The sequence below is a fragment of the Callospermophilus lateralis genome, unplaced genomic scaffold (assembly GCF_048772815.1).
Source record: "Callospermophilus lateralis isolate mCalLat2 unplaced genomic scaffold, mCalLat2.hap1 Scaffold_144, whole genome shotgun sequence".
Lineage (NCBI taxonomy): Eukaryota > Metazoa > Chordata > Mammalia > Rodentia > Sciuridae > Callospermophilus > Callospermophilus lateralis.
The window spans coordinates 1,366,532-1,438,620 of NW_027512584.1; the positions used below are offsets into that span (position 1 = coordinate 1,366,532).

The window sequence follows — 72,089 nt, forward strand, 5'->3', positions numbered from 1 at the left end:
GTATCCTAAGAGATAGTAAAAGATTTTGTTTTGAAACAATGTTCGTTGAGGTTGCTTATTTCACAGCAATTGCTAACAAATATGTAAATTGGGGTCTACAAGTGAGATACTCTCTTAACAAAACCCAAGTGTATGTCCTTAATTTGGGTCCCAAGCACCAGCCTCATACTAGACAGATGATGACAAATACATTTAAAAGTCTAGAACACTGGCAAGGGAAAAGTTAGCAAAAACTAAAAGGTAATGAGGTAATAAAAAGAAAAGTCTGAAAAAATAACATCTAGGCTAAGTAGTAGTAAAATATCTGGCAAAATATTGCTTCAGTGTCATGCAAAATAGCGCAGATATAAAAGACCATTTGCTTATTAAAAAATTATTTGGCTTTTACTAGCTAAATATGATCATTACTGCAAGAGGGAACTAAGCAAAAAGAAAGAATTGTTAGTTTTAAGGAGTTTATAAAGGCTTTTTCACTTCTGTTATTTCTACTCAACACAATTTCCAAATAGGGAGAGCAAATTTATAATACAATGAATTATAAGCTTGTAACATGCTTGAGGCATTTAAAAGATTTAACATGGTGTGAAGTTGACAAATTTAGCTGGAGGAAAAAAGATTTAAGACTCTAAAAAATATCATCTGATTGTAATTAGGCATGTGATCCAAGGTAAAAAATTAAAAAAAAAACTGTTTCATTAAAATATGTGAAAGTGGCTTTTGATATAGGGAATATACTCAAACATACTTCATAGTTGTTAAGAGATTACTATGAATGGATGTAATGACAAATTGTATTACAAAATACTAATTTGTTTAAGTTAAAAAATTGAATCTGAGCCCCAAATTTCTACAGAAACTAATTTGGATGGAATATTGCCAACTAAAATCTTGGGACATTATTATAAAAAGGGAACATCAAATCAGTAGGCAAGTTCAAGATTTTATTTGAATTTAAAGTAAAAAGTCAGAAGACAATAAACCAGGAATCATGTAGAAGGTAGCTGATCATATCCCAATGATTTCATAATTGCTTCTTTTTTCTCCATTGTTTTAAACAAATGTGTATTGTGATTATTTGCTTCCAATCTCACTTTCTGTCTTACTTTTGCACGTTAAAAATATGCAAGTTGGATAAATATGACTTTTCTTTCACTGCCTTGAATCAAGAGATAGTGATCATAAGGACTTACATGTAATGAGCTTTATCTGTTCCTGGACCTAATAAAGTACATGAGATTATTAATTATCAGCCCAGTGCCTGAAATGAAAAATAATTTTGATGTTATTGAGAACAGGGTGAATGCATTTTAATGAGTGAGTAACTTACATTGGGTTCCTGGAAATATACTTAACAAAACTCCTAAAACTCAAAAATAAAACAAAGAATCAATAAGTGGGATGGCATCAAATTAAAAAGCTTCTGCACAGCAGAGGGAACAATTAAGAGCATGAAGACAGAGCCTACAGAATGGGCAAAGAACTTCGCCAGTAGCTCCTCCAATAGGGGATTAATACCACTAATATACAAATAACTCAAAAAATTTAACATCAAAACCACCACTAACAGCAATAAGAAACAACTCAATCAACAAATGGGCAAACAAGATGAACAGAAATTTCTCAAAGAATAAATTCAAGTGGCTAACAAATATATGAAAACCTGTTCAACATCCCTACTAATAAGGAAAATTAAAATCAAAACTACATTAACATTTCATCACATGTCAGTCAGAATGGCAATCATCAAGAATACAAATAATATTAAATGTTGATAGGATGTGCAGAAAAGGGTACACTCATATATTGTTGGTGGGACTACCGCTCTCTTTCAGGTATAAACTGAGGAGTGAGATAATTTGGTCAAATGGTGGTGCCACTCCAAGTTTTCTAAGGAATCTCCATACTGCTTTCCAGTGTGGTTGCACCAATTTGCAGGTTTCACCAGAAATGTATGAGTGAATCTTTTCTCCCACATCCTCAACAATATTTGTTGTTACTTGTATTCCTCATAATTGCCTTTCTGACTGGAGTCAGATGGAATCTCAGTGTAGTTATTTATTGCATTTTCTAATTCCTGGAAGTGTTGAACATCATGTAAATGGCTGCTGCCATTGCAAGTTGAATTAGCCACCTTTGTCATGGAACATAATTTCATGTTATGTTATTTAGATGGAATGATGGTTATTTTGATGGGTATTGGAAAAGCTTCTTCTTCTTCTTTTTTTCAGCCACAAGAACAAGATTCTCAGTGGATCTGTTTCTTCCATAGATATGCTTACGCCACAGACCAACCCCTTTATGTGTGCCGTTGAAGACACTTATCTATCCAGATTTAACCTCATTTTTGGCCATTTCTTTACCTTTGAGACTATAATCACACCCCACAGTACAGTCACACCCCAAGACCATAGTCACATTCCCAAAGTATAGTCCTGTCTCTAGACTGTAGTCATATTTCCAGAGCATAGTCATGTCTCTAGGCTGTGATCACACCCTCAGACTGTGGTCACACCCCCAGACTCTGGTCACACCCCTGGGTTACGGTTTACACCTCTAGACTTTAGTTACATATTTACCAGTCATGTCCTCAGATTGTAGATCCAGGTGGCAGTCACACCTTTACACTGTAGTCATACACTCCTAGGCTGTACAGATACCCCTATACTGTAGCTACACCCCTAGATAGTAGTCATACCCTTAGTCAGTAGCTATACCCCCATATATTATAGTCACATTCCTAGATTGGTAGTCACACCCCTAGACAGTTGTCACATTCCTAGATAGTAGTCACACCCCCATCTACTATATACATACTCGTAGATTGTAGTCATACCCGTATAGTCTGAACCCCTAGATTGCAATTACGCTCCTAGATTATAGTCACATCCTTAGACCCATACCCTTTAGACTCTATTCACACCCCCTAGGCTAGAGTCACACCCCTAGACTGTAGTCTTAACCCCTAGACTGTAGTCACACCATTTCCTGAAAATGCCTTACATGAACATATCTTTCTTCCACTTTTTTTTTCTGGGAAACCTTTCTAAAATCTGTTAAAATGAATGACTCCCTCTTTGGGCTGTCATAAAACTTAATCAGATAATTTGTATAGAAATTGTCATTCACTGTAGTCAATTGCTTTTTTGTCTTTCTGACCCACTGTGTCACCTGTGGCTGTGAGCATGGCCCTGATATCCTCATGCTTGTTTTTCCAAGGACTAAGGGGGTAGCTGGCATCAAGGTCAGATTGGGGTGACTGTTGTGCTGAGTTACTTACAGAACAGAGATAACAGGTACCTCTTCCGACTGAAGTGCATAGCGATACTGTGATTTCAGACGTGGGGGCTTTAGGGAAGGTAAAGGCTCTGAGTGCATCAAGGGGCCTGGTGCATAATACACGCACACGTTGAACTGATCGGGCTCTTAGACACTGCAAACTTCGTGATCTCTGAAACCGTCCCCACGTTGGCTGCCAGTGGCGCCTGCGGGACACCATAGATAAACTTCTGGGCGTCAGGCCATCCTCAGTGACTGCCACTCACCCACTATCGGTGCTGTCAGTGGGCCAGATACTCCACAGCCCTCTTCATAGAGACAGGATCTTTGTCCTGGCGTGTTAAGGTGTTCTTCACAGAGTCTCAGGGATTACAAGTGTTACTTGGAAGAAGAGGAAGAGCAGTGGTGCCCCTGGGCAGCCAGTCACATTCTGGGTATGGTCCTGTGGCCAGGTACCACACAGCCACTGGTCCACTGGGCAAAGTCATGCAGAACCGCTCTGGCCGCCTCGCCAACTCTGGGAGATCTATGATCCTTTCAAAATAAAAAGTTGAATAAGGAAGTCAGGCAGAATGGTGGCTTTGTATGAGGTCTGGACATGGTTCTGTTGGGTATGGAGAGCCCTCCCTGGTCTGTCATCTCCACCTAAGCAAGTGCCTGAGGCCGGCTCTCAGGTGGAGGAGGAGGAAGGCTCTTATGCTGGATGGAGACTCTGTCCCCAAGACCTTGACGCACCTCCCCTTGACCTTTAGCCTCTGCTCCCAACTCCCCTTGTCACTGAGGAGTCCTTGGACCTTCCTGCTGAAAAGGAGACACTAGCTCCTGCCTGCCTCCCTTTCCTGCTGAGGTTTTCTCCGGCACTTACCACCTCTGACTTGGTACACATATTTTTTACTTTTGGTTTTTTTGGTTTCTATCTCTTCCCACTAGAATGTGGGCACGGCAAGAAGCGTGTGTGTGTGTGTGTGTGTGTGTGTGTGTGTGTGTGTGTGTGCACGTTGAGTCTGTCTATCCTCATGTCCTAGAACAGAGTTGGGCACCTAGAACACACTCAGCAAAACGCTTGTTGAATGAATGACTTTCTGTAGAAAATGAGATCTTGAAAATAGCTGTTCCCTGAGAGAGAGATAGCTCAAATCTGCCCATCCTTGTACGAGAGCAAACCTGCCTTTGAAGCTAAGACCTTCTTCCTGTGTTCATACTTCAGAAAAAGAAGATGCTACTGATAATATCTGAAAGGAAGGAGATCGTCATTGTGCTGGGCCTGAGATGTAACGCCGTACAAATTGTTTTTTTTTTTATGCACCAGCCTCCCAAGCAGTTTCCAGAGATGGATTATCTTACTTTCCTTTTGGCTATTCTTCATGTACACAAAGGTAAAAAAAAATCTTTTTGTCTTCATTTAACAAATTAACTCGATTTTTGGTATTTCAGTGTGATATGTGCAGGATTTCTTTGATGATTTCTCACTTGTTCCAAGGACTAGAGGAACTGCCAACATGAGCAGTAGAAAACGGCCAGTCTTCCCAAGATCTCAGCTTCCTTCCTTCCTCTTGTTAGAAAGCTGAAGGTATTTATTTGGTATTCCATTATCAAGTCTAACTGAATTTATGTCATGTTGTATATTTCAGCTCTATGTGAAGAGACATTTTGGGACACAACTATTAAATTTGCTGAGAATATGACTCTAGAATGTATGTACCCATCAGTGGACATTACCCAGGTGGAGTGGTTTAAGATCCACGATGTGCAGAAGTCCATAGGCTTGCTCCACCCCATTTACGGTGTGGTCATCCATGACCCCTATGTCAAGAAGGTTCACCTTTTGAACTCAACGACGGCTCCCAACACTGTGATCCTCTCCTTTTATAATGCCTCTGAGACCGATGTCGGCACCTATTCCTGCTCTTTCCTGACTTACACACATGGAACTTGGAAAAAGACAATCCGTGTGGTTCAGTCAGGTAAGGGCAAATTTCGTTCTCCCTCTCCCCACCCCACAATATTGAATTCCACAATACTGAATTCTGTCAAGCCCAAGTGGAAGCTGCAAATGCTTTATCCTATTCTTGGGGCTTTCCCCAAACCCTTTTCCGGGCTGTATGATCTTACTGTTTCAAAGGAGTGATTCTGTGGACCAATTTCATTTCTTAGTGGGCGGTCGTTTCCGCGTGGAAGTGGCTCATTGATTTCAATATGGAAGCAGAAAGCATGGGCTCTAGGTGTCTTCATGAGAACACGAGCCTAGATTCGTGGATGAGGCCACACGTGAGTTCAGGAGCCGGCCCTTGGGCTAGGCACTCAGCACTGGCTTCAACCTCTGGATGGCTACAGGTCCTTGTATACGACGTCATCTGAGATTATTAGTGAATCCTGGCAGGGTTCAAACAGTGGCCCTGTCTTCCGCCCCTTCCAAATTCACCTAGACAGGACTCTTCCTTCAGAAGTCACTAGCTATCATGTGAGAGTCTAATGATGTCTTGGGATATTTTTGCTCTGTCCCCCTGTGGTTGTGGTTTGGTCCTTCTGTAGTGGCCACATAGAGTGGATACGCTTTACTGAGAAAGCTTGGGTGTTGTAGCCAGTACTTTTATATAAATTTGTATCAGTGGCACTCCCTCTCTCTCTTAATCTTGGGTTTCTGAAATGGTAAATTGAGTTAATAACAGCACTCTCTTTGTTGAATAGTTTAGGGAGACTATAAAGAACTTGGCCCATGGTCATCAGAGAATAGAAAGTATTACTACCATCATTATTACTAGCATTTCCTGTGTTTTTGATACAAAATGATTAATGTTGACATTTTTATATATAAGTGACAGTCTAATTTTGAAACCATGCATTTCTTACCTGGTGACTTTCAAATCAAACTCCTTGAATATATAGAGGAGAACACTACATGATTTATTTTTAAGAGAGTCATGTTCTGTGCTTCAAACACACACATGTGTGCTTATTGCTTTGTGTATGTGTGTGTGTGTGTGTGTGTGTGTGGGTGTGTGTGTGTGAATGTTGCAGATAACTGAAGCCAGAGCTGCTCACATGGCAGGCGAACACCCTGCTGTTGAGCTACAACTCCAGGCCAAGCAAACCATGTTCCAAAGCATAATTACAGTATTATATGAGGAATATAAGGTATTGCAAGGAAAGAATGTTTATGTGCATAGTTTCCCTTTCTCTTTATGTTTAACTCAGGACTAATTTTGTGTATATAGCTAGGACTTAAAGAGTGTTAATTGGCAACACCACCTTAATTACACACTAATTTTTTGAAAGATTCCATCTTGCCATACAGAACCCATTTGCTGCTGTGTGCAGACATCTGTTCAGTGCTGTTTGCAAGTATAGTCCCCTTCTGACCAGTCTTTCAAGTGAAGGTGTGGGTTGGTAAGGGTCTTGGGATTGCACATGGGGCCTGAGCCTCCAGGGCTGGAAGGAGATGGGCCCGTCTCCCTGCCATGCGTGGTTCTGCCTCTGAAATTTTAGCAACAAGTCAGGTATTTCGATTTCTCTTACAAGGCAACCAATTGAAAACAGGCAGCCTGGCCTTTTCTGAATTTGTAGGATGCAGTATGGAGCTGAATTGTCAAGGTTATTGCTATTCCACGGTAGGATTTTTAGCATCATGTGTGAACAGCTTTGGGAATAGTCCTCTATTCTTATCATCTAAATTTGTTGTTCTTCTTATATTTTGAACAGGGTAAAAGAGAGCTCCCCGCCTGATGGGCTTTTTCATGATCAAGGGTGAAATATTCAGCTAGTTGCCAAAGAGGTACCAGTCCTCATCTGGCTCCATTCCTTGTGATGGTAGCTTTTTATATGTTGGTCTTGATCATTTTTATTTTTACAGAACAGTTGACATCGTGAACCAGTCAGGATCTTCCACCTCACTGGGAGATTTGAGGGCTTCCTTGTTTCAAACTGAGGATGATAGAGACTTTAAACTGAATATTAGTTGTATTTCAAAGTTTACGTTGAATATAACAAAGATTTTCCTTATGTGTTTTGTTCACAACATCCAGGATCTCTAATGATTGCGTTTTGGGGATTATGTCAAGGGGAACTGATTATCTATTTAACAAGAAAAACTAAAACTTGGAATCTGAAAATTCTAATTTCTATAACAGATTATAAGAACTTCAAATGGATGAAGGAATCAAGTCCCTGCCCTCTAAGTGTGTTGACTTCTGCTACTTCTTGGTAGCTTTTCAGGTGTAGGGGATTGCACGTGTCAGTGTTACACAGATCTTCTCCCTTAGCCCCTATTACACACTTGAGTGTGGGCATTTCTTTGATTTTACAAATGAGGGCACTGAGGTCTAGTGGCCTTTCCAAGGCTTCAAGCTCTGCCAGGGTCCCACTGGGCAAAGTTGTAACTAGACATAAAGTGACAGCTTGGGGCACATGTTCCCCCACCTGGGCCCTTCCTGGGAATCATCAACCAGTGCCCACCTTGTACCTCCTCCTTCCCCTTACACTTTCTGCCTAGAGTTGGGCCAATTGAATATCTTATTCTGGATGAACAATACTGCTAATAAAAAAAACATTCTTAAAAATGTGTGTTAGTTTAGGAATAGACATTTGTGAATTAGCAATGGATTTAGACTATTTTATAGTAATAACAGCTGCATGAATTTTAGTTAATTCATGGGGAAACCTGTTGAGGTGACTTAGGAGATAACATTTCAAAAGCAGCCCTTTTGTGCATGAGTAGTGATGGAAGTAGGGTCCTGGGGAAAATTTCTGCCTCCCTGAAATCTCTGGCCTTACTGGTCAAAGTAAAAGAAAATGTAGTTTCTGTTAAAGAAAACATAATTCTGTTTATGAAACTTACCACCAAATGGGTGACCCACTCAAATATTATGCTACTTAACTTTCCCACGGTACCTACTTGGTATGAGGTATCCAAATGTCATCTCATTTAACATTTGAAAAATACCATGGAGTGATCATGTTTTCCATGTCATGACTGAGGGCACTGAGATTCAGGGTCGTTAACCAAGACGTGGCACAAGACGTGGTCTCAGGATGGGGAAGTGACTCTCTCCCTGCCCCATCAACAAATGGGCTCAGGTATTTTCTATATTAAAAAAGAAATTTAAGACTATGTGGGCAGCAGAATATTAGATATAAACCTGGAAAGTTACTGTGACCCAGATCTTTATGTGCTGAATGGAGTTTGAACCTCTCTAATCTAGACCTTGCTGAACATTTTTAGAGAGAGAGGGACACAGAAAAAAGACCAGTTTGTTTTTCACTTCCAGCAAGATTAAACTGGGTTCAGGTTAAGTCCCAAGCGATCTGCTGGGGTGCCTCCTCTTACTGGGGGAGGCCAGTCTTTTGTTGTATTCAGGTTTTCACTTGATTGGATGAGGCCCATCCACATGATGCAGGACCATCTGCTTACTCCTAAATCACTGATTTAAACATTAATCTTATCCAGAAACACTCTTCAAGTTTACTCAGAAAATTACTATCACATCTATTTTGGAAAATCATATGGCATTAGTCAGGTTAAAGAATCACATATCCTATTATCCAATAATTCTACTTTTGATGTTTTAAAGATTGCTCCAATTGGGAGAAGTGCCCAACAATATTTGCAATAGTGACCATAAGAGAAAACAATTGGTAACAAGCCAAGTACCCATCCCCAATAGGATGGACAAAGACCTTGGCAGCATACATACAGCAGTGTACTCTGCATCCCTGAAAAGCACTGAAGTGTGACTCTGCTCACCAACAGGGATGAATCCCAGGAACAACGCGTTGACGAAAGCCAGCGTTACCGAAGGATACACAAGGCATGATTCCTTTCCTTTAAAGTTCAGAGACATGTAAAATCCAACAATATGTTATTTATGTGTGTCAAACGCAAATGGTGAAACTACAAAGAAAAGCACAGCTTAAAAGTGCGAGCGGGAAGGAGACAGAGTCAGGAGGGGCCACAGGTTTTCAAAGCTCATACTATTGGTTTACACTCACCTAGAGTGTTTTATTTCCCACTTGTCTCAAAAATATTTCATAACATTTCTTTCAGAACTACTGAATTCCGATAAAAATGTTGAAGAAAGATGTGATTCTGATTTTTGAGCAGTTCAAAAATAATTGTCTAAGTTAAGGATGAGATTCTCATTTGGATTTGGCCTACAGGTCAAAGAGAGGGAAGCTGCAAGAATGATTTTGAAATTTTATGATCCAAGGAAAGAAAAACGATAGTTTCAATTGAAAAGATGGGAAGTCAGGAGCCCACCACGGCTTGGAGGAAAGGAGAGATGTCAGCTCAGGAGCATAAATTGTCAAGTTGCCGCAGTCCAGCTGCAGCAAAATAACTGGGGGGTGACGAGCAACTTGTGTAGATTGATACAGCAGGAGTGGGAGCCGTTTACTGTAGGACAGGAGGGGTATTTATACATTCCACACAGCTTATCTTAATTAGCATAAACTAGATACAGCAGTCAACCAATAAGGAATCTCCACACTTAATGACTTGGTGGCGTTACTTCACAAACCACTCCCTCTGGCATTTTGCCAGGTGCCATCCAGACTTGTTTACAGACTCTAACATTTCTCTGGCAAAATGCCAGGCACCATCCTGACTTGTTTACAGACTCTAACATCAAGTAGCCTGTGATTGGCTGACAAAGGAACTATTGAACTAATAAATAGGAACTGGTATTGGAAATAAGTGGTTTTCCAGTGATTGGAGTGAGACTTGATGTTAAGAAAGAGGGTTGGTGAAGTCCTGTGGACCGAAGCTGCAATCCAAGTGGAGCTCGAGGAGGCTGGTGACCCTGAAGTGTGGAAGGGGTTTCTATCACACACAGAGGACACAGGGGAAGCAGGGAGAAAGCGGGGTAAGGAGAGCAGACGCGGAGCAGGTGTGCCACTGACTTGGAGCAGCGGACACGTTTAACTGGGGTTGCAGGGAGGTGGTCGTCTGTCCTGCTCCACACAGCAGGTGCTTGGTGTTGGCCATGTCAGTTTTCTGACCCTGTGAACTTGCCTGCAGTCTGGTTGTCTCGACTGGGCACAGATGTTTCACCCTGTCTCCGTTTAAAGCTGCATTCTGTCCTGGGCTGGAGGAGGCTGTCTGTGTCACCCATGCTTGTTCTGAGAAGGCCCCATCCCTACTCTCTAGGCCAGTGCTCACAGCCTGGGGGCCAGTCGCTCTGCTCGTGTGATCTCCTCCTGTGATCCTGCATACGTGTTTCTCCTTAGTGGCTCTTTAGTATCAAGGGCTCCAGAATGGATGGCAGGTCCGAGGAATCCCATGACAGAAGGGATTCTCCAGATTGTGCTGGCTTCCTGCTGGTTGGGGCCAGCACAGTCAGCCTTTTCCCCAACGTGGGTGTGTTGTCAGGGTGCAAAGATGGGATCTGGCTTGTATGCATGGGCTTGCTGATTTGGGGGACATAGACTCATTTATTAACTCACTCATCAAGACTTTACTAAAAACCTTTGACGTTCAAAGTAATATTTAGTGGTTGGAAGAAAGGGATAAAATTGTATATTGTAAATTATAATTTAAGGCAAATAGCAACAAGTATTACTGTGATTTATAGGACAGAATTCACTCTGTGTATGTGTGTGTGTGTGTGTGTGTGTGTGTGTGTGTGGTGCTAGGGATTGAACCCAGGGCCTTGTGCCTGTGAGGCAAACACTCTACCAACTGAGCTATATCTCTAGCCCCAGAATTCACTTTTAATTGGAAATTCAGAATAGATTCCCTGAAACAGTGAAATTGGAACTTAACCTCGAGGGAGGTAGGTCAGAATATTTGGACACTAAGATGGATGAAGTAACATTCCGAGAGAATTGCTTTAGAAAATCCTCTAGAAAATAGATAGCTTTGGGTCTAGCTTAACCAACTCTGGAAGATTATTTTCATTTTTTTAAAGAAGACTCTAACAATAACCCCAAACAGTGAAAACCTCTAAAATCAAATGAACACATAAGATGGATCAATAGATCAGTGAAGTTTCTTCTGGTTTACAATTCGTGGCTTGGTTTATTGCAATGTTGCTTCAGAAGGCATAGGAAGGCTGATGTATTTTGCACTTGTTTTTCACCATCTACCTTAAGATATTCGTGCGCTTTCCTTACTGCCTGGCTTGGCTTATCCCAAGTACAAAATGAAGGAAGAAAATGTACACAGATGACCTCCTTTGCCATCAGTGAAGGGGCAGCTGGGCCTGGAAGGTCTTTCCTGTCCAAAGTAGTTCCAATGGGAGACGAATGGGCCATGGAGGAGCCCCCGACTTTCCTGATATGGGGGTCACCAACAACACACTCCAGCTACACTTTTGACTTTACTTTTTATCATTTCTCTCTCTCCTTCCTTCCTTCCTTCCTTCCTTCCCTCCTCCCCTCCTTCAGGAATGAACCCAGGAGCACTTTACCACTGAGTTACATTCCCATCCTTGTTTTTTTGTTTGTTTTTGATTTTGAGAGAGGGTCTCACTAAAGTGCTGAGGCTGGACTTAAACTTGTGATCCTCCTGCCCCAGCCTCCTGAGTCTCTGGGATTAGAGGTGTGCATCACCACGCCCAGTTGTTTTTTGACATTTCTGGATGATGTTGCATTCTTTATTTTTATTATGCTTTTGTCTTTTTAATTTTAATTTTAGTTGACAGATATAATGGAATGTATTTATGGTGTATAGTTTGATGTTTCAACACATGTGTACATATGTTTTGTCCCAGTGTGGATTCATTGAGTTGTGACCATCCTAAGCATCTCTAGTGCTTTTAATTTTTTAAAAGTGGGATGGAATAATGAAAAAAATGCTCTAGATCTATGGTTTAAAGAATGAAACCATAAACCCTTCTTAAGGCCCATCCTAGCAAGCTCAGAAATAAGTCATAAAAGTTTTCCCTTTTCTATGTTTATGTGCTTGTGTTTATACATACATATATAAGACTAAAAAAGCGTGTGTTAAAGGATACATTTCAGTAGTTTTTCATTAAAAGACAAAGAGGAAAGGTATTTAATGGTGCCTATAAGTAATAGTCAACTGGTGAAACAGGAACACTTTAAAGGCTTGGGAATTGCAGGCCTTAATGAAATAAAATAGTGTATAGGAAGCCAGATAATAAAGAGCATTTTAAGACCCACAGAAAGCAAGGTTATGGTCCCTGAGCTTCTCAAGGGCACAGTAAATAGGAATCAGAGTGAGATGGTGACGATGTCCTGTGCCAAGGCTGTTGTTATTGACTTGCTCTCCCTGTGCCCAGCCTGGGAGGAGACACTCCAGCAGACGTGTCACCCAGGGGCACAACCCTCTGGCAGCTCTGTGGCCAAAAACCAAAGTGGGGAAAATTACAAGCTGACGTTGGTGATTGTAGCCGACACCTGAATCAATGTACATGCTCAGGTCCAGGTGTGGGTTTTGGAGTGACGTCTGTCTGGATTCTTCAGTTCTTGCTCCACTTTCTCTGTCTCTATGCTTATGAGAGAACCCCGACTTCTACACTCATTAACGGTAGCAAAATACAGAAAGGAACTCATAATTTAGACTTGTTTGAATGCACCCAGGCCTCCTAGAGCAGGGGACGGAACTGGCTGTGATCTCTGCTTAAAACCCTTGTGTCCACTGTACAAGACCGAGCCTTGTTGACACATCTATTAGTCCCAGGATGGCCGTGGGGTAGGGCACACTGTGCTGAGTTGCTGGAGAAGGAGCCTCGGCCAGGGGAGTCTTGCCCAGCCCCAACATCCTCAGGGGCCCCTGAATGTTTCTCAGCTCAGCCGGAGGCTGTGCGGCTCTCGAGTTTTCTGCTTTTAACTCTCAGCGATCAAGACACCTCGTGCCTCTTGCACTGGTTTCCACCACAGCTGCTCTTCACCCAGCACCCAAAGGTACTGCCAACCACAATCTCTGGAAGGCGTTTCCTCTGCAGAGTAGGTGTCCGTGTGTGGGCGCTCTGCCTGAGGACGGTGGAAATGTGGCTTCGTGCCTGAGCAAGAGCTGGCGTCAGACAGTCGTGGGTGTCCACGCGGGTCACCGTGGAACATGTCCATCCCACGCCCAGTGCGACGGGTAGGCTTTCCTGCTCTCCACGATTCGTGTCATGCAAGCTTGAAAACTACAGAGGGTGGGCATCCATCTCTAGCACTTTCTCTCAGAAACTTCTCTGTAGGATGAGGAGCAGGTGTGAGTGGCCTTCCTAGAAACCTTAAAGGAATTTACAAATGGACACATATTTGTGACTGAAAGTTAAAGTTTGCATTTTACAAAATAAAGAGAGCTAGATTTTCGAATGTGCAAACAAACAAGAACATAAGTAGCTGAAGAAAGAGAGAAAGTAGAGTTTTCAGCTTACCCTGCTTGGGCTTCGGGGAATTTCCCTTAGAGCCAAAGCTGCCCCTGACAGTTGTTCAGCATCTATAAAGAGACTCGGCTCCTAAGCTCTGCTTTTGATGCAGGTCTTTGTCTTTCCTGGGTTTTATGGGGAGTGGAGGCTGCAGGCAGGATGACTTTCCCTTTCCTTCTAGAACATGGTAGGAGACTATTTGTGAAGACATTAGAGATTTTGAAGCTGTTAAGAATTTTAAGACCATCAAGTCAATCCTTCAGGGATCAATGCAAAATTACTCCCCCAGGCAACATCACTTCTACTTACTCTAGAACCGTTTTAATTAAATAACTCAGCTGATGGGGCTGCTGGCACTTCCCTTGAGAGATTATTTGCAATCCAATAAATCTCAATGTGAGAAAATTTCCCCTGACTTCAGCTATTTAAGCAACTTACATTAAAAAAAAAAAAACCTTCATTATCTTCCAAGAGAAAAACTCCAATGTTTCATAGAATATTGACAAAAGAAGGTTTCTGAGGACAGAGATGCAGTATACAGCATTCATGGCACTGGCCCATAAATAGCTATGTGCATCTTACCTGCTGAGTTCAGTGGTGTGCTGATTGTGGCCTGTAAGAATGAAGTCTGGTATGAGTTCTGTATGTGAATGCTCCATTTAACTAGCAGGATACGGAAGAAATGTAACATTCTCATTTCAGATGACTAGTTCCTAAGCACAAATTGTCCCATTTCTTGGCAGGTCACATGGATTCTTTATGCTACCAGCACTGTCATTTCAGAATAGCTTAGAGAAGGGTGTGTGTGTGTGTGTGTGTGTGTGTGTACGCATGCATTCTGGCAGGCAAGGTAATTTCCTTCATTTATTAAATAAAGAGCATTTACTTATAGAAAACTTTAGATCCTATTCCTAATTTATTCCATGAATGCATAAATTCATTGTTCCTTACAAACTGGATGCTACAATTGGATATATACTCTTTTCATTTAAGAAACAGTCAGTAGATTCAATTATCATCTCTGAGACAGAGCTTGGGTATATTAGTGCATGTCCACAAATGAGACCATTTAGTGTGTCCCATTAGCTCGTGAGATCAGATTTCTTAAGATATCTCTTTATATTCTTTTAAGAAATAGAGTTGTCCATTTAAATTAAATAAAGGTCACTTATTTAACATAGGACTTGTAGCTTCCTTATTCTATTTTTATTAAGTCCTAGAAATGGTTTCTAAAAGAATGAGCATTTAATAAGATGGAAATATTTCCAACTACAGGTGTTAAATTTCTTTCAGCTGCCACAGTGTTTGAATTTTGATTCTTAACATAGTCTGACCTTTATGATTTTAGTGAAAAAAGAAGAACTAATCTTAAGGGAAAATCATTAAGCCCTGTTCCTGAAATGATACTTTGGAGTATAGAATTCACTTTATTAGATGAATGTTGACAACAGTAATTGAAACACTTGTGTGAATTTTGTGAATCCTTTCTAAATTAATTAAAGAGACATTTATTTTATGCCATGAGGAAATGAAGAAAAAAGTAGAAAGGTCTCTGTTTTTGAGAAGTTTATAGTCTCAAAGGGGAAGTACCCACCTATATGCCATGTGAACTTGTGACCCAGGTGACCATATGGCTGGGTGGAAGCTGGTAGAGAGTACAAAACAAAGTTTGGGGAATTGAGAGGTGGCTGCGATTGCTCCTACTTTGTGGAACCATGACCTACAAATCGGGGTAAGTTTGGGTGGGTGGTGGTGAAGGATGGCAGGAAGAGGGGGGGTCCAACAGGAAGAAGCATTATCAGAAATATCACATACAAGGGAAATTCTCTGAACTTGGGGCATATGAAAAACACATGGGGTTAGAGGCCTGAGAGAAGGTTGATGGATGGGAGATCTAAATTTTGGATTTCACCCAGTGGTTAGTGGCCAGGTTGGCCATGTCTGGAGTTCTTACCCTAGCCACAGCGCGTAGGATGATAAAAGGTGAGAAAGCAGAAATACCGGCAAGAATAGGGGGGGTCTGGAGTCCCCAGTGAAGCAGGGCCGTGTCCCGGGCGTGGCAGGTGATGCGACCTCCGCAGTGTCCTCACTCACCTTCCTCAGGAAGAAAGCTCTCCCCAACTTCCTCCTTTCCATTTTCCCTTCTCTTTCAGCAAATACTAATAGAATGTCTGTCAGGTTCTGGGGAGCTGTGTGAGGTTGGGGGCACTCAGAGCAATATCCCAGCCCTGATCTCAGGCCTAAGGCCAATGACAAGGCCAGTCGTGCTTGTTGAATGACTGTGGAGGCACAGGACAGTTGATGGTGATGCTGGGGGTGGAGGTGGCTTGTGTGTGTGTGTGTGTGTGTCTTGGAAGGATGGTGCTGGGAGGAAGGAAGGGGCATTCAGGAAGCTTCAGAGACCCAAAGACTCTTGAGTTTACTCAAGAGAAAGGAGATTAGAACTTCCTGGGTTAAAGGGGGTTGTGCTGTCAGCCGGGGGACAGTCCTGCTGGGTGGGGGACGTGAGCATGAAGGGCGACGGGAGTCTGGTGTGCTTGGAAATCTGAGGCTTCAGAAAGCTTGAGTGGAAGTTTGTTTCGTGGTCATCGCTGCCAGGTAGTGACCTTGGAGGGGTAAATAGAAGAAATTTGGAAGAAGCTCCAAATTTTTGTTTGAAGAGGGGAGATTGAGAACCCTGGGTTTGGAACCGCGTGTGCATGACAAGCCCACCTTCTTACTTAGCTGCGTTTCCTTTGCAGCAGAATGGGTGTGAACTCGGGTTCCGTCTAGTGACATTTTTTTTGTGCCACAGCTCTTTTGACTTATTCTTTAGGCAGTGGGGCGCTATTAGGGAACTTGACTGGGCAAGTGAGTTGCGATTTGGAAAGCGTACTCAGGCAGGAGTCTAGAAGGGGGATCAGATGCAAAGGAGACAAAGGGAGATCGAGTCAGGAGGCTGTGGCGGGGGGTGAATTGTGTCCCCACAAAATCATATGTTGAAGTTCCAACTTGTTGTATTTCAGAATGTGACTTTTTTGGAGGTAAGGTCTTAAAAGAGGTAATTAGGTTAAAATGAAGTCATTAGGGTGGGCCTAAGACAACTGCACGGCTGTCCTATGTCTCTGGGGCACAGAGAGAAAACCAGGAAGACGTGGAGAGGATGGTTTCCCGTGAGCCAAAGGGAAGCCCTCCAAGGAAAACAGTCCCAGGGAGCCTTGAGTTTGGGCTTCCAACCTCCAGGATTGTGGAAAAAGTAAGCGTGGAACCTTGTTACGACAGCCCTCTTCACTAACTCAGAAACTTGTTGTCTGGGCTTGATGCTATCAAATATGTCATACTCACTTGGTGGGGACAGTGCTTGACACTTCCAAGACACACTCAACAAAGCAGCAAGAGCCATGAGAATCATCAGCATCAACCCTGATGGGACCTGAGGAAGGTGCTGGTTCCATTCGCACTGAGGTGGAACAGAGCAGCCTGCTGTGTGTATCTCCCAGGAGGCGAAAAGCGTTCCCCCAAGGGGTAACCTGTGTTCAGCACATCACGTTTACAGAGGGGTTTTGAACATCAGGGGGATATCAGATTGATGGCCTTGCTCAAATGTGAACAAGATTGGAATACAGCCAGCGGGGAGGTGTCTATTTGAGAAATAAGGTAGGAGAGAAGATGATTTGGGCCAGGATGGAATGGTGGGGACAGAGTACATGTTTGAGAAAAAAAAATTATAAATCAGATTGAAGGACCCCAAGACTGATTGGAGTAGCGGGTAAGGGAAGAGAAGTTCAGAATGACATCAGTTCCTCTACAGTGCCGAGAAATAGGAGGGAACCAGTCTGGAGAGGGAAATATGGCTTTGGATACCTGTGAGTAAAAGTTGGAGAAAAGTATCTGAAAATCTGAGGAATGTCATGGGGTTCTCCTTTGCCATCTCCAAGGAAATTCTAAGAAAGTGGTTAGGTGTTGTTTTTCCTTGCAAGATCGTGATGCACTCCCCAAACTGTATTGTATTCGAGATGTTCTGACTGCCAGAACATACCCCCAGTTTTCTAGATGAAGTGGGTGAAACTTTCTGGCCTGTCTAGAGCTCCCAATTGGATGGCACCCGTTGAAAAGATACTTGTTCTGAAACATGGTGTCTGTTTGCAAATCCCAGATGTGCCTCTTTCAAATAAACAGGAGGTTGCCTGTTTCTGGCAAGAGGATCTTGCCCATTTTCTAAGTTAGATCAAGGGCTCCTCATTTCTTTTGAGCAATGTACGTTAGTGGTTCTAATGGGAATTTGGGGATTCTCTAATAGTTTCCTTCACAGAGAGGAGAACAAATAATTCACTAAGTGTCCTTGTCAGTCTCTCTTTATTCACTGAAACATTGCTGTGGTCTACACTGTTTTCAAAAGCTATCAAGTTTCTTTCACTCATTTTGTCTCCTTGATATGTGGGAAAACTCTTTATCATTCACCTGAGTGTCTTTCACGGATATTTTTCAGATTCTCCTTTGGCTTGTTGCTCATTGGCAATTCTGGGCCTATGACTCTTCCCATTTGAACATTCTTTTGCAGTTTCTGGTGACACCGCCATCTCACTGTGGCACTTTGACTTTGCCATGTAGCCATGAAGGGTTTTATTTAAAGCACCCAGCCCTTTAGATCTGTTAGAAAATATGTCTCTGGACTTTCAAAATATGTTTTTCAGTATTCTGGGGGTTTCTTTTGGGATTTTTTTGCCTTTTTAACTATACTTTTTATTGTTTAACCAGAATATTTGCATTTTATTATAGTTTCCATTTGTAACTTTGCAAAAATTTCCAATGAACTCTTTCGACTTTGCCTTCCTAGTCAGAGTTGCCTGTAGTCATTTGATGGCGGCAGGTACTTCAGAGGGTGTGATGTGTGTATTTGCTCCACTCCGTCATGTGTGTAAAATTCAACATGACTTTATTTCTGCGGGTTCAGTCACACAGTTACAAATGTAACCTAAATGGGGTGAGTCCCAGGCTATTTCAGAGAGGGATTCAAGATAGAAGGTAGTAATTTAAGTAGCCTACAGACTTTCCTCGTTTAATTCTTCTGTCTGCCCCATTTTACATAATACTTCTCTCCAGTCTTGTGGTTTGGGGTAGGTGGTCTGCAGTGTGTCACAGAGGCTAGTTTCCACCTTTTAAAGACTTTGAGGTTTTGTAGGAGCTGCTGCTTAGCTCTGAGCTGAGCTCTCCTCTCTAGGCAATGTCTGTGGTTTTGAATTCTGACAGCTCACTACTCTGTTGTTGATCTCTATTGACTGACCTTTCTGCATCTGAATTGGAGAAGTCATTTATACCAAAGCTGTCCCTTTCTGCAAGTGTCATGATCTTCAGGCCTCTGGTACTCATGAAGATAAAGTCATGAATTTCTGTCAGCCAGTTCTTGGATAAAAAGGCCAGAATGTTGGCATAAGGCAGGGATAAAAAGAGAAGGACTTTTTAGCAGCTGGTGCTGAGACTTGAAAAACTGTGAGTTGGGAAGAGGGATAGGTTCCAACCAGTCCAAGCCTCAGTCCTCCTGGCCCCCAGCCCCAACCTTGCCTTCCTGTAACCTGACCCTACTCTCCACATCGCACTGCACTTTACTCTTTTTAAAAACATTTTGAAGCTGTATCTGCCCTTCAAAACTGCTCTCGTGCCATTTTTCTCTGCTCTGGCCACTTCAGAGCTGTTTGAGGATGAGCTGGGTGGACTGTGAAAGGCCCCTTTGCCATGAGTTGCTCTCAGCACTGACTGTCCTCAGAAGGGCCGGCCCACAGTTTCCTGGATGCTTAGGGTTAGTGGGGAGTTGAAGTCCACCCTGTACCTCCGGGGAGGCCGCAGGCCCCTCATCACTGATGTTCTGCGTAGCCTGACCCATTAGAGACCTCCAGCAATCGTCCAGGCCTCACTTCCCGACACTGAGGACTTTCCCCCTCTTATCCCAGGCCTATTATTAATGTTTGAAAACTAACAGCTATCCTTTTTACCAAGAACAAATCAAAATCTTGCAATGTATTTGCCACCTGTCCAATTCTATTCTAGACACCTTCTGTTTTGCTGCTTGGTGTGTGGCTCAGTGATTCATTCATTGAATGGTAACTGGTCATTTTTCATGGGTGGATTTCCTGTGTTTGAAGAAGCTGGTAACAATGGGTAATCAAAACAGTGAAGTTTTTTTTTTTTTTATTATAAAGAAAAAAGGCTTATTTTGGTGTGGGGGTCTGGAGGTACCAGGTCTAGAGGCTGCCTCTGGCAATGGCCTTCTTCAATGGCAGAGTCCCAAGGCAGCACAGAGACAGGGAGCAGGTGCCCATGTGTGTCCAACTCTCAAGATTTTTGGTGGTCCCTAAGTGTAGTGATCCAAAGATGGAAGTGGGAGTGTTTTTAATTTCTATGAAAACAAACAAACAACAATCCAGAAAAGCAACAGAATATCTCAAAGAAAAAATATCCAGACTAAAACAAAGCATAACAAAAGTCTGGAGGAAAGGAATCTCTAGGGTAAAAAGCCTAAGAATAAGTAACAATACCCCAGAGACAACTTTCGCCAAACGGCACTGGAGAACATTCAGAGTGTGTAGATTTGCATCCTTGACTTTGATGTATAGTTACTTAAATTGGGTGAAGACAGGCAAGGCACCTTGGTCATGTTCCCAGAGTGACGGGACCCAGGAAGCGCCCGTGAGTCCCCTCCAGGCACACGCTGCTTTTCCTGGGTGCACACTGTGGAGGCAGGGACATCCCCTTTCTGATGGCATGAGGGCAGTAGAAAGCAGGGTGTCCTTCTTTGATTCAGAAGCCACCCTTCCAGGAGCCACCCACAGTCGGGTGGCACAGAAGATATGTCCTTCTGACAGATGGCCGCGAAGCGAGAAGGTGAGGATTGCGCCCTCAGAGGAGGCAGCGCCGGTCACTTGCGAGCAGGTTTCATGGTGAACAGGGGTTTTGAGAGGCTTGGCAGAGAGGACGTTGGCACCAAGGCACAGGGCAGCGGGGGAGGCCCACACAGGAGCCCAGCCGCCTCAAGGGATGGTGATCTCCGCATGGGCGGCAGGACAGGAGGCCCTGAGGCTCTAGCCCACTGGGCTGTGCGCTGCGGGACTGAAGTGCAGGTTGGCAGCCAGAGTCACGGGAGGGTGGACCTCCTTCTGGAGGAGAGACTGATCCAAGCTTCCTAAAATGACTGAGCGATTGCTCTGCCCCAGTGAGGGCCACTGGTGTGCAGGTGAAAAGGGAGGCGCCCACCAGGGTGACCCACAGGCCCCCAGGTGGCGAGTCTGTGGCCGTCCGTTCAGGAGCCATGGTGTGCCCTGTGACGGACACCGCATCCTGGGGTAGAATGAGCCTCTTGCTCTTTCTGTTAAGGGATGGAGTCAAAGTCTTGGATTCAAATACTGACGGTAACTTCACGAGCCCATGACTTTTTCTTTTTTACAATAGTTTTAAAATGAGAATAACTTATCGATCAGAGTGCCCAAGATGTAGGGTGATTTTTGGATTACAAAAACCTTCCCTGGAGAGTGTTGGTCACATCTTATATCACATTGTAATACTTCTTATATTTTAAAAATTATTATTTTGAATTAGCCAATAATATAATAATAATAATAATAATAATAATAATAATAATAATAATAATAAAGACAAAGAGAAATGCAGCAAGGTTTTCTACAGTACTAAGGTTTGAACCCATGGTGCTCTCCCACTGACCTACATCCCCAGCCCTTTTTATTTTTGAGACTGTACACTGCCTGGGCTGGTCTCGAACTTGAGATCCTCCTGCCCCAGCCTCCCAAGTCGCTGGGATTACAGGCGTGTGCCACAGTGCCTGGTGAAGTCTGGTTTTCTTTTGAAGAAGAATCATGAGTAATATTGGGAAAAGGAGACATACAGATGACAGACCTGTCATGAAAGTAAAAAGAAGAGTTGAGATTTCTCAAATGATATGAAAACAAAGGGACGTGTTGGCCAGACAAGATGTGATTGTGTATCATACGCTGCTGCGTTGAGTCTCCCCTTTACCTCGCATCTGAATGGACATTTGTAGGTAGCAGGGGAAATTCTCTGTGGGAAGTGCCTGTGTTTCAAAACACATGCTGTGCTGCTATGATCATTTATGTGGCAGTATCCCTGTAGTACGCTCTTTTAAGGTCTTCAGGGAATAGTCCAAGAAGGGCGATAGCTGGTCAAATGGTGGTTCCATTCCCAGCTTTCCCAGGAATCTCCATACTGCTTTCCATATTGGCCGCACCAATTTGCACTGCAATTTGTATTTGGGGTAAAAATGGGAGTTCATAACCCACTTGAATCAAATGTATGAAAGATGATATGTCATGAGCTTTGTAATGTTTTGAACAACCAATAAAAAAAAAATATATATATATATATATATATATATATATATATATATATAAAACCACATGCCATGGGGGCTCATCGAGTGAAGAGTAGAGACTGCCGGGTGGCTTCCCTCAGGGTGAAGGCAGGAGAGGAACGGGCTGGGGGGTGGGGGGTAGCTTCCCCACGGTGGGCAAATAGCCGCTGCCTTCTTCCGTTTCCCCATTCCCAGTGTTGGTTTGTAGAAAGAGGAAGAACAGAAGTAGAGGAAGATAAGCTGGTGCCCATGTTCCTTGAAGTAGCTGATTGACTCTTTTTTTGAGATAATCTCATTGTTTAAATCCTCATTCAGTAATTGTGCTGTTCAGTAAGCCACCATCTTCTTACTAGTCGTCATGAATCGGCCGTGACCAACTGTCTGTCCTCCCAGACTCCCTCCTGCCCTGCGCTGCTCAGCAGAAGGTGGACGGCGCCTTGCCCAGGGCCTTTCCTTCCCCACTGAGATGATGCGCTTTCTGGGGAGGGAGCTCCGGGGTGGGGCACTGCCTCCGCGCTCAGTCCCAGGCTCTGAAAAAAGAGTTAATGCACTTTCTTAAAATTTAGATGATCTTGTTTTCAGTTCTTTAAAAAATACCATTATTAGCTTTCGTTGGCTACTGCACGTTGTTAGGTTTTATCTACCTCCAGATGATCCTTCAGATACTATGGTGACAGTAAAGTGCTCTATCTCATGTGGCCACACTCCTGGTGCAAGGCCTGTTTCCTGGTACCTTCAACATTCCTTTTCACAGTAGTAAAGGTCTTTTGTTGTTGCTCTTTTCTTTTTCCGTTCTCTCCTCTGTTTGAAGAAAGCCCCCTAAGAGTTTTTCTGGAATCATGAAGCTGCCCAAGTTTGTCCAGTATACTTCCTTGCCTTGCGCATAGAAGGAACAGAGAGCCCACAGGCAGTTTTGGGTCATCCTTGAGAAATGAAGTGGCGGATTAGCTGGGATCATACCCAGCACTGGTTGATGCAGCGGTTAAAGCCACGGTTATGCACACATCTTCTGCGGTCAGTCTTAACACTTCTCTGTTTGACGTTTCTCTCTCTGGATCTTTCCTCTTGCTTTGGCTCCCACCTCTTCCATTAATGACAGCATTTCCTGACCATGTCTAACCTCCCCACTTCTGGGCATGGGTGGGCATTCCAGTGTCTTGTGCCTCTCTGCTTGTGCCCTATGCCTGTCCACACAGTGCACCCTTCCCTGATGGTCACCATCCTGCCCAAACCTCCCCTCTGGAATCAAGCCCCATCCATTGACCAGTGGGGCAGGCCTTCTTTTCATCAGTCCCCAAGTCCTGTGGACACTCCATTTCTCTGTCCATGCTGGGATGTCCCAGGCGGTTCCCAGTAGCCTCCAGCCGTGCCCCAGCTCATGGCTCTGCTCTGCTTGGCTTATCACTCCTCTCAGTTCCCCCACAGAGCCCACTGCACAGCTTTGGCTGTGGTCTTTGGCCTCCCTTTATGGCCTCCTCACACATTCCCGAGTCCTGCGTAAACAGGGATCACGTCTGTCTCACTGTCTACTCTGTCCTTAGCATCTCCTTCAGCCCTTCCCTTGGATGAGGCCCTTACTGAATCAGTGATGGCTCCATCACAGTGGGGCTATGTAGGTCTTGCTCATCTTTAGAGCCCATGAATGTTGCCTCACAGCCTTTTCACAGTAGACCCCTAGGGTTGAGTTGTTTAATTGGGATTAACTCACCTTGGTGTGAAAACTAAACCACTGGGGTGTAGGGGCAGCCTTGGGTTGGGTGCACCCTTCCCTGTGCTGGGATTGTCTGGGAGCATCGCAAGGTCACCTGGCATTGTCTGGTTCATCAGGCTGACAGTCCTGACTCGGTTTCAGGTTTGAGTGCACAGCTTCTTGGAACGTCTGCAGAGTGAATCTGAACGACTCCTTTCTTCCTTCCCCAGCCTTCCCCTGGCTCCCTTAAATGGAGGGAAATCAGTGGATTAATTATTAGGCTGGAGACTCCATTTTTGATATTTTTCAATGATTCTCCCTCCAAAAAAGTTGTATAAGGAATTAAATGTAAATTATGATCATTAAAAATAAGTTACACTGATTTCAGGGAAAATCTGATGTTTTGGATGATGAAACAGAGATGAAAGTAACATTCTTGGAAAAGTGAGCTCAGACGAGAGAAATTAAAATTGGGCAGGAAAGCATGTACCTTCTGCTTCATTAAAAACATCCACAAGTCTATGGAACACCTACCCCCAGTAGGAGACCGCTGTGAAGGAAGAGGAAGTCCAGGTTAAGGTAGGAGCTCAGAGTGTGGTGTGGGGGGTGTGCGGCGTCTGGAGGAGCTGTCTGAGAGTCCTAAGGGACTCCACAGGGCAAGGACGATCAGCAGGATGGGGGGCATGGAGGAAGGGGTACCAGGAGGGGGTTCAGAGGCCTGGAGAAAAGTGTGTCTCCTGGGAGGATCTGAGAGTAAGCCCAGGGGCCTGGTGAGCATGAGCCAAAACTGAAGTGGGGAGAAGCTGGGCCCTTAGGACTCTGGGCACATGCTGGATCCTGTCCTGAACGTTCTCGGGATGCACCGGATCTTAAGCTAAAGACTTACAGGATCAGGTTCATTTTGTTGGAATTTCCCTGGCTGTGTTATGGAGACAGGTGGAAGTGAGGTGCTCATGCACGGGGAGAATAGTGGTCTCCCTGGGGAGAGGTGGTGGTGAGATCTGCTCAAGGGGAAGAGCAGAGCAGCAGGAGATGGGAGGTTACTAGGAGGGATGAAGAAGAGGCCTACAATTCAGAGTTGAGTTAAAGGAAGGAGTGGTCAAGGAAAGAGTGAAGACCAACTTTTGATCTTGGTGGCAGGGCCTCTGGGATGCTGCTTGCCATGACAGAGATGGCCACAAGGATATCATGTCACTGAGTTCAGAAGGCCACATTATTATTTCAACATCCCTTAAAGCAAAGTTGAGAATAGGTGAATGCTCACCAAGCACCCATAGGAAGGAGAAGAACCTCCTGTGTTCTTACATACGAAAGAACAGAGGTAGGGTTCAGGGGCTGGGCTTGTAACTCACGGGTGGAGCACTTTCCTAGCATGCATGAGGCCCTGGGTTTGATCCCCTAAATAAAAAAGAGTTAGAAAAATAAAGAAATTGATAAAAAGTTTGGTTTCTCTACTTAGTGGATTTATATTCTAGCTAATGAATGTTTTTTTCCACAATAAAAGATGAGGATAAGGTCTTTAGTACAATGACTCATCAGAAAGTATTATTCTGTGGTTCAGCTCTTGTCTAAACATTAAGAAAACATCCTTTTTGTATTACTCTATGAATCAAACACATCATCGTTTCTTGCTTAGATGATAAATGTTTGGAGTCATAGCTTTCTGGAAAACATTTTATTTCATACAGATTAGTCTGACAGCTTATTTTTTACTTTTTATTTTCAATTTTTTAAGGAAGACATATTTCATTTTCAGGGTCCAAACTATATTTCGGGAAAGAGAAAGTGGGCATGAACAGATGGTGCACGTCATACTAAATTATTCCCTAGGGCTGGCATGCTCTTAAATTCTATTATTTAACATTGACTTTGTTTTGTTTATCTTACGTGATTTTTAAAGTAGCTATGTGCCAAATTAATCCTTTCTTCTAACATACAGCCAGGCTTGTACTTTTGTGAGTGTATTTTGCAAGGAAATCACCAATCACCATCTTGGTGTTATCCCTGCTTGTTGGAGCCACGGGTGATTTATTTCTATGCATCACTTAGATACCTAATTTAGACCAGTGAGTAAATTGTTTTTGCTGTTGAATACAATTGCAAAGATCCTTTGTTCTCCTATTATTCTATAGCAATAAGCTTCTGCACTGGAACGGCCTACTGTGATAAACCTCACCTTGATTGAAGCACGTCAGGGTGTATTTGTAATTGCTGGACTGGCTGGACACATCCTGTGATTAGGCTCAAATACCCCAATTTTATGGCTTTTTGTTTTGCTTTGCTTTTAAAAGGCAAACCCATAAATGTGATAAATGTAATTCCAAGATAATGGAGTTAGGAAGCCATTACTGAAGGCAATTTTAGAGGAAAACAGAGAGTGTAAAATGATGACTTTAAAATATTTAAAATTATGGAGGTGGACATTAAATTGCAGACTTTGAAGGGAAGTGTGGACGGTGGAAAGGAAATGGAAGTCATTCCTAATTCAAAGAAAGAATTTACAATGAGATAAAAGAGCCAGGGAGAATGGCAAACACTGAGTTTAAATATTCAAAAGGAACCATTTCAATTAGTTTCTTCATTTAAAAAAATGGCATGTAGCCATAGATAGGACTTATTGATTCATAGGAGGCAGATTTGTCTAGCTCTGACTAACTGTGATCTCAGGGAAAAAAATCTGTAGCTTTTATTTATTTCTTCTTTGCTTCTACTGTTCACAATTTTAATGTGGCTCTTAGATGGGTTCTAGCAAAGGGAAAGCCACAGCACCACAAAAAGGACCCAGGGATTTGGGGTTAGTTGCATTACCATTGGATTCATTCATCGGATTAAAAATACATTATATGGACTTTTTGATCAATTACTGAAATGTCCACGCATTTCTGTATATTTTAGCTTTTTCTACTAATAAATTAAAAGCAAGTGGTAGCAGTTCTCAACCCTATCAGATCCAGTTCTCTTTCATGATAACTATTGTGTAAGTCCCCTTAACTGTTTTGAACTCCTATTCATAGGGAAGAAAACTAGCTACTCACATAATTTCAAAAGAGTAAGTATGTGATCTAAGCATGATATAAAGAAGAGATAAGAAGGCAGCCACTTGTGTTGAGATGGTTTGTATTTTAATGTGTCAATGTCAGCACTGGTACATGAGAAGGCAAAACGAAGAGGAAAAGTCGTCCACCTCAGGATCCCTGTGAACCAACCACCCAGCTGGAGACCCCGACGCCTTGAAGGGTGTCGTCACAAATGACGCTCTTTCTGAAATGAACCACTCCTGGTGGCAAGTGCCAGTTCTGCAGAGTGAAATCTTCCCTTGATTTAAACTGAACAGGAGAATTCCTGGAATGGTCAGGATATGTGAATACCGTTTAAAAGCATTTTGTGGACTTTTTCTCATATCATTTTCTTTCAGATGAGTCAGGACCTTTTTCCATTATTATTTATACTTCCTTTGAGGGCTGTTAGGTTTGGCTCAGAACTCAGACTATTATCATAAATAGCGTAGGCCTTCAGTTGATGGTGTGCTGGTTTCCTCAGAGCAGGGAGTTTCTGTTTTGTTGGGAGAGACAGAGTGACAGCTGAATGCACCTGAAATGGTTTTGGTTGTCATCCTCAATTAGAAGAAGGGCCAGAAGTCAGCTCTGTCTTGCCCTTTCTTCTTTTTCCAATTTCTTCCAGTAGAAATGCTTTTGTAAGAGAGCAATCTTCAGGACTTGGCAAAAAACACTGAACTCTGTAGCTCTTCAGTGAGAAAATTGGAATCTGGCAGAGCCTTAGCAAAGAACTGCCAACCACAGGTTCAAGTCAACTCTGAAAAGAAATATTCTCCCCTTGGCCCAAGATCACAGTGGACTTACTGGCATAGGGGATACATTATAAGTTTCTTTTCTGGTGGTGCTAAAAAACTTGAGTGAAGTCTCCCCTGTTCTTCCTCAAATGGCCAATGGATGCAATCAAAGAAGCTCTCAGAAAACTCAGAACTTGCTAAGGGTCCCAGGGCTGTTTTGCATGCATCACAAGAAATATTGTATAGAAAAGTAGAATATCAGACCCAGAGATCCTCATTTCCTGATGTAATATATAAAAACCAAATTCTTAGATAGTATTGCAAATACTGAACATTTTAGATGATTGCTCTGGAAAAAAAGTGCTAATATTGATCATAAAGACGTTACTTTCCAACCTTTACAAATATTTGTGGGAGATCGGATGCATGTCCCCTGCTCACTTCGTGTCCATAAGGCTCGTTAGGAGCAATGGAATGATGGAGAAGACTGGGGTCCAGCATTTCCTCCATGCTTCTCTAAGAAATGTCTTTCTTTTGCTCTTTTGTTTGTGGTGGTCTGTAATTTTCCAGTTCTTCTAGCCTGTCTGAGGTTTCTCCCATCTCTCTTTGGCTGTCCCTTGCTTGATAGCATGCACACTGGACGTGGATTAGGACACCTGAGCCCTGAGTAGATTCTCTACCCACAGCAGCTGCTGCCTGCCCGTGAGCTCTTGTTTGCAAAATGACCTCCACCACCTTTCCTCAACTGCCCCTGGTGCTTAATCCATGGTCAGAATTTAAATGGTGGATGCAATCTGCCTTAATAGATTTACTAAGTTTGCTCTAAAGCTTTGTGCTTTAAACAACAATTCACACTCTACTGCATAAACGTAGATTAATGAAACTCTGGAGTTGCTTTTGGCAGTTCTTGCTTTGATAAAAGTACCACATTTTAGAAAGTAAAGTGTTTATTTTGTTTTCCCTCTGTGGCCAAACCAGTCCTTTCCCACAGTGAGAAATGAGCAACAGAAATTGCCAAATCATCCTGTCTGTGATCTGTGACAGTAACAAATGCCTTAGGAGCATTTATCTCCTCAATTAAGGACTTGCTTTGTTTTCCAAGCCCTGACAGCCCATTTTCTAAAACATCCCATGATCCTTCTTCCCCCCTAGCTATCCCTGATACTCTCAGGATGCCTCTCCTCCTCCCCTGTCTTCATGAAGGTCGGGGTAGAGCCAGGGAAGATGCCCAGCAGGTCCAGGGGAGAGGCTGCTGGTGGCTGCCTGCAGGCCGGTTGGGAGCGAGGAGGGTGGCATGCTCCACCCTCCTTGGATCTCCATCTGCTGCTGGTGCCGGAGGCAGCCCCCCCACCACCGCAGGTGGTCTTTCCTGCTGCCTCTATTTATAACAAGAGAAGCAACATTTAAGTCTGGGATAACCTCACTCTAATTAGGAAGAACCAACCAACAAATCCAACTGTCCCCTAAATACCCTCTAGCTCCCAGCTGCTTGTGCTATGTCCCACCCTGGGGTTTGGGGGACATAGCCAGAGACTGCATTTCTCACCAGTGGCTAGGGGCACAGTCTGAGTCTTCTCTGGCCTGTTTCATAAAATGATGTGACAATGTAAGTGTCCATGTTAAAACAGCACGTGCAGAGTGTGCGCTCAGTAACAGATAGTAAGTACCATCAGGTGAGGATCCTGTCTCTTACAGAGTGTGGGAGCTGAGACCTCAGCAATGGGATGACAAGCATTCCAGCCCTTGGGGGGAGGAGCTTTATGTCCAAAAATTTAAAGAAGTTCGTGATCTAGACATTTCGGTCACAAAATTTATGCAGTTTTATTTACCCTGTCTTGGATTACAGAGGAAGAAGATGTGCTTATAAATACACAGAAAGACAGAGGAAGAAGATGTGCTTATAAATACACAGAAAGACAGAGGAAGAAGATGTGCTTATAAATACACAGAAAGACAGAGGAAGAAGATGTGCTTATAAATACACAGAAAGCCCGGAATGGGTTGCATTGGAAAAGAGGCTGGCCACTCTCTTCAGCATCACTGATTTTGTCTCTAGATTTGGACAACATCCTTCCCATAATAGGGCTTCACCATTTTATGTTAAAGTGAAGAAATTAAGAAGCACTTTGAGTGGCTTCAAGAAAACGAAGAGTTTGTTGAACTCAGTTGAACAAAAAGTTAAGGTCACAGCCCAAATAGGATTAGAGACATCTTTTGGTGGGCAAAGGTTCTTAGTTTAATATAATTATGACCTATCTCTCTAGCTGTATGGGCAGATCTGATTATATATTAAAGAGTGTAAAAATTAAGTGACAATGTTTTGGACTCCCTTCTATGTCATTTCCCATTCAATTCTTATTCAGAGGCACACATATTTTGGCATTAGGCAAAGCATAGATACCATGGATAATTTTTTCTGTATATTATATCATAAAAATTCCCAATGTTGACACACTGACATCTTTATTCCTCATAATTCACTTAACCTTATTACATTGCTGGACATTTAGATTATTTCCAGTATTCACTATTTCAACTAATGCTTGATAGCCATCTTCACATATATAATGCTTTATTGAAAAGTATTGCTTCCTAGGATTGATTTGTAGACCTTTCCTCTAATGTATAAAGAACAGAAATTGAATGCTGACTAAACATATTATTTCCTTTTATTTTACTTCCATCCTCCCCATCTCTCTCTCTCTCTCTCTGTCTCACACACACACACACACACACACACACTCACACACACACACACACACACACACACACACACACACACACAATGTCCTTTTAAACTAAGGTTAAGAGACATGGACACTCCTGCTTGCTTTTTTCTTCTTGCTGCTCTTTCCTTGATCGCTTCCCTGCTGGACAGATTGATGATCATAGCTATCCCTACCATGGTCACATTCACACTGGTTTTTCAATATTGTTGTATTTTTCATTTTAACTTCATTATAGCTTGAACTAAATAACTTCAGCCTCTCCTCCCTCCGAGAGTTGTGAGAAATATTGTCCATCTTTCTGTGGTTTGAACAGCACCTGGAGCTTTTGTAGAGAAGGTATTAAAGCCATAAATACTGTGGTGGGGTTGGTGCTCCAAGGGACGCAGTATCAGGAGGGACAGTTTCTGGGTGTGTTTCCCTGTGGCAAACCTGGGAATGAAGCTCTGAACTCCTGCAGAACCTGGTCTCACCCACTGAAGATAGGATGTCCTCTTGGGAGGTGATTCCTCCGCCATCTTTCCACAAAACTGAAAGTGCTTGGTATTACTAAGAGTGGGCGTGCTGCCCCCAGGGACTCAATATCCAAGGCCAAGGAGAAATGGCAACAAATAAAACATTTATTTGTAGCAGGTCTAGAAGTAAAACAGAGGAGGGGGTAGTTAGGCTATCTTGGGATGAGTAATAGAATATTCATCCACGGAGGTGCAATCACAGTTGAGTTTACAGGTAAAGAGCAATCTTCCTGGAGCGAGGAGACAGGAGTACAGGAGGGCTCTCGGCAGAGGGAAACTGCAGTACATGGGAGCTTCTAGTAGGAGACAAGACTGGCAAAAAGGAAGGAGGAGAAGCATGAAACGTTTTTGCTAAAGAACACGTGCTTTGTCCTGGAGTAGCAGCGGGGAGCAAGGAACTTTTAAATAAAGATGTGTCAGGATCTGATGCACATTTCAACCATATAGTTTGGGTTGCAATGTGGATTGGAGGGGGAAAGGGCTAGAATCAGAGCATTCATTTAGATAACCATTTCAATCGTCCTTAAAAGAAACGGCTTACAACTCTCATGTTTTCATTCCTTTTGGTTTAGAAGTCATACTTTCTCCTCTGCAGATCTCTCTGATACTGCTTTTAACTCCTGCAGATGAAATAAATGGAGTTAGCAAGTTGTTATTGATCATAACCTATACGCAAAGGTTAACGTAAGCTTTTTCCTGAGGTTAAAAGAAGCACAATTTACGGCATGACCACATGGAAGCCTTCAGAACATGGTGAAGTATCAACCAACAAACGCATATTTTAGAAATTATTTTTGCTTGCAAAAAGCTCATGATAATTAAGAAAAACAAAAAATCTACAAAAATTTAGACAACACAGCAGTTTATAGTTTGCAAGTGTGGTCATTTCTTACACAACGGTTATAGAAAAGTGTGAAAAGAAAATTAAGGCTATTGGGCTCAGTGGCAGAGAAATGGCTCTGGGCAGGGCCAGGGAGAGAACTGAGAGCAGCAAGACCTTGGAGACTAATGGGGTCAGACGGAGTCAAAGAGGGAGATCTCAGCTGACTCAACCATGTTATCCTGAAGGTGACTGGAAGGTCTTGGGGGCCTCCCCTCCAGGTCTGACAGTAAGGCATGGTGCAGTGCTCAGTTCCAGGTAAAACTGGAGGAGTTCCAGCACCGTGTCTGCCTTGAACTGCATTCTCCAGAAACGGGGCTTTGTAGGACAAATGGGGAAAATATGTTTTAGGGATTATTCTCAGGAAAATCCACGAGGGTCACCAGTAGAAAGGGAAGGAGATGGGGCCGGGCCTGGAATTCAGCCAAGTTCAGGTTGGTGAACTTCAGCCTGATGGGGGTTCAGGCAGAGGACTCTGAGAGTGCCCTGATGAGCGGAGGGAACCCTGCTCCTGCCAGTCGCGGGGTCAGGTCTCTGTGGGTGTGTAGATGACTGGGAAAGATGGGTTCCTTCAGCCTCAGGGGGCCTTCCAACAGACACGGCAGGTGCTAGCAGTTGGGAGAGAGCAACAGAAGTTGGGGTGCCAGAGAAGGATGAAGGGATCCCAGGGTGTCCAGGTAGCCCTGGGAGCACCTGCTCAGTGTTCCCATGAAGCCCAGCCTCTTTTGGTGCAGGGTATTTGGGGGCTCATTAGGAAACCCCAAGCTAGGTTCTAGCCTTCCAATTCTTCCCATTCATCATTTCTTTTTCCTCTACAAGGAGCACACATGTTATATGGAAAGCTAAGCCCCCAAGAAATCCTGGCCTTTCCTACCTCTGGCCTGTTCAGCACCAAATGCTTTGCTAAGTGAAGTGGGCACCTATCCATATGTTCAGGGAGAGCTCTCCAAGGGTGAATTTTTAGCTTGCTTTTCACAAAGTGTTCTCTGTATTGCTGACTGGAGATCTATGCAATGCTCAGTGAGACCAGAGGGTCTTATGCTCCCTTTCTTTAAAGAAAGTGTCTTGTATTTCTTGTATGTTCTTTTTGCAGAATTTTTCAGAAATTGTTGCAGAAATTTCAGGAAAAATTAGTTTAACTCAGTGTTAATTTTGAGTAAAAGTAATTAGTTAGCAATCAGATTGGAAAGATTCATGAATCCTGGAGAACAGTGTGATAACTTTACGAAATCATTTGTTTCCATGGAAGCTGATGTGTGCAAGCCCACACCTATGTGTGTGCACACCTTATGGATAGGTGTGTCATTTCTTTGTTTTCTCATTTTAACATCATACTGATGCCTTCATCATTTTTCAAATTTCATCAGAAATGCTACCTATTTGTTCTCTGTTTGTTCTCTCTTGTATTTCCAAGTGGAAATATGAAATAAATATGATAAAGTAGTTATAAAATGAACAGTGACATGGGCAGGAAATGTGCAAAGAGGAAGGGAATTGAACTTGGACTGGATGTGCTCGATGCACATAGGTAATCGGGTGTCTTGAGTTCAGGGACCTAAGCAGAGTTGTTTCTGGTAAATACTTCCATTTGGCCAGAGAACCTTTGCTAGTGTTGGTGAGCCCTGGTCAGCATGGCCACCCTGCGGAACTTACAGAAGCCCATTCTGGGGTCTCTGTGGACTCCAGCACCTCTGCGAGGAAGTCCTGGAAGCTCGGTGGTGCTCCTGCCACTTCATTCTTCTGGAAATTGTCATCTTTATCCCAACCACCACACTGGGGTCTCTTCCCTAACTCAGAATTTTTTCCTGATTTTTCTTTATTTCAATAACTGCTGTGATCTTTGGGAATGAATGAATGTGTGAATGTGTAAGGAAAGAAAGAGGAAGCCAAGAGATGAGATTTCACTGCTGCTGCTTGTGATCCATCCTCCTGCATGAGTCTCCCCACCCAGGTCACAGGCACACCCAGCTTGTCAGCCTGTTGCCCTGCACACACTCACCGGGAGGCTTCCTGTCCTTCCACTTGGAAAACAGTCAAATGGACGACATCACACAAATGTGTTGGTGCCTGCCTGGAACGGAAATTGTTGTGTGCATTCCAGCAAGGACAAGGACAGAAAGCAGTTTCTAAGTATAGGATTTAGGTTATCAGAACATAAGATACCTAGGAACTGGGGCTTCCTTGGGGACTAGTTTGCTTCTGTGAAATCCAGCCCCACTGCAGGGGAAAAGAAACCTCTGGGTCTGTCTCAGCCGCTTTGTGGGTGTCAATGATGACAGGACTGGTTCCTGTGGCCCTGCAACCCCCTGCCTAGTGTGAACATCTCTGCCATTCACCAGCTGGTGACTGATCTGTGGAGATCAGTTGGGGTAGCACATGTCATGCTGGCTCATAGTAAGGATTAATTTCAAAGTTTGTTTTACTTTTAAAATATATTGAAAGTGTCTTCTAAGTGTCTGAGATAACCTGCTTAATGTAGTCTTCAGGGACATAATCTACCCCCTTGATGGGGATGCTGGCTCATAGTAAGGATTAATTTCAAAGTTTGTTTTACTTTTAAAATATATTGAAAGTGTCTTCTAAGTGTCTGAGATAACCTGCTTAATGTAGTCTTCAGGGACATAATCTACCCTCTTGTGGGGATGGTTAGAGACTCTTACTCAATGTATCTTTTTCCATTAAGAACTTACTATGAAGAAAGTCTGCATTATCTGGGGGCCCTGCTGGTAAGAATTTGGTAGGAAAAAAAATCAATAGTCTTGGGCGGTATTGTCATCTTTTAGCTTTATAAGACCTCAGAAATATACTATTTAAAATTTGTACATCCGATTCATTAGTTGTTTTTTTGGTTGGGAAAACCTCAGAATTGCTCAAAAGTCAGACTTTTTTTCATGGGCTTTAGCAACTTTATGGTACTGGCTTAAATGAAAAGCGTTGCTCTAATTGTGTCAGGGCAGAAAGACCAAAACTTACTTTTGCACAATTAGAACCTGAACAGAAGTTACAGTGAGAGGATCCCAAGTGTCGGGAGCCCCCAGGGAGCTGGCTTGGGAAACAGCCTGGGCAGTGCCCTGGAGTGGCAGGTGCCGGGAATCGTGAATCTGCCCAGGCTGCATGCGAGTCTCTTGCTCTTTTGTGCGTAGACAGGTGTGTGGCGTTGTGGACACACTGCACATCTCCACTGTGTATGCAGGTTTGGGGCTGAGTCTCTCTCTGCGTCCGGGACGGCCCTCCTGATTCTAGTTACTTTCTTTCATTTAGACAAATGTCCCTGCCTGGCCTGCCCTTGTGGCAGCTTTGTCAGGCTACTTTATCTCTAGACTGTGCTTTCATCCTTCCAGGTTTATCTGTGCCTTTCAGGCAAGCAACGCTTTAGCTGTTTTATCTTGTTTAGTTCCTTTACCTTTTATCTGCACTCTGCATGAAGGATGGAGACGGCAGCACATGACAGGGGGCTGCTGATTCTCCTAGCAGGGCGGACTTGCTGCTGCTGATTGGAGCCCCCAGACATCCTGAAACGTGAACCTGGACCATCCTTGGAGGGTGAGGTCCTGACGCCTGGATTGCCGTAACTAGGCGTCACCATCTGGGTGGTGCACACAGCAGAGATGCACTGTCCGGCAGTTAAGGAGGCTGAGAGAGAGTCAAGGGGAAGGTTGTCTCAGGGCTTTCTCTGTTTCTGCCAGGTGCTGGTAATGTTTGGCATTTGCTAGATGTAGACAGAAGCACCCCTAGTCTCTACCTTCATCTTCTCATGGCCTTTTCCCTGTGCCCTGCCCCTGTGCTTTTTTTTTGGAACTGAGAATTGAACCCAGGGTGCTCAATCACTGAGCCACGTCCCAGACCTTTTAAAAAAATACATATTTTATTTAGATCCAGGGTCTTGCTGAGTTGGTAAGTGCCTCACTAAGTTGCTGACGCTTGCTTAAAATTCACAACCCTTCTGTCTTAACCTCCCAATCTGCTGGGATTACAAGTGTGTGCTTCTGTGCTCAGCTGAAGTTTCCCTTTGTACAAGGAGATCAGGCACCTATGCCAGCATGACCTCATCTTAACAATTGCAACAGCCCTATTTTCAGATTAGGTCACATTCCCAGAAACTGGGGTGTGCCATGTGTATGTGGGGACATGTTCAACTCATCCCCCAATCTGGTCATCATGGAACGCTGCAGCTTTTTAGAGAAGTGTCATCCATTGTGTATCTATGCCCCCTTTTCTTATCCACTCATCTGCTGATGGACACCTAGCCATCTGACACTATCTCTGCCTCCTGTGTTTAGCATGAGCACATCACAGGGAGTTCTTAGCAGTTGGCACGTGTGTGGCTCGGCTTCCTGGTCGCGGGCCGACCTACTGAAGGTTACAGGCTCTTATTTGTTCCCATTTTGTTCTGCTTGGTGCTGCCGCTGACTTCTTCACTTTTGGCTGTCATAGGCAGAACTCTGAGGGAGTCAAAGCAATTCTGGAAAAATTTAGGCTGCCCTCAGCACAGCCTCCGTACTGCATGCCCTGTGAGCTCCAGAAGTGCCCCTTCTCCACGCTCTGGACCTTGCTTGTAACTGCTTTATTTGCCTGCTTATTTTTGAGAGCTCTGTCACAGGTCATTTTAGAATGCTTCCTTAATCATTATGCATTATAATTAATCACTATGCAGTCAACATTTTATTATGCATTTATATGGGTCATTCTTAAGAGTTTTTGGAAAGGTTCTCAACTGAGCATCTTCATCCTCTGGGCACGGCTGGGAACACGTGAAGCCTCTGTTATCATTATCACTCCAACTGGGCTGGTACAGTAACAGGGCTCCACAGAAGGCTTAGGGCAATTCTGAGCTGTTCCACTTGTAGTCTGGTTTGAACTTCATAAGAACATGTTCTTGTTCTTGTTTCAGAAGCTCTGGAGAGGCCTGTCAGAGAGGGAATTAGAGATTTGCACTTCACCTGCACAGGAGAAGTGGTTGACAAGTGAAAGTAGATAGGGTCACCCAAGGATGGTGTGTGGAGGGGGAGGGCAAGGTGACCCTGGGGCATGGCCACATTGAAAAGGACCAATCAAGGAAGTACTCAAGAGGCAGTACAGGGAGGCCAGAGGAGGGGAGAGGGACAGGAAAGCCTATGTCACCAAAACCAAGGGTGGGTGGACTGTTTTCAGGAGGGCCACACAGCTGGTGCTCAGGGCCAAGGACTTGGTGACATTTGCAGTGTTGACGAATGGTCAGATGGGTGCTAGATTGCATGAGGTCCTCGTGAGAAACCAGGGGCCAGAGCCAGGGGAAGAACCCACTCCTTCCAGAAAGTCAATGAAAAGGGGAGGAGAAAGAGGGGTGGATGGCACCATAGGGTCTCTCAGGGCTGGAGAGAGACCCTACTCAGAGGTGAAGAAGCATCAGTCCACTAGGAGGTAGAGGCTAAAGACAATGGGAGGCTTCCACAGGGGCAGGGGTTCTGGCGTGGAAACCCTGTAGGGCTCTGAAACCCAATGTTTTCCTCTGGTTTTGGGTTCTGCTATTTGCCAGTACTGCACCTTGGAAAAGTTAAAGTTCTATTTTCCACCCGTGAACCAGTCCCTTATTTTGTTTTCCACAGGTGTTCTGTTTTCCACCCGTGAACCAGTCCCTTATTTTGTTTTGTTCCTGGTAGTGCTGGGGATTGAACCCAAGGCTTTGGGCATGCGAGGTAAGCACTCTACCAACTGAGCCATATCCCCAGCCCTCCAGTCCCATCCTATATCACCTGATTATATTGTTTTGAGCATGAGCCGTGGTCATGGGTGAAGGTGTGTACAACAGCTTAGTCTCCGTCTTCCCAGACCTCATGGTGCAGCTATTACATCTTTTATTATGGAAATGACAATCATACACCAATGGGGAAAGAAGAGCATCGTGAACTCCGTGCGCCATCTAGGTGAACCGTCAAGTTGGGACCCATGTGATTGCCTGTATCTCAAACCTCCTCTTACTCAGTTCTTATTACATACTGAACCTCCACCTCACACCTCCAGTTGTCCTCCCAGCGTCCGTTTTTCAACTCCATGCACTGGAACTGGTAGATACGTCTCTCCCCTTTAGTTCCCCCCCTCCCTTCTCCCTCATCTTTTGTTTAGGGTTTTCATATCCCATGCACTGCTTTCCCATGGGTCATTCTGCACGTTTCTCTGCTCTCTGTAAACTGGTAGTTAGACTTCAGGACTTGATCAGCATGCAGTTGGATTATGTTGGGGAGACTGCTCCTTACAGGGTGGCTCTGTGGAAACATGGGTGTCTTTTTCTGAATCTACACATACTGGTGACCTCTGTTTGGAACATAGCCATGAATTCACTCTGGCATTGCAAATACCATTTAAAACACAATTTTAATATTTATAGTTATTCTGGATGTAAATACCCTCGATCCACCCAAAGATACAGAATACTGCCTACAGAGTGAAAGTGCAAATTAATTCTTTATTCAAAAAATATTGAGTTCTTGGGGCTGGGGATGTGACTCAAGTGGTAGCGCGCTAGCCTGGCATGCGTGCGGCCCGGGTTCAATCCTCAGCACCACATACAAACAAAGATGTTGTGTTCACCAAAAACTAAAAAATAAATATTAAAATTCTCTCTCTCTCTCTTTAAAGAAAAAATATTGAGTTCTCCTCTACTCCAGGTGAAGCATGGCTCTCAGCGTTAAGAAAAGAGAACTGTAAAAAGGCCTGGCTTGGCCCGGCACCAGGGTATGTCTCTGTAATTCCAGAGATTCAGGAGTCTGAGGCAGCAGGATTACAGATGCACGAGGGCTGAGGCATGAGGCACAGGTGTGACCAGGAATGTGTGGACTCCTAGGACTGAGAGGTGCTTGAGAAAGGGGACGAAGCACTGAAATGACTTTAGGAATGATCGACTGTCATGCCAGAAAAGTCACATGCAAGGTACAGAGTGTTTCAGGATGTCGCCCCGCAATAAACTCATGTAAAAATAACCCAGTCCACACAGCTGAATGTAGGTGTGGAGTAAACTGGAGCTGTTACTTTCATTTCTGTTTTCGGCATGACATTAGAATCCACCTCCTCCTTCCCTCTTCAGTAGGATAGTTGGGTCCCTGATTTGGATGGACTCACTTTTGAACTCCCAGTGTGTCAGGGTGATGGTCTTGTTTGTGGGGGGGCTTCCTGGTTGTTATGTTCGGTGTCATCCTTGGGTAGCCTTCCATCTAGCCACGCAGGAGGGCCAGGTCACCCGAGAAGCCACAAGCCACATCTGAGGCAGGGCAGATTCTGCAGGCCTCCGTGGGTCTTGCTCTTCATCTGCCACCACCACTTAGTCACTCAGGTCATCCGGAAGGGACCATGGGGACCATTCTGTTTTTCCAAACCCACTGCCTGTCCTGGGTCTTCAAGCTCTAGTGTGGGTCTGTGAATATGTGGGCCTGGGTCCTTATACAGAGCCTGTGCTGTGACCTCCCTGCACCCTGCTCTCACAGGGCCACCTCCATCTGTGTCCCCAAGGCCTGGGTCTGTGTCACTGGGGATCCCCCCTTGCTTTATGGATCTATCCTCTGTGAAAATGCAGATATTCCTGAGGAGAACCTCCACTTTGTACCTGAGTCAACAGGTGTGGGTAGCTTCGTGGGAGCAGGTTTGTGGGAGCAGGTTTGTGGGAGAGAGGTGGGTGAAGACGGCTATTGCGTAGGAAGAGAGAAGCATCCAGAGGGAAGAAGAAAAGCAGTTGTGAGAGAGAGCCCTGAAGTCAAACAGCAAATCCACACCGAGGACCTGTGGGCCGCTTACTCCCAGGCTCCTGCGGGGCTTGCGGACACCCCGCCATTTCCTGTGTGTCCTTTCATTCCCCAGCACGGGGTGCTGCTGTCCGACTCAGCTCGTCTTCCTGTGGCCCCTCGTTCCTTCCGTTTCTCTCCTCTTTCTTTCCCATCTTAATTTTCATTTCCCTTTTCCTTTCTTTGAGCTTTAATTTCCTTATTCTTTTCCCCATTTTTAAATAAATTTTCTCCCTCTCCACCTTTTCCTTCCCTTTTCTTGTGTTGGTTTAAAACTTCAGAAGAAGCGTTTCGATGTGCTTGTCATGTGGGTGAAGTGTTAACTCGGGTGCACAGTTGCATGGTCACAGACTGAAAAACCGAGGGTTGCGGCTTCTCTTGACGTTCTGACACCTGAACCACTGGCTGAAGCTGACTCTCAATGGGGAGTGAACTGTGGTACGCAGTTAGCGTAAAGATAGTGAAGTGTCAGATAGTCAGTCTTACTGTGTGTCAGACATTCCTTCTCTGAGGCTCTCACATGGCGGCCCCGTGGCCCATGCCTGGGATCCCAGCCACTCCAGGCCTGGGCGGCAGGAGGGGAGACCACATCTCTAACTGTGCTCTGTCTTTTTCTTCTTCTCTTCCTTTTTATCTCCTTCCACCCATGGCTCCTCGGTTGTTGTCACTGTGGTTCCTGTTGTAAGTCAGAGGCTTCTGGCCACACGGATGACACAGATGATGGACACCTTCCCCTTAGTGTTTCCTCTGTTGCCCATGAGCTCCACGACCTCACCCCTGCTCAGGCCTCCTTCCCCTTGAGATGTCAGGTCAAAACCCTGGGCCGCAGCAGTAGCCATCAGAGGAAGGAAGGTGTGATCCCTGCAAACAGGTACACCTGCTGCTGCTCTGCCTACCAGAACTTTGAGAAATTATTCCTTCAGTTCATTCTCTCCATTAGGTTCACAAACTTCTTGGTCTCAGGACCCGTTTATACTCTTCAAAATTATTGAGGCACGCACCCAAAAAGCATTTGCTTACACAGGCTGTAGCTATCACACTACAGTGCTAGAGGTTGATGCTGAGCACAATTCCAAACACATGCATGTTCAAGCACACATCCGTGGGCTGTCAGAGCCTCTGGCCGAATCTGCCGTATACTTGGGAGAGATCAAGAGTGAAGAGAGTCCATTACATCTTAACATTACTTTGAAAATAAGTTTGACTTTGCAGATTTCCAAAAGGGACACAGGGATACCCCATGGGTACATAGAACACACTAGGACCTGTTACTTCAGGTATTTAGGGCAGTTCCTGAATGCTTGTGCTGGAAATTCCAGAAATGGTATTGGGAGTGGGAAGAATATTGGAGAACTTCATGGTACCAGGAATTCACTCCATGTGTAGTCTCTATCAATATTCTCCCTCTCTTGTATTGAGGCACAATATAAGCATATATGTCTAAAAAATCATTTTATGCATATATTCAATGAAAATGATTTAGTACCTTTTTAAAAAAATGTTTGTAGTTGTAGATGGATAGAATGCCTTTATTTGTTTATTTTTATGTGGTGCTAGGGATCAAATCCAGTGCTTCACATATGCTAGGCAAGTACTCTGCCGCTGAGCTACAGCCCCAGCCACTAGTACCTTTTTTATAACCACTAAAAGCCTAGTTGGTATGACTCTAATCTGGAAATTTTGATACTCACAGTGGATCCTGAGTCACTGGCTCAGCATGACTGCAGGAGTGTTGTGAAGTTCAGACTCATGATAAAATCACTAAAGAGAAAAGTGCCAGGGGTTTTGGTTATATTTCTCATTATCTGGTTAACCAAGAAACACTGCAAGACTATGTGTGAATGTCGAGTCCTCTTTTCTGACTACCAGCATTTAAGAAGTTCCTTTCTCTTGCAAAAATGCATATAAAGTCATCACTTACCAAGGGTGAAACTCCATTAAATAACATCGCCAACCATTTTGATAGAACTTTCTGGGTGGTTTCCACCTCTGAGTCCAACAATGTGACTACCTAAGTCTAATCACTTGCTGTTTCTTTTCAGATAGTTTTGAGACAGATGCACCATTGAATTACCACATCGTCTCAGAATCTGGAAAAAATGTCACACTCAACTATCAGCTTCAGATGGATGGGCTGGTGCATCAAGTCACCTGGGAAAAGATCCAGCCCTATCAGATAGACCTCCTAACCTGCTGCAACTTGTCCCAAGGGAGGAGTTACACCTCAAAGTTCCCCAGGCAAATCCGTAGCAACTGCAGCCAGGGCAGCAGGAGCAGCTGGATCCTCATCCCGAACGCCACCGCCTCGGACTCGGGGCTGTACCGCTGCCGCTTCTCTGCCCACTCTGGAGAAAATGAAACCTTCGTGGCAAAACTGACCATCACTAACGGTGAGTGGGCCGTGTTTTCCAGGGGCAAAATGGGAAAAAGCCAACCACTGAGGATGGGTTGCTGCTGTTCTTTCTGTGGTGCCTGCATTCATTTAATGAGAAGCTACTGTTCAATCGTGTTCTTAATGGTTTAGTTCGGGCACATTTATCATTATTCTAGGATTCAGGATCTTTTTATCTCACTAATCCGTTCAGCACAAATTGTACAATAAAAAAAAAAAAAATTCTATTTTTTTCATCTTCCATGTTCCTGAAATCAAGGAAATCAAAACCAAAAGCGTGATGTTACGGGCCCTGTGTTTCAATCTCATTACTCCTACCTCACCAGATTCTATTGATATTTTTGTTGCAGGTGATAGGGTGGTATTATCCCTCGGTAACCCCAGCAGTAACGACACAGTGCTAGGTCACGTGTAAGTTTATCTCGGGATGACTGGAGGCACGAGCTAGGGGATCATGCGGTTGCTGCTGGGCCAGAGCAGAGTCTTTTTTCAGTTGGTTTCAGACCTGAACACAGAAGCACCCTGACCTGAGCTGACTTTCAGGGTCTGCATCTGAGTGGTCCCTTGCTTTCTTTAAAACCTGTGCTTTTGGCCAGTTTCTTGATCTTGGCTTATGTTTGGACATTTGGAGCCAAGGCTCCCTAGGTTTTGGCTACGCCTTTGGCCTCAGATGACACTGTAGGCTGATAGTCCTTCCTGAAATGGAACTGAAGGAGAAAGGCTATTAACCACAGCCTCAGCCACTGTAGGCTGATAGTCCTTCCTGAAATGGAACTGAAGGAGAAAGGCTATTAACCACAGCCTCAGCCACTGCACCTGCTGAGGCCCTTGCAATGAGGAAATGGCTGGAGGAGAGGGGATTTCCATATGCAGACACTCTGTTTATTTATTTATTTATTTGTTCTAATCAGTTATACCTGACAGCAGAATGCTTTTCAATTCATTGTACACAAATGGAGCACAATTTCTCACTTCTCTGGTTGTACACAAAGTAGGGTCACACCATTTGTGCAATCAGTCATACGTGTACCAAGGGTAATGAAGACCATCCCATTCCACCATCTTTCCTATCCCCTTGCCCTTTACCCTCCCCACCCATCCCTTTGTTCAATTCAATTTTTCCACTTGTCCCATGCCCCACCCCCATGTGAATTAGCATCCACGTATCAGAGAAAACATCCGGCCTTTGATTTTTTGGGATTGGCTTACTTTGCTTAGCATGGTATTCTCCAATTCCATCCATTTATCTGCAAATGCCATAATTTTATTGCTGAGTAATATTCCATTGTGTATATATACCACAGTTTCTTTATCCATTCATCTATTAAGAGGCAGCACACCAGCCTCCTCTGTCCATCTCGAGGATTGTGGAAGCCTGGCATGAGATACACATTGAACTTAGAACTTAATGTCAAAGAACGGTGTTAGAATATTTTGGAGAGGGAAAATGAGCAGAGTTTCCACATTTTAAATGTTGATCGTATTTCTGTAGACATAGAAAATAGTTCTTACTTAAAAAAATCTTGCATTACAGAAATAGTTTTTGAACCTGGCCAGGAAAAAAAAGTGAAAATAGATACTAACTTTTTCTTAAAGACTAAGGAAAGAAAATGTTCTATTCAGAAAAAAAAAAGTCAAATTCATTAAAAAAAATTGGAAATAAGGCCTTGTCCATTGTGGGCTGAAAAAGTAATTAGAAACATCTTAAATCACAGAGAAAATGAAGGTAAGAGATTTTTAGGAGATAGTTATTTAACTTTTACTAATTAATAAACCTGTCTTTGATTTGTCCAAATATGACTAAGATTCTTGCAGAAAACTCTTTTTGTGTGTGTAAATTATAAACAATTTCAAAAATCTGCCAATGAAATAAAGGTGACAGTGTAATGATGGGTCCTGTAAGGGCCCATGAGTTTTGAACAGCTGCAAAATGGCTTTTTGACATCCAATTGACAGATTGCAAGAATAACAACTGGACTTATATCCATTAGTAGAAAAGTAAAATTAATGAAGATGACAGCTATTGACTGTATGTTTTGGCTTAATTCTTTTTTCAATTATTATAAGTAAAGACCGAATCTAAAAAAACCAGTCTGAAAGCAAAATAGGTCATTTGTGTTTTGTCTGGTGCAATTTGATTATTTCAAGTCCTGAGGCTGTTTGGTCAAAAATCAATGTAGAGATTAAAGCAGAAAGACAGGTATAAGATTTGGAACAGATTTAATTTATTTCAACTGTCCAGGGAAAGGTGATTGTGACACAAATTTTATAAAGTGCCATACATTCTTTTGTTAGTTCCCATCAACTTCTTTCATAGGACGTACTATTGGATCCAAAAGAGAAATTTTTAAGACTTAAAGTTACACACACACACACACAAATATATACACACTCCCCTGACTGCTGCCTGCCTGTGTTTATCAGACAAGGAATCATTTAGTCAGAGGTCACCCAAAAGATTTTGTATAATCCCCAACCAATAACTATATAATTGCCAACCAATACGTCCTATATCCAGGCCTTCCTGTGATTTGTGCAGAGGAGGAAGATGGCAAGGTGTGAATTGACTTGCCTTCGACTTCCTTCTCTGAGTGGAAGGAAATGCCAACGTCTTAGCAACACCACTCAGGGGCTGGAAGTGTATGCAGTAGTTCCAGATTGACCTTTCTGAACTTGAAACTTGACCAGAAGGGTAAGGGGGGGGGAGAAAATGTGGGTTTACTGACAACAAACCAAAATTATTTTTGGTCTTTGATAGCCTCCAGATTTTTAGTAGTCATGAGAGAGGTATTTCAGGTAACTCCAAAAGAAATTATGGAATCAGGCTATTATTGTTTAAATTGAGCTTATTAAGTATAAAAAGATTGAGGATAAAATAAATGAAATTGGCTACCACTGAAGGTTTCAAGAGGAGACTAGTTTTGAATAAACTTCAGTTCACATACTTACTCACATACTTCTGTGATCTTCTTCCACCTATGAGGCCATGTGACCAAGCCACCATGTGTCAAATGAGGTGTGTGGTGAGTGGAGCTGATGAGGGAGGATATGCCGATCATGGAGGGGTGAGGGGTGAATAGGGAGAGGGGGCCGTGTGGGTGATGGCAATCAGATGAACAAATTGGCAGAGAGTCCAAGTTCTGGGTCAGTGTAGGATGAGGTAGGTTAAATGACATATTGACTTGGTGAAATTCTGGATTTGTGGAATAGTCAAGGAAAACCTTTGCTGGTTCTTGAGCAAAGATGGCAGAATAGCTTCAAGGAAGAGTGGGTTGTCTCTAAGTTTCAGAGTAGAAGACTTCCACCCCTTTGGTTAGGTTTAATCCTAAGTATTATTTTATTTTTGTTATTATTGTAAATGGATTATTTTCTTCATTTCTTTTTTTGTATTATTTGTTGTATACAGAAATATAATGGTTTTCTATTTCTAACCTGCTGCTTTCCTGAATCGTTTATCAGTTCTAGATGTTGTATATGTGTGGTCTCCAGAATTTTATACAGATGTGATTATGTCATCTGCAAATTACTCGTTTTACTTCACCTTTCCTATTCAGATGCATTTCCCCTACCCCCATGTCTAATTGCTATGGCTAACTCCGGCCTCTAGGTTTTCATTGAGTACAAGAGCTGAGACTGGGCACTCTTGTCTTATTCCTGATCTTAGAGGAAAGGTTCAGCTTTTCACTGTAGAGTCCTTTCACATGGGGCCTTTATTATTTTGGGGTAAGTTTCTTCTACACCTAGTATAAGAGTTTTTGTCATGAAAAGATATTAAATTTTATCAAATGCTTTTTCTACTTCTTGGCTATGGATGGCTTGGTGAATACTACTGAGTCTAAGACTCTGTCCTCTTGAGTTGAACTATGAGAATGTTGAAGAAGAAATAAATTTCATTTCTTCTTTTATTTTGTTTATTTCTTTGGTCTTTAATTTCTGCTAAACTTGACCCAATTTGCTCCCCGTTGATTTGGATTCTAGAGCAGTTTCAGGTTAGAGGTAAGTTAATTTTTTTTTGAATTTTTAGGATTTTGTTAATTCACAGCCTTCTTTCCTATTCCTATAAATTTAGAATTTAGAATTTAGAATAGAGCTGCTATACACTGAGTTGATGGACACATCCATTTCCATGGTACAGTGTGATGAATTTCAGCCTTTTATAATCTTTACCTATATGGAAAATAAAACATCCACAGCAGTTAATTTATATGATAGGACCACACAACCAGAATCCCATAGCAGCAGTGACACTACTCATAATTAGAATAGCTTCTACTGAAACAGATCTGTCACAAATTTCAGCCCAATTTAGTTTGCTTTTAAAATTCTGGATGATGACTGGGTATCCAGATGTAACATACTGTTTTCAACATCACAAGTGAGTTGATTCCTCAATTATGGCCTATTAGGTCATTGTACCTTTCAGTTGCCTCTGCCCAAAGCAGGGTTTTTATAAGGCATTGCATTTAAAAAAATGCAACTGGTCAGTTAATTTTCTTTATAAGCCCTACATACGGATTTATTTTTTCAAATGCACAATTCCATGGAATGTTTGTCTATAGTCATTTCTTATACGTACCCTATTTGTAGAGATAAATAAGATATTGAATTGAATAATAGTGACAAGTTAATATCAGAGAGAAGGAATTTCTGAAAGGTCACACATTAAATTGATTTGATAAGTAACACTGTTGAGTATATATAGTAATGTGTACACTAGGAATTGCTATTCTATAAGTGGGTCTTTGTCTTTAGATTGAATATCAATCTGTTTTCATGAAGTTTTCTTCTCTCTTACAAGAGTTACAGGTAGAAATTTAAATTCAGACAAACATACTAATTTTCTGTACCCTTAAAATCTGTGCATGGCCACATTTATTCAAGAGCCTTTCTAATGACTCCAACTGCAAAATTACCATTTATACTTTTTTGTAATGCATGGAATTTTCATTCTAAAAACTCCAGGGAATTGTTAATAGCCTGTGACTGTCCCTTAGAGCTTTATTAGAAACTGAATGTGGGTGAGTGAGTAGTTTTCTCCAAAGGCAAGAAGAAAATTACTTAACATGTTTTGAAATTGATTCTTCATATAAGATTAATGGCATTTTCATCTTAACAAAAATTTTCATTGTATAAATTCTAATTCATTTAATCAGATGAAGATTGCTAACTCCATCTGAAGCATTTCAAAAATTCTTGACTTGATCCTGAAAAATATTCAAAGGCAACATAATGGTTTTGTAGAGGACTATGTTATTTAAAAGATAAGGACATGAAGAATAAGCATGGATCTGTCGTTCTTAGAATTATGTCTTTGAACCTCAATTTGTATCTTTTAAAACTATAATTTACACTGAAATGATTCAGTGATTCCTAAAAGTATTTACTCAACAGAGAAATATGTTTTCCTTTAAAGCTTTTATAAAATAAATATTTTGCCATCCTCATGGACCACTCTTAAATTTATTTCCAGAATAAATTCAGTGCACCTCACTATTTTTTAGAACTCTGAAGTGGCAATGGTGCTCAGTGATTTATTTGTCATAGTGACTTTTTATTTTATTAACTCACAAGAAGTTATTCCTTTCAAAAGTACAAAGTTGGAATGTTAATGTTCTCCCTGGGTTGGTGGAAAGGTAAACAGTGTTAGCAATATTAAAAGTGAGAAAAATGAAAAAACACCTTGTCATCATGATGATGGGCGTGGGCAAGGGAAGAGCAGATGTAGTTGTCAAGACCACATTAGCAAAGGATGCTCAAGGATCCAATGTGCCCATGACCCCAACTCTGAGCTAGGTAGAGAGTGAATTTGTGCATATAGAAAAAGGCAGCTCACAAAGTATAGGTGTTTGATGTTAATGGGCCTCAGTTTCTTCCATCTCATCTGGTACAGTTAGATAGACTCTTTATTCTTCATTCATGTGGGTGTGTGTGAGTGTGTGTGTGCGCACTCGCGCACACACACATGCACACGTATATGAATTAATAAATCTGTGAACATTTGTTAGAAGGAGCAACAGACTCATTATTCAACCTGCTGTGGTAAACAGTCAATCAATACGTGTGATTTACACCCATACTTAACACATGCATATATGCCAACTCTAAAATACTTTCATCATTTTATTTTGCTTTTAGGTTGACTGCTGTTTTGCTTCCTAATCCAATCAAGGAAGGTATCTTTTTTGAAATCTCATCATGCGGTTTCTTTTAAAATCATTGGCTCTTTTATAAGACGAAAGATCAAAGGGGAAACTGGACTCTGGTGTATAAAGCTTCAGATTTAAATCATTACCAGACATTTTGTTTATTGTCAGGTATTGGTTTGTATATTTTTTTTTTAAAAGCAACTCGGTTAACTTTTATTTTTTTTTTTTTTTACAACTGCTTAAAGTTGGATAGAAATGGAACATTCAGAGGTAATGTTCGTTCAGTCCAGTGCTTTCTGTGTATTTCATGTTCTGAAAATATCTGTATAACATTCACAACAGGCTTACACACAGGTGTTTATGGTGGCATAGCTACAGTTTGGATCTTGAACTTCCCCCTCAGGCCCATGTGTTAACAGCCTGGTCCCTGGTTAGTGCGACTTGGAGGTGATGGGACCTTTGTGAGGCAGGCTAGTGGGAAGCAGTTAGATTATCAGGGGACAGCCACTGAGGGGAGTGGTGGGATCCCAGCCCCCTTCTTCCCCTCTCTTATTCCCTGTTCATGCAGTGAACACTTTTGTTCCACCATGCACTCCCCGCCATGCCCTGCTCCCTCTTCATAGGTCCCAAAGCAAGGGTGCCACTTGATCATGGGCTGGAACCTCCCAAACTGTGAGTCACAACCACCTTTTCCTCTTCACAAGTTGGTCATCTCACATATTTGTGTCAGTGATGGGAAGGTCACAAGAGCCGTGTGGTTTGAATTTTGATGTTTTCTAAGGACACCCCAAAACAGTTATAACTAGCAGCTGCAAGAATTGTCCTGGGGCTGTGTCTTGGCCACGACTTGATGAACATATGTGTTGTACTTCTATGTGTGCCAGTGGCTATTCTAAGAATTTGTGCATAATTGCTTCCTGACCTGTCACAACAACTCTGATGTATCCATGTTTCACAGATGAGGAGGTGAGATCCCGGAGAGTTCAGGCAATTGATCCAAGCTTACCGCCAGGGAGTAGAGGGGCTGGGATTCAGAGCTGTGAGACTGGCTACAGGGTCCCTGTCCTTAGCCACAGATCTGTACTTCTACTCCAAGCAGAAGAAAACTGTCATCACTGTCAGCAGCTGGTGCCTGGAGGGTCACAGAGCCTCGTGCCCTCCTTCCAGGAGGTCTGTGCCCAGGTTTCAAGCTGGGCCGACACAGAGCAAGTGCGGGCCCCGCAATGGGGCTCCGTCTCCCTCGGTTTTCTTCCTGCACAGGGGCTTCAGCTCACTCTGGTCCGCAGCCTCAGGCTCAGGCACTGTGTGGGGAGCTGTTCTCCAGACCCTGCTGTTCTTTATTCCACGGGTTTCATGGATGTCAGGGAGTCAGGTCACATGGGATAGGCTTTCCACATGGTCTACAAGTGACTCAGACAGCTTGGGTCTATGGAGCAGGTGCTGGTGCTGGTGAAGTCAAGTCCATGCCAAGAACAGATTAGGAAATCCTGTGGTTTAAATGTGTCACTCCATGTTCAAATGTTGGAAACCCAATCCCAGTTGACAGATAGGACTCTCTCTCTCTCTCTGTCTCTCTCTCTGTCTCTCTCTCTCTCTCTCTCTCTCTCTCTATATATATATATATATATATATTAGTCATACATGGACACAGTATCTTTATTTTGTTTGTTTATTTTTATGTGGTACTGAGGATGGAACCCAGTGCCTCACATGGGTGAGACAATCGCTCTGTCACTGAGCCCCAGCCCCAGCCAGACAGATAGGACCTTGAAGAGGCAAGGAGGTCAGGAGGGAGGTCTTCATTGAAGGATGAATGCCCTTATGGTGGAGTGGAGTTAACATGGAGTGCGTTCCTGAGAAAAGGATGAGTCTACCGCTTCCTTCTCTCTCACTCTTGCCCTTTCTTGCCCTCCCACCACCCAAGGGAGGGCGGTGCAGCACAAAGGCCCTGGCTGGACTCCAGCCACCCTGGTGCTGGACCTCAAGAACCATGGTATTAGTAGCTTAAGAAGGACTGGGACAGGGAACTCTAGGAGGAGCCTCTGGGCATCAGGAGAGTGGTGAAGTCTCAGCCCCGACATGACTTCTGGGCATTGTGAAGCACCTGTGCACCCCTTCACCGGAGCCCCCACTAGATTCTTCCCCTATGGAAAAATCTGCTCCCTTCAGCGAATGCCAGGAGTCTGCTACAGGTTCCCTCACATGCCCCTCCTTCCCTCTTCAGCTCCTCTTTCCTTCTTTCCTTAAACCCTGCTCTCCCTTTGCTCTTGTACAGTAGACCTTGATTACTTAATGACTACTGCAGCCAGAGCTGGAGCGTGTGGCTCCACAGGATAGTGAAGTCTTAAGTGTAAAACCTTCCAAGACAAACCAGAGTTTACTTCCTGTAATAACATATTCTGACCATTTGTATTCTCTCCCATTTATATAACTTCATATTCTTCAGCTAAATGTGTCAGTAGTATGGTTGCCTATTGGGTGTCTTATTGCAACTTGCAGGTGGCAGGTTGTTTATCTTGATAGCATCAGAACGTTTGAAAATTTCCTGTTGTATCCTTGAGGAGAAGCATAATAGTAACATTGTAGTATAGAGTTAGCCTGGCTAAACAACAGGGATATTAAACCATATGCTGCGGAAATAGAATCAGAAACAAAATCTACTCCCTACGAAAGAGGAAAAACTACTCCACAAGGTAGAAGGGAAAGAAAACAGTTTTATTATTGAATAAAAAAACATTGAACCAGAATGTTACCTGCATCCCGGGAAGTCTACTAAGAGATTACAGGGATGGAAAGAAATCTCACTGTTTTTATAGACAAGCAAGTAGAGCCCCGTGCATGCATGTCCTAAAGGTAAATAGTAAGCAGGCTTCAGGAAAGGGACTTGAGGGCACCATTTGTCACGCACAGTTCATCCTGGGCTCACCTGGTAATGGGGGTGGCCACCTGTGTTAGCTGAATGGCTTTACCCACAGGGAATCCAAACATCTCAGTCTTCCTGAAGGAGTGGTTGCCATTCGGGGGCAGAGCCAGTGGAATCCAGCCTCCCTCCTTCCCTCCCACAGAGACTGGGATGATTCCATTTCACAGGGATGGCTCCCAAGTCCTTGAGAAAGATTCTTTTCCATTACAAAGTTGATGAGAATGTCCCTTCCATTTTAAAAAGATTTACATGCATTTCAAAGAGTTGAAGAGACCAAAACAGATTTGAGTTTTCTAAAATTAAGGCTACAGAAAAGGAAAGAGTGGAGAAATCAGCAGAGGAACAGGGGTCAGCTGCCAGAGCCCCTCTGGAAGGTGCTTTAGACTGCAGCAGTGTTTCCCAAAGCCAGTTCTGTGGTCACTGCTGTGGAATGTTCTGGAGTGCCTCCTGAAAAACAGATTCCCAGACCTTGTCTCCGAGTCTGCAGATGAGAGTGATGTACGTGGTTGATTCCACATGATCATCAACACTTTACACTGAGTCTTGACCTGAGTGGGAGACTTGTGGAGTCTATTCCTGTGCACTTTTATTTCTAGTATTTTAATGTGCAATTATCTGAACATGCCTTGGCAAAAATCAGGAATTAGAAATTAGACAAATATATAAAAAGAGAAAAGGAAGTAGACGCAACCCGACCTGTTCTTGGTCCACCAAGGAGAATGCCTCTTGTGGGAACTCTCATCTTTGGCTCAAAACCTCCCTCAGTCCTGATCAGGATTATTTGCCCTTGGGAATCTGGCTTTCTGTTAAAATAACTTAACAATAAACTCAGAAAATTGACAAAGAAAGAAATCCCCTGTTTAGTAAGGTAAAGAAATATGTTATCCAGTATGAAATTACTTCATATTGCTCCTATAAACAAGGTATATGTATCATGTGTGTATATATATATATATATATATATATATATATATATATATATATATGTTTATATATAAAAACTATATTATAAGTAACATAGATGCATAACGTATGTGTTCTTACAGTAATGTAATGAAAGTGTTGCTTTAAGAAAGGTCATTGGTATCAAGAAACAATGAAAATATGACTTCTCAGTTGGGTTTGGGTCCTCGAGGCCCTCCCTTGTGGGTCTGGAACTTGCTAGGAGGACTCACAGGACCCAGCACTGGTGGATTTCAGCAAAAGGATCCAAAGTCAGTGAAGGAGAAAGATGCACAGGGCCAAACGGGAAGGATTGACTGATACCCCAGAAGAAAAGCACGTGCTTAGCATACACCAGACTGACGTGGAGACCCTCTAAGCACAATGAGCTCCATCAGTCCAGCAGTGGTAGGAAGACACGATGAAGCCGGGTTCCCACATGCCAGCCAAGGACCAGGCTTGTGAACAGGCTCTTCTGGGGACCGTACTCTGGGGCCACTATAGGAAGTCTTCTATGGGTGCTGACTCACTAATGAAGTGGGCAAGACATGCCCAGTTCTTGACATTCTGACTTATGGTACATTTGAACAATGTGTGTTTACAAGCAACGAGGCGAGTGTGCAGAAAGCGTAAGACTAAGATGTACTTGGGCAAGAAGGTGAGACATCTCATATAATAGACTCAGTCATGAAATTTTTCTCAATAAATATACAAAATCAAAGATGTTTACCCTGCTTTTGTCCACGTGCTGACTTGAGCACCCTCGCCATATGCCAGTCACCATGGAGCACCCATCTCATGGTACAGCGTGGTGACATGGATGGAGCCAAGATCGCTAATGCAGTCCTGCTGCCTTGTGGAGGTACAGCGTGGGCCATTCTAGACTGTGTGCTTCTCGGCTGGCAGAGTTCCAAAGTGCTTAAGCTGGTTGGGAAATTGTTTTACAGCAAGAGAGGCAAACTGTTAAGAGAAATTGCACTTTAGGTTAGAAACCTGCTCCCTTTGGGTTGTTCAGTAATTATCAGATAATTATTTAGAGTCTCTGTTTCTTATGTTCCCCAGTTAAAATCTGACAACATTTTTCTTTTGGGAAAGAATATTTGTTATTTACTCAGAAGAAAGATTGGAGGTTGATGTCATGGTTTCTGAAAATCATTTATTCCCTACAACCTTCTTGCTATAAAACAGGCTAAAGTTTCTGAAATACAAAAAGCATATAACTGATTTACACAAAGACAAGTGACCTTTGAAAACTTGGGATATCACCAGGCCCATATTCATCTGATGCATATTTTATTTTTGATGCAACGAACTTTGGGCTTTCGTTATTTCTAGTCTAAGATTGTTTTATGTTCATTGATGGACACTATCTCTTTCCTTCCCCAAGACCTGAATCTTACTGCAGGAACAAGCATCCTCCATTACATGACTAGTTCAACACAACATCTCAACACAAAACAAACGAAATTATTTATTTAACTCTAATTGGGAATGTGTTCATAGAAAATGTAAGTGTATATGTAATGTACACTATTAATAGTTTATGTTATGTGCTGTTTAAAATATTTAAAGGACGTCTGTGTGTTTTAGTTCAGTCCCCTAGTGACCCTTGGGTTTTATTTCATCATCATCTCACAACTGCAAAGATAAAGAGACTGAATGTCCTTCAATGAGATCTTCCAAGGAAAGAATTAGAAGACAGGACAAGGCCCCATCGCTTCCCTCCTCTGTGTCTGTGTTTCCAGCCAACCGAAGTCTAACGGAGATGAGTTTGGGTATTTTTCTGCATCATCCAGAGAGTTAGACTGGGAATGACCTTCTCCTGCACACTCTGTCAGCTCACACCTCTCCAACCTGCGCCTGCACCGCTGGGTGCATTCCATCTGGACAGAGAATGAGAGCTAACATTTCTTTCTCTTCTTAATGAGGCAAGAAAAGAGTAGTTGTAACTGATATTTTCCAGGACTTATCAGGGCTGGTTAGAGCCTTGGAATGCATGAGTTCTTCTGGCTTGTTTTCTGGTCCAGTTATTTAGGGTATTAGTTACTCAGTGTCTTCACTCCCTAACCCACCCGTCTCCAATAAAGGAGGAACCCCAGGCATTAGGGCTGCTCTGCCCGCCTGGCTCTGCAGGAAGGGCCCGGCAGCATTTCTATCATGAACCATTTCTAAGGTTTATAACTCAGCCATAAATACTTGTCACCAACAGAAACTTAGCCTGGAGGGTCACAGGCCTGGAGTAAATTATTCATTTATAAATTTCACTGACTTGCTTTAAATTGTTTTAACTGTATTTATCTTTTGTGATGGGAGGAGAAATAATGGCTTTATGGTTCAAGACATTTTTGTCCCCCTATGAATCAACGAGCGTTGGGATGTAAGCAAAAAGTCAGCAAAAATGTGGCCACTGGAAACAGACAATGATTCTCCTTTCTTCAGAGAAGGGCTTCAGGGCCAACATCATTCAACCAAAGCTCTATTAACAGAACTTGGGGGAGAAAGTGAACGCTATGAGCTATTAACTCCCCAAAGCATCCCTTCCTATTTGCTTTTTCTTCTTCCACATGAGGACCAGCAAGCTGCATGGTCACCAGAGTCTGACAGGGCAGGCAGGGGTGGGAAATGGCTCTGCCTCGGATGGTCCATGTTCCCGCTCTGAGGGGCTGAATCTGCACCACTCCTCCATGCTTTTACATTTATTTCTTAAGGGTAAATACTAGTTCCATGCTTTTTTAAGTCACATAGGACTTTTCAAAATAATATAAATTTCATTCTCTATCGGTATTACCAGTTAATACGCCTTGAAATAGCATCCATGTAAATACTGAATGAATAAATGATCTGACTCCAGTGGTCACACATTGCTAGAAACAGTTAAAAATAGGAAACATTTCAAATTGAAACATTTGAAATTTGGATTTATAACTGACCAGTTGTGATACAAATGGTCACACTTTCAAGTGGATTCTACTTCTGAATTCATATAACTTAAAGCTTAATTAAAAATATTGTCTGCATTCTTAAGCATTCTGTCTACTTCTAAGGAGTTCTACATCCTGCTCTATTAAAAACAGTCACTAAAGTTTGGTAGAATGTTCTGTTTTACACTCAGACCTTTAAAATTTTGTCCTGATTTTTCCTGATTAAAAAAGCAAGATACCTTTTAGAAAAATTTGGAAATACCAAAAAGCCTAAAGAAAACAATTGCTTTAAAGTTTTTAAAAATTGTCAAAGATTAAATATAGTAAAGGTGTATAACATAATGGCTTGATCCATGTCAATATTGTGTAATGATTACCATAATTTAATTAGCATATCTCTTACCACCCAAAAAAAATGCTGCACACTGGGTCCCCTCAACTTGCTCATCTTACCACTGAACGTCTGTACCCTCTAACATTTCCACCATCTCTGCACCCTCAGCTCCTGGAAACCACTGTTTTCCTATTATTGTTTTGAAAATTCTAGATGACACTACAGGTGAGATCATGTGGCATTTGTCTTTCTATGTCTGGCTTATGTCACTTAGCATAATGTCCTCTAAGTCCATATATGTTGTCACAAGTCTCAGGATTTCATTGTCAAAAAACACAAATAATCCAAATGAAAAAAAATGGGCACTAGACCTGAAAAAAAAAAAAAAGAAGACATAACACTGGCAATTAGATACATGAAAAAATGGTCAAGATCACTACTCATCAGGGAAAAGCAAATCAAAGCCACAGTGAGATAGATACCACCTCATCCAGTTAGGAGAGCTGCGATCAACAAGACCAGAGATCATCAATGTTGGTGAGAGTGTGGAAGAAAAGGAAGCCATCTACCTTGCTGGTGGGAATTTAAAGTGCGATACCATTATGGAACATGGTATGGAGGGGCCTCAATAAAAATAGAACTACCGTATCACCAGAGCAATCGCTCTGTTGGGTGTAGCCACAAAGGAACACTGTCAGTGTCTTGAAGAGACATCTGTATCCCATGTTCATGCAGCATAATTCATGATGGTCAGCTAGTGGGTATAGCCTCTGTGCCCATCTACAGACAGTGGATGAAGAACACATGGTTTATAGACACAATGAATAATATTCAGCTTATAGAAGAAGGAAATCCTGTCCTTGCAGCAACACTGATTAACCTGGAGGATATATGCCAAGTGAAGTGAGCCAGGCACAGAGAGAAAAATACTGCATGGTCGATCTTTTTTCCATGTAGAATCTAGGTTAAACAAATTTAAATCATAAAAAAGTTTATTATTTGTCATTGTAGTAAAGCTCCTAGATGACTGAGGGGGTCTAGACAGTGAGTTCTTGTCATGGAAAAACCTTTAGGTACATGGTGGCGTAGGAGGGAAGAGGTGGTCTGAGGACAGGATGGGAGAGAGTTGGTGGAGAAGCATGATTTTCCACTTGTGCTGGGTCCAGACCCCTGCAGTCACAGTCACAAGTCTTCCACTTTCCGTCTCAAGAGGGAGGGAAGCTGTTCTGTGCTCTAGCCCACGCCCTTCCTGTGTGGCAAGATGGGCAAATCTGCTGTCCCAAAGAAAGACCCAGTCTGCACATCAGTCCCATTCCCGCCAGCCATGGGGACTGATGGGCTTCTCCTCAGGGGAGGTGCCCCACAGGTGTTCTGTGGGTGGCGATGGGTGGGGTGTGCTGGGCCAGGAGGACCGGGCAGAAGGCTGAAATGGTATTTGACCTGTGTGGGCTCACGCTCCAGAGGTGACGTAGCTGTAGGATTAGTTCTGCATGCTTTGGAACGTCAGCTCATTAGAGTCCTACCACAGCCCCATGGTGTCATCAGAACCGGGTCATCGCCACCACTGGAATAAAGAGAGAGGCCCATGCAGGGAAGGTAAAGGACGCCTCTGCTGGAGGACCTCAGCTTCACCGTGACAGGCCCAGAACGAGGCTCCAGACTCCTGCGCCACTTCAGTCCATTTCTGGGAAACTTGGAGTCGGAGTAACATGCTTTTCCTGACTTTTATCATCAACTCAAATGTAGTTGAAAATATTTTTAAACAAAATTCTGTGGGTTAACATTAAAGTTACATACTGTTGGGTGTTGAGCGTAATGAACACGTCAAACATAAAAATTGGCCTCCCTAAGTAGGCTATTTCAGTAGCTATTTTCTTCTACAAAAGCTTTTGTGCATGTGATTGGGAGCTTTTGGGAGTGTGTATTCTACAGATTCTATTTCTTATGTTGTCGAATCCAGCTTAACAAGGAACAGAGACAAACCTGTGAGGAGTCAGAAATATTAAGGAGGCTTTAAAAGAAAATTGTTTTTTTTTCCCTCAATCCAACCTATTTTTACTGTATTCTCTGTTCTTAATATTCCATCCTGATTGATATGCTCTTTCTTCATTTTCCAACCTTCCTTTTGTGGCATTAGTTGGGTCCCTAATTTCTACTGTAATTTTGTTTTTTCTCTTAGGTAAAGCTGATAACCAATATCTCCTCTTTGTGGCTGGAGGGGTAGTTCTGTTGTTTGTTGTGGCAATCATCACCATCACCATCTTTTCTTGTAACAGGTGAGTAGAACAAGTACCCCAATCTGGTTTGCCCTGAGTCCCTGCGTTGTTACAGGTTCTCTATTAATAACCCCACAATTTGTAAAATGGTCTCAGCATCCACATGTATTTCTTTGAATAAGGCTCTTACTCAAGGGAGGAGGCATTAACATCGGAAGCCAAAGCCAGAAAGTCACTCCCTGAGGGATGGGTGGAGCCGGAAGCCTGCCTGTTCCCCACCTCTCGTCCCCTCCTCCAAGGAAATAGCTGCCAGTGAAGGGGTGTGTGTGTGTGTGTGTGTGTGTGTGTGTGTGTGTGTGTGTAAGAAAGAGAGGATAATGCCTTAACTTAAGCATTCATCAGATATCTATTGTGCAAAGTGGTGAACGAGATGTAGGGAAGCTCCCGTTCTAATAAGCTGACAGTATAACTTAAAGTGGTAGCATACTTTCTGAACAGTGGTCTAGATGCTACTGTTAAGAATTACTGAGGAAGAAGAGCGGGAGGCTCACCCCAGAGTCAGTGGGCAGCCATCCTTAATCAGCAGCAGCTTCCTGCTACTCATGGTGTGGCGCAGGGGATTTTCTTAGCCAGCCCTTTCTTCTCCAGACTCTCCGTGTCTGCCGACCCATTTGCCTAGCACTGGTTGTCCTTCTAGAATCACACTGGGTTGGAATTATTCCTTATACTATGGGCCAACAACAGTGGTTGGAGTGTGTGTTCTACAGATTCTACAGGAGTCTGTGGGCCAGGCTTGCTGAGGGATAAAGGGACCATGCTTTGCACATCTCTCTCTCTCTCACACACAGGTCTGTAATGGCACAGATGTGCTTGTTGCTGTGCACATTTACATCTCTGCTCCACTCCCACGTCATGTGCAGCTCCTTAACAGGGTCTCCAGGAGGTTTCTGCATCTCCTCTGCATGTCCTTGACCTTTGCCTCTTCTGCCACACCCCTGCCCTCTCCAACCTGCCCTCCTATTCTCAGACCAGTCTCTCTAAACCATTCCTAGTTCCTCTTTTGTCCTCCTCTTGATTAACACTTTATTACCCTCCCAAAGCAACCAGAGTAGTCTTAACCTCATCAGCCCAGTCACTGAAGGTGCTCTGCTCTCAGTTTCTACCTTCTTTACTTTCTCTAAAATTCACAAATTTTTATTAAAACTATGACATTTATTCTTCAAGCACACCCACTCTCTTTCATTTGCTAGGCTCCCCAAATACAGTTTCCCTGTATTTGCCCTTAATCTTGTGCATTATAACAGGCAAGACACCAGTCCCCTCTGCGAGGGCTGATTTGAATCTCTGTCCTTGGGATAGACATGATGTCACCATCCAGAATCATCTTGCACTCCTATCTGCTACTCCTCACATCCTGCTTTGTATTTTAATTGTATTCGGGCTTGTCTTCCCTACTGTGGTATTCATAATGGCAGGACTGTGTTTTGTTTATGTTTTAGTGTTTGATAGCATTCAGCAGCTAATCTTCCCAAGCAGTGGAGGGTCAGTGATCATCTGCCTAATTAAAGGGGAACAGGGCCAGTCCTTTCACCTTTCTCTGCATCGTGGCTGCCCTGAGTCTTTCCCTGACCAGAAATTAGCATAAAAGAGGAGGAAAATGACAATTCCAGGTGAACTCACCTTACTCTTTGTATCCCAGGACTCTTTAAATGGGGTGGACTTCTGTCTCCTCCTCCTTCTAAAACACACAGTCAACAGGAAACATCAAGATGCTGCAATCCAGCATGGTACCCCTCGGCGTGTCCCCAGCCCACGTGCACTACTGAATATGTGCTTGTGACCAGCCACAGGTGCTCCACACATATCTGTCCAGCATTCTAGTGACTGACACTCACTTTGCACACCTCTCCCACATTCCCTGGAGGGTGCACACAACTCCATAGCTGTCCAGCAGTGTCCATGGTAATTACTCTCCTTGATAACCCACGTAAGAAGGGCTTCCACCCTTCTCCATGGAATCTTGGACTTAGAGATTTTCATGATTAAAACATGTTTGAAAGCCAACAGTGAAACTTCTTAGGTGACTGCACTAACAGAGCTCAGTGTTATAAAATCTTCCAGGTGTTATTCTATATAACCTGTATGGATGATTTTCTTCAGATCTCATCAAAATTCTAAACTTAACAGTTTAGGAAACTGAGGTGCAGAGAGAAAGGGTGACTTGCCCAGAGTCACATGGCTGGTTACAGGTAGCATCAGCCCTCAACCCTCCCACCCAACTCTGAGGCTTCCCTTCTCTCAGAGTCACTTTGATGTGGCCAGCAACCATCTGCAACCACAGTACTCCACAAACTCTCCACAGTTCCAATGACGCTTATGAAACCTAACTTCTGGAGAAATCTTAAAAGAGCAAACACAAGAGAAGGAAAGAAGAGGCTACTGTAGTTGAACAAAGGAGAAATAACATATCCAAGTGTGAAGACAGTTATTCTGGGGAAAGTCAACCTCTGTTCCATCTCCCTAAAGCAAAGATTCCTGTTGAACAATGGAAGAGGTGGATTCCATGCAAAAATATAGAGGTTTATTTTGTTCTGTGTTTCATAAGATGAGATCTCAATTCCTTATTAAAAATCTTGAAAACATGATAGTCACTCTTCAAGGAAAGGTTATTCAGAAGTGGATATTGATTCTAATGATCTCTTCTAGTAATTTGGAAATTCTACTATGTTAACAGTCTTCATCTTATTCTATAGACATTAATTTACTTATTATTATCCTTATTTATGTTGATTATTCTTTAATTTACTTACTCTCTGTGTAAATTCACAACATGCAAACTTCATTTCTAAGTGTTTTGTATAAATTACATGATTTATTCCTCAAAGGAATCTATCATAAGGCTACTATTATTACCTTTTGTTTACAGATGAGAAAGCCAAGGCACAGGTCTAGGACCTTTGATCTTTAATTAAACCATGGTGCGCAAGTCTATCCCGTAACACACAGCTAACTTTCCCAGACGGATCGCTGTGTCTGTGTGTTGAAATAAGCCTGGAGCATGCAACATGATGAATGAAAGAGAAGGTTGGGCTTGGAATCAGACTCTGTGTAACTTGTGCTCTGCTATCTAGTGGCTGAGTGTTTTGCATCTCAAAAGATCAGTCCTCTGTCTGTAAAATAAAGGTAGTAAACACCACCATTTGATCTAAGTTGACCAGCTGTTCCCATTTGCCGGGGACTAAGGCTTCTCCTTGGGATGAAATGCTGAAACCAGGAAGGTGGCAGGAAAAGCAGGAAAACCAGATGCCACCTTCATCATAAGCATAGCACTGACAGCAATCTGCAGAGAAGTGCCTGACGTTTCCCTAAGGGTTCAAGCTCTTCCCAGGACACAGGTGTCCATGCCCAGAGCACAAGCTGGCTCTCCTGGTGCTCACCTGCACTGCGCACCCCCAGCATGCTCCATTCTTACTGTTGTTGTTCTGACCCCTACCAACCCAGGACAGAGGAACCGTTTCCAGTGCCCGTGGAGCAGGTGACTGGGCATCCCCTCTGAAGCCAGACTTGCACATCTGAGGCTGAGGCATTATCTCAAATGGTTGGTCAGACAGGGTCCAGGGGTCATTGGTGAAACACTTGGGTCATTTTCCAAAACATTTCCAACCAAAGTAACAGCCACAAAGGGAGACCAGACAAGGCAGGAAGACAAGATGCACTTGTCTGGCTTTGGCCTAACTCCCATGCTGGCTTTTCTGTGTGCTTTCAAGATGGCAGCCAACCACTGAAGTCATTTGTGACCCTGTTTGCATTGGATGAAGTGTTTGTTTTTTTAACACAGCAAACATATTTGATTATTTGCCTATCATTAAGCAGGCATTGTGGTCATTAAGGTGAGATAGCTTACCTTAATTAAGGGATCACCTGTGAGAGCTGGAGGTGGGGACAAAGTGCATGAAGGGGCAATTCAGGGTATTAAAGAAGGAAAGGAACCAGGAAGCTGTGGTTGTTACTAAATGTTGACTGCAATGACATTTCACTAAAAAGTGAAACCAGATTAGTTCTCTCTCTCTCCTCTCTTCTAGAATCTTCTGCATCATCCATAGTCCAGAAAAATACCTGGCAGCAGAATGACTGAAGTCAGAGAAAGATAATGTGACAGGGTTACCATTTTCTTTTTTAATAGAAAATGAATTTATCTCTGAATCCATGTAGAATTCTTACCACCATCCTGGGCCTAGCCTAATGAGCAAGTGTGATAGAGGGTCCAAGAATAAATAATGTAAATATTTTAATATTGATTTTTTTTTTCTTTTTGCTACCTTTGAGAATTATTTTTAATATGCAAATTCTCTCAAAATGGCCAGGAACCTAGGCATTAAGTTCTCTAAAAATAATTTTGTGTGAAACTTGAATACATGAAGAGAGAACATGGTTGGAAGTGGTGCTATAAGGTTGTAGGGTAGAAATTTGAGCCTGGAGTCGGGAGAGTATGGAGAGGAAACAGGAAAGGAGGGAAAGTCATCAGGGAATGAAGTACAAAGGGAAATGTGGGCTTCACAGTTTGGACATTTACCCTCGTTTTTATTATCACTGCTTTAGAACTTCATATTTGGATTCATGAACCATTTCCATGAGTTTATCAGCATAACCCAGTGGAAAGGCCGTTCACCAGAAAACACTCTAGCATCATATTTATCCAAGATGCTAGGGCCAAATCCCTGAGTTCACATTGTGAACCAATTTAGCACCATTTATAAAATAAGCTGTTTCTTTTTCTCAAAAAGTTTAAAATGATCTGGAAGATTCTAATAACCAAATTCTCATTGATTAATACAGGTGAGAAGTAAAATATTTCTACAGTCTTAACATGAAGGACTATAAATCCCTTCAAAAGAAAATAGCTACTGGAGTGACAGGCTTTCATGATGAACCACTTATGTGTGCTAGCCCCCAGGATATCTGAAACTCATCTCTGTCTCCCTATTTTTTAATTTTTTAAAAATATCACACTCAAAATATTTATGGGCAATATTTGCTTTCCTTTAAATTTTCTATTGCTGTGATTCAATGAACTTCTAGAATCTACTGCAGTGCTTCTGAGGGAAATTTCATATCTTCAGGGTTGGTTTACATATTATATTTTTCTAGATTCAAAGCACTAACTATGTTGTAAGATGCTGTTAGAAAAAGTCTCATTTGGGGTGGTAATCCCAATCCCAAATCAGGGACGATCCTGCCTATTGTTCTTGTTTGATGAAGTTATATGGTTACCTTAATTAGAACACTGTTTCCAGTTATTTCAGATTTTCCATTTGTTGGCCATGCAAATGTTTGCCTTCATTTATTGTATTTTGTTGTTCTGAATGAATAAAATGTAGTGCACCATGATCATCAGTTTCATTTGCTATCAAAGAAGAGTAGGGAAAAATATTTCTACAGAATAAAATTAACCTTCAGAGTTAAAAATGCAGAAATGAAATTTTTATATTCTGAACAGTTTGTAACATCTATCTCAAAGCAACATTCTGTGTGTTTTATATGCAGTGGACCAAAGAACTATAGGAAGTTTTTTTTTTTTTTAATCCCTTTTCTCTCTCCTTCTTTATGGCTTGATAAACCTCCATTGTGTAGACATAGGACATTTTCTTTATCCAATCATCTGCAGGCACGCACCAACACTGGTTCCGTTGATTGGCTTTTCTGAATCTTGCTGCTATAAACACTGTGATGCATGCACAGCTGCAGTGTGCTGCTACCTTATACAAAGGAGTGGGATAGCAGGGTCAAATGGTTGTTTTATTCCCAGTCTTTTGAGGAATTTCTATAGAACTAGAAATATTCATAAAATTCATATGGAAAAACAGAAGACAAGAATTGCCAAACTAATACTGGCAATAATGGAGATGCTGGAGGCACCACAAAACTGATCTCAAGTTATGGTTCAGATCTATAGTAACAAAAGTAGCATGGTGTAGGTATAAAAACAGCCATTAAAACCAACGGACTAGAACAGAAGACACAGAGACAAATTCATATAGATACAGTTCCATGACAGGTGCCAAAAACATACACTGGAGAAAAGGCAGCTTTTTAAACAAATGGTGCTGGGAACACTGGATATGCACATGAAGAAGAGTGAAACTGGATCCCTGCCTCTCAACCTGCATGAAAGTAAAAAAAAGTGCATCAGTGACGTAGGAATTAATGCAGAAACACTAAAACTGCTAGAAGAAAAAGGGTCAACACTCCAACATATTGGGGAAGGCACTGACTTCCTTACAAAGATTCCTAAATCTCAAGAAATAATACCAGGAATCAATAAGTGAGGTAGCATCAAATTAAAAAGCTTTTATATGCAAAATAAATCAGAGTGTAAAGAGAGAGCCTACAGAATAGGAGAAAATCCTTGATAGCTACTCTTCAGTAGGGGATTAAGATCCAAAATAAATAAAGAACTAAGAAACTTAACACAAACAGCAATCCTCCCCCAAATAACCCAATCAATAAATAGACAAATGACCTCAAAAGACATTCTTCAGAAGAAAAAGTACAAATGGCCAACAAATATATGGAAAAATGTTCAACACCTCAGCAATCAGGGAACAGCCCATTCAGACTGCACTGAGATTTCGTCTCTCTCCAGTTACGATGGAAGCCGTCAACACAAACAATAATCAATGCTGTCAGATGTGTGGAGAAAAGGAATGTTCTTTCAATGTAGGTGGATGGCGTGTTAGGACCCCCTTGGAATGGCTCAGGTATTGGACACTCTGTTCAGGACACACACTTTCAGGGCTGATATGTCCCATGAGATAACCAACACCTTGCCACACGTATGTTCCTTTTCATGCTTGTTAAGCTCCTTGTTCTGGATCTCTGCCTTTTTATGAAAACAACACAACTATTTCCTTTGGCTCATATTGATAGGGTATGTGTTTCTGCCACCCTTTAGTTTTAAATTATGTGAGTCTTGCTGCAGTCTGGCTGGGCACAAATCACGAGCCACTGAAGCAAGAAAAACTTTATTTCTGAACTCCACCAGCACACTCCACACATGTTCCCTGGAAACTCTCCCGAATGCCATGCGGCTCTTCCAGGAACCACCAACCGGAAATCCCTCCTCTGGCACTTCCCCAACCAATGCGAACTCTCCAGGAATCCCCACGATAACTCCAAAGTAGCGCAAGAACTCCAAAGTAGCAGGCTGAGGCGGACACCAGGGATCTAATATACACAGCTTAAAATAACCATTATCATCTCAATGGCTTGCTGGTGTAACCTCTCAATACTCCATTCTGGCAAAAATGCCATGCGTCATTCGGACTCAACTATGGCTCTCAGCATCTCCCCCCTTCTGTTTAATTAAGCACCAAGCATGTGGCTTAGGGACCATGCCTGTTAGGCTGTCCAATACTACATATGGTTCTTACCCGTCATTAGATGAGCTGACCTAAAGGTGTCAGTCTCCTGTCTTAGGTTGGTACCACTGCAATTGAAACTTACCCATCACTGACTACCGGTCCAGCCTACAGCCATACTTGTGGATAGGCCTTTGCACCAGTGGGGGGGTGAGGTTCTTTGTCTCACCTCTGTTGGCCCCCAAATTTTAGACCATCACTAGCAGAAGGGAGGAGGATGCAAAAATGCCAAGACACCAAGCCAACTGTCGGCTCCTTTGGAAAAATTGTACCACCAGTGACGCCATCAGCAAAGATACCCCAGCACTACCACAATTTGCTGCACCAACAGATAGTTCACAATGCATACAAGTGATACATAGCCCAGGCAAGTTCTGTAAGCAGTTTAAAGCAGAGGAATCTATCAATTTGTCCTTTCCTCCCAAAGTAAATCGACTCCTTGATTGAGCATCACTTGTTGAGTTACATTATTCATTGATGCATCAGTTTATACAGTTTGTTGTGATATCTATCGAAGAAGCTGTAATTTGGTTTTATCTTTGTCTTCACCGGCACTGGGATGAAGATAGGAATTCTGGCAATGATGGCTAAAAAAAAATTATGTAACATTCCAGCAGGTACTAAGAAAACAATTTTCTGAACATACATTATCCTGAACAGAATTATTAAATATAATGAAAAGGAAAGGTGAAAGTAAACAAACAGATCTGTTAACCTCCTTATTTGTTCACATATTAAAATAATCCTCAACAGCTGTTTACCCAATTTAAATTAAAACATTTAAATCATGTGAATAAAAAAATTCAGATCCATTTTTTCATGAGCGCTCCTCATATATGATATATGATAATATGCACATACAGACATACAACACAAAACAGAAGTTTGTGCACACATAACACAATAATACAAACATAACATAATATTAAAGGCCTTGTAGCTTTTCATAGGTGAAATCTCCATTGCAATGTTTAAAAACGCCACAGTCAAAAAATAGAACTGATCAGAAAACATTAACCTAGGTCTGTACAAGCTCAAAAAATAAAATAGAACCTTATGATTTGGGAAAAGGCAATAATAAAATAGATATTGAAAAAAAGCATCCTGGTTACCACCTGGGTTTGACTCTTCTTTGGATATCCCATCCTTTTTCCTGTAACTTGCATATGGGTCTGAAGGTATTCCCACAAGCAAGCCTCAAGGTTTTTTATATTTGAAATAGGCTTTAATGGTGTTCATTATTCATTAGCCTTCAGGTGTGGGAGAACCACTGTTGCAGATGTAAGAATAGCCAAGCTGGAGCTCTGGATATCAGCTGTTATAGATTTGAGTCAAATCATCTTCTTTTTGGTCTGTAGAAATTGCTTTGGTTAGTCTCTCTGGAATCCAAATTGGCTGCTATTCTCCCTGTGGAAACACACAAACAGAACCCCAACTCCAGAAAATCACTGGGTCAGGACCTTTCCATTGTCCTTTAGAATATCCTTCCAAAGTACCTTAGGCTTATGTACATTTTTTGGATACATATGCCTTTCCGCAGCACTAAGCCCTGATGAATCCAAATTTAAAAAGTTTAGAGTAAAAGGGTTATTTTAAGTTTATCTTTGGGGGATATATACCCCTTTCCAATTCCCTATTTTTGTTTTAATAAGTACATTTTAATAGTTTGATGAGCTCTTTCAACTATGCCTTGTCCCTGTGGATTGTATGGGATTCCTGTTATGTGAGTAATGCCAAATGATGAGCAAAATTGTTTCAAAGAGGTAGAAGTATAACCAGGACCATTATCTGTTTTTAACTGTTTTGGAACACCCACAGTGGCAAAATTTTGTAAGCAATGAGCTATAATATCTTTAGTTTTTTCTCCGGCATGAAGAGAGCCCATCAAAAATCTGGAAGAAGTATCAACTGTAACATGCAAATATTTTAATTTTCCAAATTGTGGCAAGTGTGTGACGTCCATCTGCCAAATGTGGTTAGGTATCAGTCCTCTAGGATTGACTCCAAGATTAACTTGTGGTAAAAAGGTCACACAATTTTGACATTGTTTTATTATTTGTCTAGCTTGTTCCTTAGTTATTTTAAAATGCTTTTGTAAAGTGTTAGCATTGACATGGAACCTTTTATGAAAATTCGTAGCTTCTTCTAGTGTAGAGAAAATATGTATGTCATGTGTAGTTTTATCTGCTAAATCATTGCCCAGACTAAGGGATCCAGGCAATCCTGTATTTACCCTGATATGCCCTATAAAGAATGGATCTTTTCTGTCCCAGGTTAGGCTTTGTATGGTGGAAAACAAAGAGAAAACAGTAGAGAAAGGGGAAATCCTACCAGCATCTTCAAGGGATACTATAACATTAACTATATACTGACTATCAGAAAATAAATTAAATATAGAATCTTTAAACATCACATAGCTTGTAATACTGCATTAAGCTCTACCTTCTGAGCTGATTGTTTGGGTACTAAAAATGTAAAAGTTTGATCAGGGGTAAATACTGCTGCTGTAACATTATTTGACCCATCAGTGAATATATTTGGAGCATTCATGATAGGTGTTTTTCTTGTCATTTTTGGAAAAACTACAGGATGTGAAGACCAAAAAGACAATAAAGGATTAGATGGTAAGTGATTATCAAATGAAACATTAGATTTACACATGATTATTGCCCAAGTATGTAACTTATTAGCTAACTCATCAATTTGATCCATAGTATATGGAGTAATAATTTTATAGGGAGAAATTCCAAACACTCCCTTCGCTGCTTTTATTCCTTTGAGTATTAATTGTCCTACAGCCTCAGGATACCTAGTAAGAATAGTGTTAGGAGAATAAGATAAATATATCCACAATAATGGACTTTCTTGCCAAAATACTCCTGTAGGAATATTTTTTGCTGGTATTACAATAAATAATAAAGGCAAACTTATATCAATTCTATCCAAATGCATATTTTCCATATATGGTTCAATAATTTTTAATGCCTTTCTTGCTTCAGGCGTTAACATTCGGGGTGAATTTAGATCTGACAGACCTTTTAGGATATCAAATAAAGGTCCCAACTCTCCTGTTGGTATGCCTAGATACGGCCTTATCCAATTTATGTCTCCTAATAACTTTTGAAAGTCATTAAGTGATTTGAGTTGATCTACTCGTATTTGAATTTTTGGTGGATGGACCATGGTTGAGGATAATAAAATTCCTAAATAATTAATTGGAAAATTTAATTTTACTTTATCTATTGCTATCTCTAGATTATAATTTTTTAATAAATTTGTAAGTGTGGCATAACATTCTAGCAATGTGTTTATATCTTTGTGTGCTAACAATACATCATCCATATAGTGAAATATTTGTAGTTCAGGAATTTGATTTCTAAGTGGCTGGATTGCTTTGTTAACATAAATTTGACACATAGTTGGGCTGTTAGCCATCCCTTGAGGGAATACATTCCATTCATATCTCTGATTGGGACCTTCATGATTTAGTGCAGGGACAGTAAATGCAAAACATGGACTATACTCAGGATGAATTGGAATTGAAGAAAAAACAATCTTTAATATCTATAGCTAAAACATACCAGGTTTTTGGCAAAGCAGACAATTGAGGAATCCCTGATTGAGCAGGTCCCATAATAACCATCTCCTTATTAATGGCTTTTAAATCTTGCAATAATCTCCATTTACCAGATTTCTTTTTGATGACAAAAATGGGAGTATTATACGGAGATACAGAAGGTTGTATATGTCCCTCTGCTAATTGTTGTTTGACCAGGTCATGGGCTGCTTGTATCTTTTCTTTAGTCAGGGGCCACTGAGGAACCCATACTGGTCTTTCCGATTTCCAAGTAATTTTTATTGTCTCAGTGACCCCTTCTGAAAACCCAATCTATGTCTATTTATTCCTTGATCTATTTGAATTGGTGCTGCTATACCTTGTTCTTGTTCTCCTAATCTTTTTTCTTTCCTAAAACTGTGTCTAGTCCTAATAGTGGGTGTATTTGGATTGATGTTATTTGTTAATGTTAAACCTAATTGATGTAGGACATCTAGTCCGCATAAATTTAGAGGAAGATGATCCAATACATATGACTGTATAGTTCCTTCACATCCTTCAGGATCCTTCCAATCTAATTCCATTGCACTTCTATGGGGATTAGTTGCTACTCCTAGGCCTCAAAGCGTTTGAGTGGCCTGTTGTAATGGCCAATGTTTTGGCCATTCTTGACGAGATATGATGCTAAGGTCTGCACCTGTATCCAGTAGCCCATTAAATTCATGTCCTTGAATATTTAGTTTTAGCATTGGGCAAGAATCTAAATTTAAAGACAGCATAGCCCAATCTACACCTGTGGAGCCTAATCCCCTGGAACCTCTTTCTATAATACTACTGGAAAATTTATCATGTAGGCTGGGTATTATTAATAACTGTGCTATTCTATCTCCTGGTGACATTACTGATATACCCTTTGGAGAACTAGCTATAATTTTTATTTCACCTTCATAATTGGGATCAATTACCCCAGGACTTATCATAAGTCCTTTTGGAGTAGAAGAACTGCATCCTAACAATAAGCCTACTGTTTCTTGGGGAAGAGGTCCTTTTACTCCTGTGGGAATGATTTGAACTCCCATCTCTGGAGTTAGTGCTGCTCTGGTGGAGGCGCAGATGTCCAACCCTGTGCTCCCTCTGGTTCGTCTGATGAGAGATCTCATGGAAATAATGTGTTCTGGGCACTACCCTGATGGTGTTGCTGGGTTCCTCCATGGTGTTTCTGGGTTCCTCCAGTGCCCCGTATATTTGTGGTCATGGGCCCTGGAGCATTGGGCCCCCCTGTCCGTTTTTTGGCAATGGAGCTCGATGCCTTTCACCACGATATCATGGGTAAACACCTGGTCCTTGTCCATTTTTTGATAATGGAGTACTCTCTATGGTGGTTTGAGAATGGCATTAATTAGCCCAATGTCTCCCTCTAGGACATCGTGGGAAAATACCCGGTATTCTATTCCTTTGATACCTAGCTTTGTTAAACCCTCCTTCTATGGGGCAATTCCTTTTAAAATGTCCTGTTTGTTCACAATTGTAGCATGTTTTTTGCCTGGCATCTAAAGCCTGTTGTACTGCAGCTGCCAAGATTTGCCCTTGTTCATTAATATCTCTATATAATTTAATATATGTGTTTAAATCTCCATGTTTCCATGGTCTAATGACCTCTCTGCACCGATTTGCTTGCTCAAAAGCCAGTTGTTTTATTAATGGCATTGCTTGTTCTGTATCCCCCCAAACTCTGGCTGTTTGAATAAGCCTATCTACAAATTCAGCATAAGGTTCATTAGCTCCCTGTATTACCTTAGATAATTGACCTTGTAAATCTCCATGTCCTTGTAAAGTCTTCCATGCCCTAACTGCATCTGCAGCAATTTGTGGGTATACAGCAGGATCATATCTAATTTGTTGCTGCTGATCCTCATAAAGTCCTTTTCCTAACAACCATATCTAGATTTCTCTGAGGATAACTGGCTGCTGCATATTGCCTAGCCATCTCCGTGCAAAATTCCTCATTGGCTATCTTCCATAACAAATATTGTCCTCCATTTAGCACAGATTTACACATGGTAGCCCAGTCTGCTGGCGTCATGTCCAAGTTGGTAATGGATTCGACCATGCTTACAGTGAAGTGTGCTTGAGGACCATAGGTTGTTATAGCCTCCTTTAACTGCTTCACCGTTTTGAAGTCTAAAGCACGGTGAATTCGCTACCCTCCTGCCTTCTTACGTACAGGGCATGCTAATCTTTGAGGTCCTGTCTCAGGATCCCTTCTATCAACTACAGGGGTTGAGGGCCACTCAGCTGTCTCCATAGGTGGAGCTGTTGTTGAATTCCACCCTCTGGTGATAGAATGGTTTTAGTAGCAGCCTCCTGTTGTAGCTTTTTCCCTATTAGCCCCTTTTCCTTTAAATTTTCTTCTGTCTGACTAGCTCAAGAGACCTTCTCTTTTGCTTGATCTAAAATGTCTTTCTCCATGGTCTGAACCTCTAACAATTTACTTAACACTCTTTCGGTTTGTTTTCCGAACTCCACCAGCACACTCCACACAAGTTCCCCGGGAACTCTCCTGAACGCCACACGGCTCTTCCAGGAACCACCAACCAGAAATCCCTCCTCCGGCACTTCCCCAACCAATGTGAACTCTCCAGGAATCCCCGCAAGAACTCCAAAGTAGCAGGCCGAGGGGGAAAGCAAGGGTCTAATATACACAGCTTAACATAACCATTGTCATCTCAATGGCTTGCTGGCATCACCTCTCAACCACTCCATTCTGGCAAAAATGCCATGCATCATTTGGACTCAGCTATGGCTCTCAGCAGTGTCTTTCTATGTAAAATGAATTTCTTATGGACAACCTATAGTTGAATCTTTTTTAAAAAAATCCACAGTAACAATCTGTCTTCTAATTAGTTAATAGTTAGACCATTCAACTATAAGTGATTATTAACATAGTTGGATAATGTCTACCATGTTTGTGACTGTTTTTGACGATCACACCTATTCTTTGAATTTATATCTTCCCTTCTGTTTTCTTCCTTCCATAGTTTTAATTGTGCCCCCCCCCCGCATGTAACTCTATTTTAGTGTCTGTCATTAATTTTGGCAAGTCTGTAGACACTATTATTTCAAATATTGTCTTCCTACATTCTCTTTTTATTCTCTCTCTGGGATCTGATTATGTGCTCGTTTTGAAATTATTCCATCGTTCTTGGATGATCTTTCTCTTTTCCTGCTTACCTTTTACTTTCAGAAGTTTATAGTGACCAGTCACAATCGCTGATCCCTTTTGTCAGCTGTGCCAGGTCTAGTGATGATCCCAATGAAGGCAGGGTTTGTTTCTGTCACTGTGCTTTCATTTCGAGCAGTTGATTCTTATTTCTTCTTAGAATCCCTTTCTCTAGCTACGCTACCCATCTGTTCTTGCTGGTTGACTAGCTCCTCCACAGAGCCCTTAACATGTTAAGGATAATTTCCTTGTCATCACCTCTCTGGTTCGGTACTGGCTTTGTTTCCTCACATCGTAGCTTGTCTTGCCTGTTGAGCATGCTTCACAGTTTTTTCCTTGAAAGCCAGACCTACTGTATGGCATATTGGGAACCAAGGTGGATAAGACTTTAGTTTGCAGACGTACCTTAACCTGACCAGATGCTGGACTGAGTGGAAGTCCATCACAGCTATAGGTGCTAAATACTTTCATGTCCCTCTAGTGTCCTTGTGGCTTTTGTTTATGTGCTTGGTTTCTTTTCTCTCTCTCTCTTTTTCTCTTTCCCTTTCTCTTCTGGCTTCCCTACCTACTCCCTGCTCAGAGAGACTTTCTGTTCCAGTGCCTTCCTCTGTAATTCTCTGCTGTTGTCCTGGGACCCTGTGGCCGTTTGGTGAGTCACCAAAGTGGAAGGAGAGCGTCTCTAATCTCATAATCAAGAATCAGGCTGTCAGTGGGCCTGAGA

General features: G+C 42.5%; 1 pseudogene; it reads left to right on the forward strand.

The window, feature by feature from the left end:
* The first annotated feature begins 4,606 nt into the window (after positions 1-4,606).
* Positions 4,607-43,293, forward strand: LOC143640248 (CD226 antigen-like; annotated as a pseudogene).
* Positions 43,294-72,089: the final 28,796 nt, after the last annotated feature.